The sequence below is a fragment of the Gossypium hirsutum genome, chromosome A02 (assembly GCF_007990345.1).
Source record: "Gossypium hirsutum isolate 1008001.06 chromosome A02, Gossypium_hirsutum_v2.1, whole genome shotgun sequence".
Classification (NCBI taxonomy): Eukaryota; Viridiplantae; Streptophyta; class Magnoliopsida; order Malvales; family Malvaceae; genus Gossypium; species Gossypium hirsutum.
In genome coordinates, this window is record NC_053425.1 from 7,497,453 (window position 1) to 7,567,398 (window position 69,946).

General features: G+C 32.6%; 8 protein-coding genes across 12 annotated transcripts in view; 4 read left to right on the top strand and 4 right to left on the bottom strand.

Annotated features, from left to right (window-relative positions):
* LOC107933197 (uncharacterized) overlaps positions 1-1,033 on the bottom strand; it is a 1,067-nt gene extending 34 nt beyond the window's left edge. Inside the window, exons 1-2 of the mRNA XM_016865366.2 lie at positions 646-1,033; positions 1-578 (exon numbers count right to left, since the gene is read on the bottom strand). The exon at positions 1-578 is cut by the window's left edge and continues 34 nt beyond it. Coding sequence (XP_016720855.1) covers positions 168-578; positions 646-732 — 498 coding nt within the window. The 5' untranslated portion in view covers positions 733-1,033 and the 3' untranslated portion in view covers positions 1-167. The remainder of the gene's footprint in view (positions 579-645) is intronic.
* A 1,977-nt stretch (positions 1,034-3,010) lies between these two features.
* Positions 3,011-7,139, bottom strand: LOC107933193 (condensin-2 complex subunit H2). The gene is made up of 11 exons (XM_016865360.2): positions 6,658-7,139; positions 6,443-6,542; positions 6,203-6,309; positions 5,975-6,117; positions 5,437-5,881; positions 5,165-5,340; positions 4,918-5,091; positions 4,726-4,824; positions 4,058-4,159; positions 3,740-3,895; positions 3,011-3,653 (listed from the first exon to the last, which is right to left on the bottom strand). Exons 1-11 carry the CDS (start codon positions 6,875-6,877, stop codon positions 3,273-3,275), a joined length of 2,103 nt encoding a protein of 700 aa, XP_016720849.1. The 5' UTR covers positions 6,878-7,139; the 3' UTR covers positions 3,011-3,272.
* Positions 7,140-8,698: 1,559 nt separating this feature from the next.
* On the bottom strand, positions 8,699-11,081 carry LOC107933223 (probable pectinesterase/pectinesterase inhibitor 21). Its single transcript, XM_016865382.2, has 2 exons — positions 9,765-11,081; positions 8,699-9,689 (listed from the first exon to the last, which is right to left on the bottom strand). The coding sequence occupies exons 1-2, from the start codon at positions 10,744-10,746 to the stop codon at positions 8,989-8,991; spliced, it is 1,683 nt and encodes a 560-aa protein (XP_016720871.1). The 5' UTR covers positions 10,747-11,081; the 3' UTR covers positions 8,699-8,988.
* Positions 11,082-21,930: 10,849 nt separating this feature from the next.
* On the bottom strand, positions 21,931-28,038 carry LOC107933236 (probable acyl-CoA dehydrogenase IBR3). Of its 2 annotated transcripts, none has more exons than XM_016865393.2 (17): positions 27,690-28,038; positions 27,459-27,596; positions 26,997-27,137; positions 26,726-26,857; positions 26,355-26,540; positions 26,075-26,152; positions 25,745-25,864; positions 25,388-25,486; positions 25,160-25,277; positions 24,621-24,871; positions 24,307-24,495; positions 23,824-23,966; positions 23,512-23,596; positions 23,046-23,255; positions 22,590-22,742; positions 22,391-22,495; positions 21,931-22,296 (listed from the first exon to the last, which is right to left on the bottom strand). In XM_016865393.2, the coding sequence occupies exons 1-17, from the start codon at positions 27,822-27,824 to the stop codon at positions 22,105-22,107; spliced, it is 2,475 nt and encodes an 824-aa protein (XP_016720882.1). In that variant the 5' UTR covers positions 27,825-28,038; the 3' UTR covers positions 21,931-22,104. The 2 variants fall into 2 exon arrangements, with proteins under 2 accessions (XP_016720882.1, XP_016720883.1); XM_016865394.2 differs by having other exon boundaries at positions 23,824-23,936; positions 27,690-27,966.
* A 15,766-nt stretch (positions 28,039-43,804) lies between these two features.
* LOC107933231 (exopolygalacturonase) lies at positions 43,805-45,877 on the top strand. The gene is made up of 5 exons (XM_016865389.2): positions 43,805-44,075; positions 44,165-44,494; positions 44,658-44,947; positions 45,088-45,307; positions 45,418-45,877. The coding sequence occupies exons 1-5, from the start codon at positions 43,881-43,883 to the stop codon at positions 45,649-45,651; spliced, it is 1,269 nt and encodes a 422-aa protein (XP_016720878.2). The 5' UTR covers positions 43,805-43,880; the 3' UTR covers positions 45,652-45,877.
* Positions 45,878-47,962: 2,085 nt separating this feature from the next.
* LOC107933243 (60S ribosomal protein L19-1) lies at positions 47,963-49,889 on the top strand. The gene is made up of 5 exons (XM_016865401.2): positions 47,963-48,190; positions 48,614-48,736; positions 48,854-49,167; positions 49,582-49,628; positions 49,713-49,889. The coding sequence occupies exons 1-5, from the start codon at positions 48,079-48,081 to the stop codon at positions 49,735-49,737; spliced, it is 621 nt and encodes a 206-aa protein (XP_016720890.1). The 5' UTR covers positions 47,963-48,078; the 3' UTR covers positions 49,738-49,889.
* A 1,862-nt stretch (positions 49,890-51,751) lies between these two features.
* LOC107933195 (phospholipase D zeta 1) lies at positions 51,752-60,243 on the top strand. Of its 3 annotated transcripts, none has more exons than XR_001693573.2 (20): positions 51,752-52,157; positions 52,276-52,377; positions 52,523-52,638; positions 52,856-52,997; positions 53,369-53,539; positions 54,076-54,249; positions 54,720-54,962; positions 55,066-55,182; positions 55,621-55,760; positions 55,868-56,017; positions 56,537-56,693; positions 56,790-57,260; positions 57,691-57,801; positions 57,894-58,040; positions 58,114-58,311; positions 58,457-58,558; positions 59,219-59,350; positions 59,449-59,514; positions 59,657-59,732; positions 59,827-59,956. XR_001693573.2 is itself a non-coding variant. In XM_016865363.2 (20 exons), the coding sequence occupies exons 1-20, from the start codon at positions 51,933-51,935 to the stop codon at positions 60,071-60,073; spliced, it is 3,273 nt and encodes a 1,090-aa protein (XP_016720852.1). In that variant the 5' UTR covers positions 51,753-51,932; the 3' UTR covers positions 60,074-60,243. The 3 variants fall into 3 exon arrangements, 2 of the variants coding, with proteins under 2 accessions (XP_016720852.1, XP_016720853.1); XM_016865363.2 differs by having other exon boundaries at positions 51,753-52,157; positions 59,671-59,732; positions 59,827-60,243; XM_016865364.2 differs by lacking the exon at positions 58,457-58,558 and having other exon boundaries at positions 51,753-52,157; positions 59,671-59,732; positions 59,827-60,243.
* Positions 60,244-69,374: 9,131 nt separating this feature from the next.
* LOC107933190 (probable protein phosphatase 2C 34) overlaps positions 69,375-69,946 on the top strand; it is a 2,842-nt gene continuing 2,270 nt past the window's right edge. The window contains exons 1-3 of one of the 2 annotated variants that reach the window (XM_016865354.2): positions 69,375-69,497; positions 69,588-69,748; positions 69,930-69,946. The exon at positions 69,930-69,946 is cut by the window's right edge and continues 273 nt beyond it. The gene's annotated coding sequence lies outside the window, so the exon portion shown is untranslated. Of the gene's footprint in view, positions 69,498-69,576; positions 69,749-69,929 lie in introns of those variants that run through there. The other variant, XM_016865355.2, reaches the window with a different exon arrangement.

Sequence of the window (69,946 nt, forward strand, 5' to 3'; positions counted from 1 at the left end):
TGCAGAAATGAACCAAAAATGGAGGACCAAATCATGTCATCCATTAAAAGCTTTTAAAACAAACTTATCAAACACTTCTGTCTGTGTGCACAACCCAAGAAGATGATAAACAGAGCTTAAAAGAAAAAGAAAAAAAAACTAGCTTAGCCCCAAAAAAATATGATGGGTTAAGTGACCAAATATATGGGTAAAGAAGAAGTAGAAACCCTATGTTGTTGTTGCTCCATGTTAAGTTCCCTAAGACTAATATAAGGAGTCGAAATTCCAGTCAAAGGGCCTGAAGATGGTCGGCTACTGGTTCGATAAGGAGTGGTTGAACCATTATTGCTGGTCTCAATCATGTAAATTGGTCCTGAATTCGATGCCCTTAAAGCTTTAGCCTTTGCTCGATTGTCATGTTGATTATTGCTATTTGGAGACCATTTTTTCCAGTTGAAGAACAAGAGAGCATTTCTCCACCAATATTTCTTCGTTTTAGACTTTGGGTCGTCTTTAGAGATGGGTTTTTCGAGCTTGAACTGTAGTGAATCAATGAAGTCTCGCGTCCCTTTCTTGTGCTTCCTTGCTTGTTCCAAAACCTGAAAAAACAATAACAGGGTCAGTAAAGAAAGAAGCAGAGAGAGATGAGAGGGAGAGTTTTTAAACCTGGAAATAGTGGAATTGGGGGTCGAAGCCATAATCACTGAAGTGGTGAGGCTCAGGCATTGGAAAGATTGGTGATTTGTTTGACATTGTTGCTGAAAAAAGTTCAATCTTTTTGCAGCTTATCTTTGTGAAAGTTAAACGAAGAATAAAAAAGGGAACAACTCTGATCTTTTGGGGCTCAAGGGGGAATGGCCGTTGGGAAATGACAAAGTACAAAGCCCTAGTAAATGCCAATAACTACCAGATTTTAGGGTTTTTTTTTTTTTAAATCCAGCAATTTATTTTATTTGGTCTCATAGGATAGGCAATGGGCTGTTTGGATTGATTTTGCACATGACTCGCTATTGATTGGTTCTATTTCAAAATTTAAGGTTTTTTATTTTATTTTATTTTATTTAATAAGGTTGATGCAAGATTTGAATTTATAGGACTGGAAGCGATAGGCTGAATAAATAGGGTGATAAAAGCTACAAAGTTGCTAGGGAGGATTAGAAATTAATTTTAAATTTTTAGGGATTAAAATATAATTTTATTATTTTTTAATTTGTACTTTTACAAAATTTAAAGAGATTAAGTGATAGTTATCATTTTTAGACGACCAAGAATCCTACTTAGACCGATTATGGACTGAGTCACTCGCTTAGGTTTGAAGACTAATTCGAAAAGTGAGAGGATTTAGGTAAAAATATAAGTTCGGAAAATGAGATCGGACAAAAAAATACTCATTTTTTAAATGGTTTGGGCCTTAGATAGGATTTTTTTACTGTCATTCCGCTATTATATTGTTACTATTTTATTGTTATTGTTTGTATATTATATAACTTTTGTTTTATTGTTAATTTTGCTAATATTTTAGAGATATTTATTGTTATTTAAGTATAAAAATTTTTTTAATATATTTTTAATTTGGTAAGAAACATTTATTTTAACTTTTTTAATATATTTGATATATTATATTTTTTATAAAATTTATTTTTATATAAAAATAATTTAAAAAAATTAATGCAGGTTAAGTTGGGCTCAAATTTAACATTTTTAATATAGGTCGGCTTTAAATAAAATTTTAAGCTTATTTTTTTTAGGTTGAACCCAACGTAATTCTAAATTCTTGCATCAACCGAAACCTGACCTGTCCCTACTTATGATGATATCTACTTCTACCCACCACTCTCGTAGCCACTGTTGTAGGGCAGAAGAGTGTTTTTAAGTTTGATCTTAGATTGGTTTCTACTCATATAAGATGGGGTTTTATATGAGGAATGTGGAGTCTAATGGTAGTCCACAACATGAGAATCCTATTGCATAGGCTCTGGCGTATAACAACGGATGTAAATAGCCATAGCTGAGCTTAATAGGTTAGTTATGATGGTTTTTGGTTCAAGCAACCCCTTCTTGGGCGAGGCCCGTCCTACTTTCGGCAAGCTAGCTTTTAGCGATGGGTCAGGTCTTCTTCAAGCAGACTATTTTAGCTAGAATTGAGGTGAGGCAGAGTTTTTGTTGGGTGAGGTTCTTTGGCCGGATTTGTACTAGTGTAATAAAGTGTATATATATTCTAAACTTTTATATAAAAAGAAAGTAATAAAAACATGTATAATGTAATTCTAAAATTAAAACATTTTAATTATTTTTTTTGAATGATTGAATTTGATGTTAACATTTTTGCTTGTATTATTGAAAAGGTTGAAACTTGGACACCCTAAAAAAATGGGGATAAAACATGTAGACTTTGAATTTTTTTTATAATTTTCTTTTGGCTGTGATTAATTTTAGAATTAGATTTTTTCTCAATTTTGGCCTATATGATGATGTGTATCACTTCATCACTTAAATATTTTAATAAAAATTATAAAGTTTTAAGTATAATTTCAAGATTAATGTGAACAAGAACTGAATGTTTGTCTTATCTAAAAAAAGATTAGAGTTTTTATTAATTTTAAAATTAAAATTGTTGATGCATGAATTTTTTTTCTTCAAATTATTGATGCAAGATTTGAGTTTATAATAGTGGTACGTACAAGAACTGTGTGCCAAGAGCCATTAATAAACATAGAGACCAAGGCCAAAAGATTGCTCTTTGCGAAAAATGAATTTATAAAAATCAAAAAATAATTTTATTATTATATTAATTTACAATTTCACAAAATTTAAAGGAATTAAATGACAGTTTATTTTTGGGAGACCGAGGTCCCTTTATCTACACATATTGGTCCTTGGCTAGCAATAAAATTAAATAATGTGAAAACTTAAAAGATATTGTCCCTTGGAATCTAACGTTGTTAGAGGAGACTCGAAAAACTCAGGGCAACTCGGGAGGACACCGTGCGACTGAGTAGACAAATAGTATAAGCCACGTGGCTAATTTACCTTAACGATGTAAACAGGTTGATATTATTACATGCCATAAGAGCAAAATCTACAAGGAAAACTGGTAGTACTATGTTAACACTTAATACAAGCCATTATAATCACATCCTAAGACTGAGTTACACCAATAATACAAATTCATAGCTAACATTGTCAAATAATCTAAATCTATGGTGAGAAATCTTCAGAGCTATTCAGCTGAAAGTGTTGAATTGCTGCTGTAACAATACAAGACTGCCCTAACTTTCTTTCTGATGTTTGTGTTACAGTGCCGAATGCAGGTCCACAGGTTCGACCAATCGAGATCTTCGTCTCCTCTTGCCCTCAGGAGTGCATCTTACACCGCTGAACTTCCCAAGCTTAACAGAAGCTTTGCAATTCTTCTGTGATGACAACTTTGTTGATCCATAATCTGAATCCGCATTGATCGATTGACATTTCTCCGGTGAAGATATATTTCTGTCAGCTTTTGTAGGTTTTTTACGTGATGGTGATTTACCTCTCTTTTTGGGCATTCCAAGTTGAGTTTCCACACTTTTCTTGTCCTGCTTGAGGAGCTGGACATGGAAAGGGTTTTCAGCCGTATAACAAACAGACTCTCCAAGAAGTCCACTTCGTTCTAACCCAACATCTCCATTGTTCACCTGTATGATGAACACACAGGTTTTTATAAGTCTACTGCAACAATTGGAGAAGTGCAGAGATTTGCTTAGGAATGAGAAAGAAATACCAATTGGAGAAGTGCGGAAAAGGAACGAGCAACATCATGCTTTTCTTGACCCTTAACAAGATCACCAAATGGCATGACATCTTTGTCAGCTTCAAGTGATAGCTTGTCAAGAATTCTTTCACCATACTCATGAATATCAAATGGAGGATGTGAATCCTATCAAAAAAAAGAAAAAGAAAGAGCTATGCTTAGCTTAAATTGTCCGGAAAAGGAAAAACAAAACTTAAGAAGAGCAGTGAGAGAGAAAAAGATTAGTGATCATAATCATGTAAAACTAAAATCGGCATAAGAAATGGAATTAAAGCGAACTTTATTTACCTGCTCTTCCAAGTTGTGCTCTATTTTCTGTTTCCATGACGAAACTCGAGCAGCTAGTTCAGTTTGCTTCTCATTTTCAGCTATGCTGGCAAGCAGAGCATCCTGCATGAAAAAACACATGAAATATATTCAAGCAGCCAATATATAGAGGCAAGGAGACAGACCATAGTTCACTGAGTGCCAGGATTTAACTAACTAGCAGCAATTGATGATCACTACTTTCACTAGCAGCAGTCAAATATGAGAATGAGCTAGCCAAACGGAATGTACAAGAAAGGGATAAACCAAATATAAAGGCACTGAAAAAATAATTCCAGAGATAGCTAAATATAAAAGATGATCAAGCATTTCTATTCTCTAAAACAGTCACGACTTCTTGATGGACCTCATAAGACATAAAGCATAAAAGAACATAACCGATAAGTCTTTTTTTTCCCTTAAAAGGAGAAAAGAGATGTAGGTTGGAAAGTAAATATATTGAGCACCTAGTTAGAGAAGGGACAAAACGAGTAGTACCTCTCTCCTTATTTAAGAGAAATTTTAAGAATACACTCCAGTGTAAAGCAGAATACGGAAGGGCACTACAGAATCCATGTTCCACGACATATGATGGACAAAGCCTTACCCATTGTTTGGTTATTATAAATGCCAAGACAAAGTATGCTTACCAGGTGAGAGCGGCAAAGATCTTCCAGGCTTGCTTGAGAACATGGATCCCCATTGTCAAACATTTCATTCTTTCCAAGTTCAGCATCACCATTCTCATGCTATGAAAAGATCAATCAATGAGAAACAACGGAAAAAATTCTCAGTCCCTAGTGGTTAAATACAATAAATGATCATATCACAGATGTGCTTACCTTCTCATTCTTGAAAGGTAAATCTTCATCCATAGGCATATTCTCTGGCTCGTCAAAATCAGGTCCACCAAAATCAGCATTCTCATCATGATCACCATTGTCTTCATTATCTTCTTCGAAATTAGCAAAAATATTAGCAACACCAGTTCCTTGCCCAGTTAGTGATTGCCGAAGCTGAAAATAGCAAACTTGTTTACAAACTAACCATGCATCACCTTCACCTAAGTACAAATTTTAGTAAACATACCTTTTCGTATAATGGAGGAGACTTGGATTCCCTTTGTTTTTCAATGGCACTCTGCCGTCTCTCCCACATTTCTGTAAGTTCAGGACTAATGGTACCATGCAATCTAGCGAGTGGAAACAAAGTGGTTATGGGAATACTCTTTGTAGAATTTACCCCATTCTTTCTGGACGCTTTTACTGCTTGTCAGGAAAAACCAAAAGAAACCAATATTAGGTACTGACCGAAACTAACGGGTAGGAAAAAGGACATGCATGAAACTGCAGTTTAACTACCTTTTCTGAAAGGCCTCACTTTCAAGTTTCCAGGTTCATGGGGATTCAGAGGTTTCCATGGATCATTATCATCATCGTCGTCATCTGAATCATCTAAGTCTCTAGGATTTGAATACCTATCATCCATATCACATCCATGATCTACATTCCCAAAGTCATCAGTGGCAGAAGGAACGGCCCCCATATTACAATCATTAACACCAAAATCGCAATCAACCCTAGGAGATTGATTAGCATTAGTATCCTTATTCTTTCTGTGAGATGATTTATGTGCAGTTCCCCCTGAACGCCATGTGGGAGACTGAAAGCTCTTGCGCCTTGAACTTCCCTTATTAGTGCCATATTGACCTTTACCAGCATCATCACCATTCAAATAATCATCAACAGCTGCTGCATCATATGGATCTAATAGAATAAAATCCTGATAGAGATCATTTGTTGCCAACTGCAACCACAAATTTATACATAACAATCAAAGAGTTAGGCAACATAGTTAGTCAAACTTCATCATACTATCGAGTGAAGCAACTATGAATACCAGATAGGACTCTAACTCGCTGCCATCACCAGAAGTGTCTAAACAATCACCTTCAAGAACAACTAAATTTGCGGGGGGCTTCACAAAGTGGTTAACCAAAGTGTCTTTGTTCGTCGAACTATCTAAGCTAATCTTTGCTTCCACTGCGAATATAAGCGTTGGTTTTAGCTGATACCATAAACAATTTAAACCCGAAGTGAAAAAAAGTGGTCATCAATTCAAAGTCACCTGGAATGTTATCTAAGTCCCAAAATTTATCATGGTCCTCATCCGGAGAAGCACGTGAAGCACTTTCTTCGGCCTGAATCGATTCACCATTGGGTTGATCTTGTTGCCTGTTGAAACAAATGCACCATCTTTTATAAGAAGAATGCTTCATTTAATTTAAGGAGCAATCCTTACTGACATTGAATATGACAATGTGGAAGTAACATGAAAAAACAAAGAATTTGGGAACTAAAAAGAAACCTCTTTTGAGAAAGAAATTCCAAAGCATGCAAAACCAAGTTGTATAGATACTCTACTTTTCGGCTATACACTTGAACTGAACCCTGAAGCAACAATGCAGCTGCATAGGAAAATAAATAAATACATAAATAAAAAATAATTAGAAAACCCACAAGAATTTAAAGAAAAAAAAAGGATTCTTCTTTTTTAGGGAAAATTGAAAATTAAGGCAGAACCTTCAGCAAAATTTACTGAGCTATGTCCTTCATCGTCTTGGGAGCCAGTAATTTCACCGGAACAAATCTTCAAGAGGTACTCTTCAAGCTTTTTGGCAAGATCGACTTCCCAATTAGCTTCCAAATCACGCTCCGGCTGAACTCCGTGGAACTTCCCAAATTCACCGCCGCCGGCCTCTCCGTTTTGGGGTTGCTTTTGGTGCCCTGTCATATTCTTCATCCGTAGTTAGGGTTTAGATTTGGGTTTGATTCGGTTTTGACGTTGACTTGAAGTCATTTGGGGATACCCAGAGTTTTTAGGTTGGGAAAAATGGGGAAGTATCTTCTGTTTGTCTGCCGAGAAAATTTTGAGAGAAAACGAAGGAAAAGAAGGAACTTTGGGGCAGCGAAGTCCAGTGACTATGGCGAAGACAGAGGGAGAGAGAGAGAGAGAGAATTCAAAAACTTTGAACGGACTGTTTTTCCCGCTTAGCGGAGCAGAGAGATATGCTGTTTGGTGACATATACTAAACTTTGGGCTGGAGTTAGACATGCCCCTGGCACTGGCAGGCCAATCTGTCCGGCCCGGTCTTTGTGGCTCAAGTTTTGAATTTATTTTTGAGATAAGACAACATTGAACCGTGAAATTGATAATTTTTTTCAATTTGATGTCTGAAAATTTTTTGGATCAATGATAAAATTTAGTAACTTTTTTTAATTTTGATCTGACACATGTTATAAAAAGAGATAATGACGTTGCATAATATTAAAGTATCACATCATTATATATCAAAATTCGAAAAAGTTATAAATTCTAAAATTAAAATAGATAAAAAAATTTAGAAATTAAAAATTATTGTCATGTTCAAGAATTAAATATTTTTTTATTCCTTAATTTTTTTAAATTAATTTAATTTGAGATTTAATTTAATAATAAATATTATAAGTATTTATTAATATAAAATTTTGTTTTTTTTATTTTTAAAATTTAAATAATATTAATTAAAGAATTAAAGAAAATTTATGTTGCAAGATAGAAAAATGTTTAATTCACAGTATTGAATTTTATTTTCATCTATGTTGATGGTTTAATTTCACACTGCCAAGGGGATGTGTGGTTCACTTTGTTTAATATAAAGTGGAGAGTCGCCAGATAAGATAATCAGAAGTGGCTAAAACATTGAGAAAATTTGAAGTGAAAATAAGTAGGAGAAAGGAAAGGAGAGAATCTTGGTTCTGCCCCAGGCCATGGGTCTTATATGCTCTTAAGCCCGGTCACAAGGTGTCAAGACCTTATAGGAGAGTTCAAGGCAAGTAGTCAAGTGGTATGTCATTATATGTCTAGGTTGAGTGGTACTATGATTTGCTTTCTATTACCTCGTATAGGGACGCAGTTGGAGTTTAGTGTGACCGTTAATGAGTGGGGTCCTCTTGAATGTCGACTCAAGGGATACATTTGAAGTGTGACTTTGAGGAGTATGTCCAAGATATTCCATCAAGATGTTATTTCAAGGGGTTCGTCTAATCCATCTGTAACATTATTAATTACTCAGTTCAGAAAGTTAGGGTATAACAATTTGCACCTTTGTAAATTTTTTTGCTACCCCAAAGTCATACCGTTGTTATATGTTTTTATTTTTTTACAATTATTATACACTGAAAAATTATAATATTATTTGTAGAGTTTATTTTTTTAATTTCATGTATTAATACATTATTTCAAGATACTAAATTTATTGTTGCTTGACCGATAATATTGATAAAAATTTCAATTTTATCAATAATTTCTCTCATTGAAAATTGTAAATTCAAACTTGGAAGAAACATTGTTGAAAGAAGAATTAGGAACCACTTAAAAAAGAAGCATGAGAAACTTTTTGTTAAGATTTTATTATGCTTTGGCAACAGCATATGGAAACAACTTTTCTTGACACTCCCAGAAATCAAAACTGAAACCTTATTTTATTATACCAAAAGAATTTTACCTTTTTAAGATAATATAAAAATTAAAAGTATAAATCTTCCTTAAAATTCACGAAAATGACAGAAGATAAAAAGGAAATTATACTAAAAATCCAATGCTTTCCGATTTTCATCAATAAAAATTTTACTTACATTTTGCTAAGCATCTTTATTCAACAAGCAAAGATGCATGAAACTTCATGTCTAGCTTCCACATTTATTATCATTTCGTAAGATACTAAGTCATACCGTAGACCCTAAAACTTAGTTCGATTATCTAAATCTATAACCAAACTTTCTCTTACTACATTCCTTTATTCTCATTTATTCTCTATACATAAACTTATTCATCATCTTTTTCAGATATATATGTATATATTTCCCCGATATCTATACACCAGGAACCATGCCGGCAATGTAAGGCACCCCAGAGCTCGGGATCCATTCATCACCACGTAAGAACACACCAGCAGTGAATTCCTTAGCTTGAGCGTCATTGATCTGTTGTATACCTTTCCATTTAACCCTGTTGGTCTGGACCGCACCAGGTCCTCGGTTTTTGAACTCGGCGTACCACAAAGTGTCGAGGGCGAAGGTGCCTTGCCACGGCATCCATCCTTCGGGCGTGACGATGTCGTCGAGCTGAGATTGCATGATGATGGTCCTTGAGTACTCTTTCCAAGGCCGACCGAGGTGTGTTTTACTCTTGGCCTTAACCGGAAGGTAGTCCTGTGCGCCGGAGATGGTGCAGTTTTGGAGGACCATGCCGGAAACCTCACGGCGTTCGGTCCGTCCTTGGGCGGTGACGATGCATTGTTGGTTGTCGAGTGGTTTATTAACGATAAGCTTGCAGTTCTGTAAGACGGTAGCGGCGTCGCCGAAGACGAAATCAATGGTACCGGAGACGGTGCAGTCCCTGTAGAATTGACGGTGACTGTGGGTGTAAAGCGTGTCTTGGTAGCCATCCATTTGACAATTGTAGAAGATGGACCGATCACTTTGGACCCTTAGTGCCACTGCTTGGTGCTTGATCGCTCCAGCTGTGTTCTCTATTTTAATATTCTTTGCAATAAATCTTTCACCCACAGCAGCTGTGAATATTGTTATATGTTAGTGAATATAATTCTATACAATGTAAATTAAACTCATATAGATATGATACTTACCAAGAGTTGCAGTCTTGAATGTTACGGTGCCATCGACAAAGTTCATCCGACCGGTAATGACAGTCTTGGTCGGTCCATCTCCGACGAACACAACGTTAGTCATAGTTTTAGCAACCAAAACTTGTTCATTATAAACGCCAGCCTTAATGTGGATCACAAATGGAGCTGTATTTTTCATAGGCACTTCCTTTAAGGCTTCATTGATGTTATTAAATTTGCCGCTACCATCTTTAGCAACCACCACATTAGGTTTCATGTCCGCCACATTTTGTTGCAGTAGCTGTCGTTGCTTAAAGCTAACCCACGAAGGGAACCCATCTTCCGCCATTAGCTTACGTTTAGACCCCGTGCTGACTCCTTCCATGCCTGGAATGTTAAGGTCCTTAATGATTTTAGTTATGTCGGTCACCATGGCTAACCCATTGCTGGTTAACTGTTGTGAAGTATTCAACAACGCCTTCATTTTCACACCGGTTTCACTGGATACGTTCATGAACCCGTCTAAGCATGTTTGTTGATACGTAATGGCACCGCCCATCCATATCTTGAGATTCTCGACGTATTCGTCTAGCTTACTAATGTCGAATGCACCGAGTTGATTAAACGAGGCTTTGAGGTCGTCAATGGCGTACCCCATGAGCTCTTTGCAATTGTCGACAGCTTGACGAGTCATGGGGTCTTTAGCCGCGTTTTGGATGGTAGAGGAATTGGCGATCACTTTGCCAATCTCTTGGATTGCCGCTTGAAAACCGACCTTTATCAGCTCTTTGGGATCGGTGGTGTTGGCGTTCGAAAGACTATTTTCACATGTTTCTCTATAATCAGTAGTTTGACATATGGATTGGACCGCTTTTTCGGAAGTCGAGACTTTGGCATCATCATTGTCACTATCTTTAGCACGGCTGACACCAACGGCTATTGCTGCCACCATAGCCACCACAAGCACGGAACAAATACCAATGATTGCCGGAAGTTTTCCCATTTTCAAAGACCCTTTTTTTTATTCAAATCAATTAAAGGGAACCCTTATTGGCAAAGCTAGTAAGAATCTTAATCTTTGTTTAGATGTTGAGATTCAGTTTGAGGAAACCCTTTATTCAAATACAAGAAACTTAGAGAACATGAACCGTTAAAAACAAAAATGATTCATTTGTGGTTAAAACTTAAGAACAAAAGAAATGGTTGGATTTTTTATGATACAGAATTCATTTTCCAAACTTTATGTTGTTTTAAATCTTTGTTTCAGTCTAAAATATTGGGTTTCGCTTGAAAATTGAATGGTGGGATTACATGCTTTTTTTCTAGCCATTCTCTAAAGCATTGTAAGGGTTATTTTTAGGCGTTGGAACCACCTTTCACACAAACTTGAAAGCAAAATTGCATATATTTAGAAAGAAATCATCCCTTGCTTCAAAAAAGGAAATTAATTATGGAAAGTAGAGTTGTTGTAATTTTAATCATAAAACCGTAACCAAAAAAGGAAAGAAATTATCCTGTCCACTCCTTCATCACTGAATTTTAAGAATGCAACTTAACTTTCTTAACATAATGACAATAATAACCCTTAAACAGTAAAAGTATCAGAAAAGTTCCTGTATTTAAGGTGTGTTGCATTTTGGTCTCTTTGAAAAAATAAGTAAATTAGTCTTTATACATTTCAAAACATATAAAATAGGTCGTTCGTTCATTTTTATGTTAAAGGATGATGCAAATGTTAACTTAAATGGTTAATTACTAAATTGATTCTTAAACTATAGTTAAAATATCATTTTGATTTTTTTTAAAAATATTTAACAATATTTCAAAAAAACTAAAAATAAATCTTAAAAGTAAATATAAATTATTAAAATAATATAAAAAATATTAAGTGGAATGCATTTCAAGTTACAAGCGCCTTTGTGGTGGCTCTACAATATTTTTTAAGCATTCTAACATCCTTGCATATTGATTTTTCAATTTATATCTAGTTTTATTATTTATTTATTTATTCCTAGTTTTGATCAACTGTTTTACCTTGTAGACATGGATAAAAGCTCTCCGAAAAATCCTTTTCAAGTTTTAAATTCAGTAAGATGATGATCTGAATGCCTTTCCTAGCACAATAAGATAGATAGCAACATGGTGGAGGTTCTATAACAATCGAAATAATATTGGAAGTAAAGGAGGATATTCTAATTGTTTCCTTACCTCGTAGATATACAGGATGTCTAGACTTAGAGGATGCTACACAGGCCTGGGTCCTACTATATTAGAGCTTTTCCAGCTAATGCAGTTGTAATCGTCACCTAGGAGGTAGCCATGAAGCTTCTCGGAATCAAGAACAACTAAGGAAGCATTCATCTAATCGCAAGAGGTTCTAACTTTTTTGAAGTTATATAATTTGCCACCAAATAATTTTTAATATAATTTTAATATTTTATTTTTATTTTTAAGATTTTTTTAGAATTATTGCTAAGAAATTTAAAAAAATATTTTAACTATAATTCAGGGACCAAATTAGTAATTAACCATTTAAATTAACATTTCACATAATCATTTAACAAAAAAATTTAACGAATGGACTAATTTGTACGTTGCGAAATGTATAAGTGCTAATTTATCCCTTTTTTTAATAAAGAGATTGAAATGCAATCAGCCCTTAAATACCTACACTACCTTAATACTTTTACCCCTTTAACTAATATACTTAGTGGTTTTTCTAAGTAAATTATTATTTTTATTTATAAAAGCCCTTAATTATAAAATTAAATACCAAATTTATAAATAAGAATCTCAAAATATCAAACTTTCAATATTTAATTTAAATATTTTTAATTTTTGATACGTTAACAAAGTTTTTATCATATAATTAAAAGCTAAATTAAATTTTATATAACCAACAAATTTATGATATATAAATTCAACTTGTGGCCTATTGATCGCATATTTACCTACCCAAAAATAATTTAAATTTAAATTATCGTTGTACCAAAAAATAAATAAATTTATGATATGTGCCATATTTATATATATTTTATCTGTTTGTCTAAATTAAATCACAAAATTTTATTATGTGATTCTATCATATTAATAATTTAGCGTGATTTATATCTTGCCTCGATTGACTCTACTTTTGAAAGTGCAAGTTTTTTTGTCGTTTAGGTGCAATTTTCGTTTTGCATGGTTAAGGCTTTTGCCCTTGTCTTGGTCTATTTTGGTTTTTGTGTTATATGGAGGTCAAGTTATGGAAATTATCCCTTGATCGGAGAAGGAAGATTCAGAGTTGGTCAGGATTCAAATGTTGATGTGCTGGATGGTATTGATTATGATCTTTACGTCAAAATCATTTTTTTGAAAAATGTTCGATTTTTATTTAAAAAAACAAAAATGCAGTTGTCACCAATCTTTTTATTTAGGTGTGATCGGATCATCTCATGACTTGATTGCTTTAATAAAATATTACGATTTATTAAAACAACGATTTTGGTCTACGAAGTTTGAGAAAATGGGCTCGGGAATCGGTTATGTGCAAGGAAGGATTAGCACCCTCGTCACGCTCAAAATTGGTACCTAATTGATTAATTAATATCTTAATGTCGAATGTTGAAAATTTGAAAAGAATTAAAATACGATCCATTTTTATTAATGTTTGTTTTGAAAATTGCTTGAATTAAGTTGAAACGAGCATCAAAGGCTCTTCCGTCCCGATATAACAAAGTGCCACATCCCGTAAGTTAGGATGCGACGTTTGAATCCTCGGGAACAAGTTTGTCTTTAATTTTTATCGAAAACTTTGTGTATCTAGAAATCCAAAAGGATATTTGGCTATTTAGGTTTAACAAGAAAATCGGAACCCCATAAGTCAGGGTACGTTTTCTTGAATTCCCGAAACGTAAAACATTGCCTTATTTTGAAGATTTTTCTTTTGAATAATAACGAGTGCAACACTTCGCAATGTGAGTTTATTTTGTTTGGAGTAAAATGAAACAATCTATATTGGATAAATACATTGGAGCTTAATACACAATTCGATGACATGAAATATAGTAATGAGCATGGAACAATAATACATGAATACAATATTATACAAGTGAATGATAATGATATGAAAATACGAATGAACAAATTATAATACACACAATGGCAATAATCACATAACATATGTCACTTAAATACCAACATTAATAATCAAAAGAATGAAATAAATAACATAAAACACTTTAAAATGAATAATGAGACAATTTTAAAATAAATAATACATAAAAAATAAGTTTAAGATAAATGTTATAAAAAGCAACTTAGGGTGAATAGTGTAAAACAATTTAAAATAATTAATACACAAAATAATTAAAAATAAAATAATGCAACTTAAAATAATAAATATATATAACAATTTAAAACAACATATAGAAAGTCTAAAATAAATAGCATGTAAAAAGAAATTTAAAATAAATAATATACATAAAATAAAAAATAGTTTAATATAAATAATATATATATAATATAGAATAAATAATGTATAAAAGAGTTTAAGATAGACAATATATAAAAATTTGAAAATAAATAATCCATATAAAAGGAAGTTTAAGAATAAATAGTATATAAATTTATAATAATAAAACAATTCAAAAATAATATATAAAAGAGTTTAAAATAAATAAATAAAACAATGTAAAGTAATTAATATATAAAATAATTCAGAATAATATGTATTAAAATAGTTTGAAATGAATAATATATGTAAAATATTTAAATTTATAATAGTTTAAAATACATAATACGTAAAAAAGAGTAATGATAAAATGATTTAAAATAAATAATATAAAAACTTAAAATGAATAATAATAACAATTTTTAAAAAAATGAATAAATAAATAAATTAAACAGACTAAGGACTAGGCTGAATCGAATTAAAATTTAAGGTAAAAATTGTAAATAATGAAAAGAAGGCACTCAAGAATCGAAACGAATCGCGCTAAAACAACGAGGGACTGACTAGAAAATATTCTCAGCCCTTATGCACATCGTTTCAGCATGGACCCAAATGTAATCGAAAATAAATTATGCGGTCAGATTTACAAAAATAAATAAAGTAAGTGAAAGGGCCAAATTGTAGCGCACACAAAGGCGGAGGGACCTCGCGCACAAATATCCTAATAATTGGAAACACGCCGATATGCGGGTGGGCGTATGGGGGGCCTAATGAAACAGTATCGTTTCAGAGGGCTATTTAAGCCCAAATTAAAAAAAAACCATTTTTAACCTCACACTTAAAAAAAAAAAACAAAACACTCTTCTCTCCTCTCAAAAACCCCCCACACATCCGGCCTATAGGGCCACCATCCGTCCATCATGGCTACCGACCGACGACGGCGGTGATCGCTGTGTACGGCGGTGGAGTGCAACCCAAGTATGCCTCTTTTTTATTAAAATAGATTTTTTTAAAAAGGAAAATAAATGAATAAACAAAAAAAAACGAAGATAAACAGAAAACGAAAGAAAGAAAAAAAGAAAAAGAACAAAGCAAAACCTTTTAAAACTTCAGTTTTATTTCTTTTCTGATTTGCTAGTGTGCGAAAAAAATTACAGAGGAATTGATATGGCTTTTATAGCCGAAATTACGACTCTTTGTTTCTGTCTTTTTATTTTTTTACCATTTGTTTCTTCTACTTGATGTCTTTTGCTTTTGTGTTTGCAAGTGGTGTCAGAGAAGCGTGGAGGAGGCGTGCGTGGAGGAGCAGTGCGCGAGGTGGCTAGGGGTGGGCCTAGCATGCGGTGGCTGAAGCTCTTAGGGGCTAGGGTTTTTTGCTTTCTGAAAATGTTAAGAGTGGGCTAGGGTTTATTTGTTTTGGGCTTTGTAATTGGGTTTTAACTATTCAACTGGGCCAGGCCAAAATTGGCTCATTACACTCTACATAGTAAGGAGATAATCTGTCGTAATTTGATACATTAAATTAGGTTCTTCAATACATTTAAGGAGTTTATTCTCAAGCAATTTAAGATTTTTTCTATACTTTTGTTGAGTTTTAACTTTTATCATTAATAAATGTTTTTGCTTAAATTTGTCCTTATTGAGACCGAAATTAGCACAACGGTGTCATGGGGAACCTAACAATGTATTTGAGTTGGTGTAGGAAGACGACAATAACCCGACCTCGAAGAAAACATCATTCAGTGTGGGTGCCATGACACTGGTGCTATGGAAGTTGTGACGCCAAATCCCTTTGCCTTGAGGATGTAATACTTCAACTAGAAATAAATTTGGAGCCTACTATTGAGAAAGTCACGATACCAAGGGCAAGATGTCACGACACTGAGCTCAAAGTCACAACATCGTGCCTCTAAGGTTGTGATATCTCTGAATGTGTTGAAGTGAAGAAATTGTGGTCACCACCAATGATGTCGGGACACCTACCAGTAGATGTTGCGACACTGATGCCTAACAAGTGAAAACTTGTTGTAGGGGTAGTTTTTTGTCCAACATCAACCCAAGCCAAAACACAACTTTTAGGGGCATTTTTGTCTAAATTTTGGAACTGTATTCAACTGTTAAGATTCATAACTACTTTCTCACTTTGTAGCTTAGCCATTAGATTCAAAACTTTTCCATCCTGACTTTTTTCCATCCTTCATATGAAGCAAAGCTTTAGAGGGGCTAGCAGGAGCCCCTAAAACTATAAAATATATATTTGTTAGTTAATCTCTTGACTTTTGAAAATTTTGGCCGTTTAAGTTGTTGTTTGAACCCCTTTCAAGTCTGAACAACTAATAGTGAAATTTTTTTCGTTCCATATATTAACTTGTTAACTTTAAAAAAAATTAAAAATACTTAAATTATGACATTATATTTTATATCTTCATACTTAAATTATAAAATTAATTTTCATACATTAACTTAAAAAATATGACTATAATTATTTTCAATACTATTATTTACATTTTTTCTCCACATTCTTATATTATGATAATTAAATTTTAAAGCTGAAATTGTAGTAGCACTTTCACCAATGAAATATCAAATTCTACTTTGAAATTATTTCAAATTGGTTCTAAATTTTAGAATGTTTTAATTATATCTCTAAACTATCGATGCTAAATTAATTAGACTTTTTTGTTATTGAAATTATTGATTTTACCATTAAATGATATGTAAAATTTTATGTGACGTAATTTGAAATAAAATTAAAAAAAGTAAAATTTTGTCTGATGACATTTAAAAATTAAAAGGTAAGAATAAAGTAAAACCGAAAAAGAGAGAGTGAACGATAGTTTCTATAAAAGCTACGAAAACTTCAAAATCAAGATATTTACAACATCTAATTTTACAAAATTTTCATTTTAAATTATGTCGCATAGGATCCAATGTCTCATTTAATGGTTAAATTAACAATTTTAGTGACGAAAATACCTTATTAATATAATATTGATAGTTTAATAGTATAATTAAAATATTTTAAAGTTTGAAATCAATTTAAAATTAAAATCATAATCTGGGGACGTTTGATGCAATATAAACTACATTACTAATTACCTATTGGTATATAAAATTTATACACAAAAGATGTATTGAATATAGATCCTAGTCTTTTATACACAAAAGGTGTATTAACTATAAATTATTATGACTTTTGATGATGCCTTATTAATTACATTAAAATGCAGGGGCTATATTCCTAGTATATTATATCATGGGTTCCACCGGGGACCATAATTTAAAGTTTACTTAGCTTTTTTTTTATTTATGATAGTTAACTAATTTTTAATTTAGCATTAAATATACTTGGAGTTGAAGTGGTGGGATCATCGAGATTGGCATTAGAGGTTCGCAATTGGATGGCGAGAGATTGGTAAGTGGAGATTTGGTATGTACCATTAACAATGAACATGATTGCTGATGCTATAAATAAGGTTGTGAGGTGTTGCCAAATAAGGTTTTATTTTTTCTCACAACCACCTTTGGTGGTGCAAGATGTAATATTGAGGGATAAGTGTGAGTGACTAATCTATTGTTATCTGTTGAGCATTATAGTTCAACTTGCTTTTGTAACTAAAAAAATAAAAGTCTCTTTTACTACTACTATTAACGCCTATTGCTATCAATGCCTCATGCCTTTTAAATGTGTCATCGGGTTTCATCCCTTAATGTTTTTCTTTTCATATTTTTACAATTGTTTTTATTGTATCTTAAAGTTTATAGTTTAATTTTATTTTTTTTATCTTTCAAGATATTATAGTTATGAAATAAAAAAATAATTTATTTGTTTTTTAAAAAGAAAAGTACAGAGGCAACACAATTATCTTCAGAAGCGTCACAAATTGAGGTATCACCTTAGTTGTTTGCTCCTTCAAACTCTAATGCTCATCCTTCTAAAATTCCTAAAGCTGAAGACAAGACACTTGATTTGTATAACTTAGAACGTGATCCTGGGTTATGTAAGTAAATATATGAGTATTCGGATGAAATTCGAAGAGCTTATATTAAGGTTGGATCGTATCAACCTATTCTTTCATAATATGTTGCTTCTAGTTTAGAAAAACATCCTCATTTTTTTTCAACCATCATGGTTCAAACAATTTTCCTAGTTAGAATATTCACCTTCTAAATATGCAGTATTTTGTTTTCTTTGTTTTCTTTTTTAATAGAAATCCAAGTAATCATTTTGGATCAATTGCATTTACTCATAGTGATTTTCGTAATTGGAAAAAGGTACTCTGTGGACACAAATGTGCTTTTTTGACACATATAGGAAAAGATCTAAATTCACTGCATAACAATACACAACGAGCTTATGTAGATTTAATGAATCAAGCTCAATATATTGAAAAATCACTTGATAGACAAACATCAAAACAAATTGTAGCTAATCATCTACGTTTAAAAACTAGTACAGATATTGTTCGATGGTTGGCGTTTAAAGGGTGTCCTTTTAAAGGTCATGATGAAAGCTTAAGATCAAAAAATCGTGGGAACTTTCTTGAATTGTTATCACTATTAACATCTTATGATGAGAAAGTTAAAAATATTTTGAAAAGTGCTCCACAAAATGTTATATATACTTTTTAAACAATACAAAAAGAGATATTGCAAATTTATGCCACTGGAGTTCGTAATGTAATTTGTGAAAAATTGGTGACAAAAAGTTCTGCATTATTGTAGATAAAGCGAGAGATAAAAAAAAGGAGCAAATACTGATAAATAAGAATTGGTAAAAGAATGATTTGTTAATATAGTCTATGTTAAAGATGCTATAGCATGGATTTTGAAAAATAAGATTTTTAATGTTCTCTTGCAACATGGTTTTGACATACAAAATATCCGAGGTCATTGTTACTATGGAACAAGCAATATGCATGGGGAATTTAACGATTTACAAGCTTTGATTTTAAATGATTGTCAATATGCTTATTATGTTCATTATTTTGCTCATTATCTTCAATTAGAATTGGTTGCAACAGTTAGAAAAGTGGTTGAAGTGTATCAAGTTTTCAAAGACTTGTATGATATTGTTAATATTGCTTCTTCCAAACAACACGATGAATTATAAAAATCCCAAACAAGTGAAATAACTCGTTTAGTATCCATCAATGAGTTAGCAATTGAAATATGTATGAATCAAATATACACTTTACAACATCCTGGTGAGACTAGATGGAGTTCTCATTTAAATTCAATTACTAGATTACAAGCGATGTATAATGCTACCAGCACAGTTCTTGAAAATCTAAAAAATATCGCCCTTAACTATTATCAGCAAGGAAATACTCATAGCGCATAAAATAGATTGAGATCTTTTGAGTTTTTTTTTTTTTGGCATATGGTGAAAGAAGTTTTAGGGATTATTGATAATCTTTGTCAAGCTTTGCAACGTCATAGTCAAGATATATTAAATTTCATGAGTTTAGTTTCAACAACAAAAGATTTAATTCAAAAGATTAAAGATGATGGATGGGATGAAACGTTTAAAAATGTGATATCTTTTTGTGAAATTTGGGAGTTGGATTTTCCTAATATGAATGCTCAATACATTGTGAGTCATAGTCATAGCAAGAAAGAAGATTTACAATTGGGCATCACTATAGACTAGATATATTTTTTGCTACAATAGATACTTAATTGCAAGAATTGAAATGTAGATTTAATGAACATGTTGTTGAGCTTCTCACTCTTACTGCAGCTTTAGATCCCAAAGAGTTTTTGAAGTTATTTAATATTGATAAAATTTGCCTTATTGTAAACAAGTTCTATCTTAAATATTTTTTTTCTCAACAAGAGAAAGAACGCCTCTCGTATGAGTTGGAGCATTATGAACTTGATGATTGTTAACATCTTGATTTAAGAAAATTATCAACACTTTCTGAACTTTGTAGAAGCTTATTTGAAAGTAGAAAGTCAGTCATGTACCTCGTTGATAGATTGATTCGTTTTATATTGACTCTTCTAGTTTCAACTGTGTCCACAAAATGCGATATTCTACTATTAAGATTGTGAAGACTCGACTACGTAGCAAGATGGAAGATGATTTTTCAAGAAGTTCTTTAGTTGTCTACATTGAGAAAGAAATTGTAGAAAATTTTAACCTAAACGAAATAATTGATGCTTTTAATGTGATCAAAGATTGAAGAGTGCAATTCAAATAATTTTTATTCAAATAAATTTTAAAAATTCTATCTTATTTTTATTTATTAAATTATTGTTCTTTAATTAGATTTTATTTTTAAAAATATTATTGTTGTTCCTTATCTCAGCTCCCCCTTTTGGAATTTTCTGGCTTTGCCTTTGGAGACAATGTTATTGTGAGGAACAGCCATAAACCTTGAAAAGATTGATCTTTATGGATGGTAAAACAGTGAAAAATATTAATCAACTGCTATTTATATATCATAACTTATATGAACAACAAAATATTTAAATAAGAAAGAAATAGTTGTTTGATTTGTATAACTTCAAGAAAATATTCAGTTGTATGTATGTTGATATTAGTGTTCAATGAGGAGGAGATGATGGTGGTGACTAGAAGAACGGTTGACCTGTGACAAACAAAGAGTAGGAAGAATTGAGGGAGGAGAAGGCTGGAAAGGGCTAAGCAGTAAAAGGCTTAAGTGAGGAGGGGAGAAGAGATCCTTCATACATCGTGTGTTAAGGTGTATATATATATATAGGGGAAGGTCCTCTTGTCTGGTAATGCTATGTCACCAACAATACGAATCGTGGCCTGCTCCTATGGTCGGCTAAGTGACAGGTTTGTTACATGTCAGTTGTCTTCAAGCATAGTAAGTGTGGTCCTGCTCTAACATTCATTTTGCTGAGACAGTACAAGGTTGTTATGTCTCAATGATCCCCATGGACAATCCGTAACGAGTGGCCAAGAGCAAGTGATTGAAAGCGCTTGACCGAGTTGTAGGTGGTCTAAGGCATGCGGGTGACCGATCATGGATTCCCTCTAAATTGCTTCCCGTGTTGCCATGTGTATGAGCTAGGGTAAAGGCATAACAATATAAAATGAAATAGCAGAGCACATATTTATAGAGTAAATATATTTTTTAGTGCTTATATTTTGTTTCAATGTTTAATTTAATATCTAAGTTTTTTACTCCAATTTGGTATATGAATATGATTTTAATATTCAAATTGGTACTTGAGTGTTTTTAAATTAATATATGAGGTTTCCTTTATCCCAAGACAAGTACCTATATTTAATTTCAGTGTTAACTTTGATACTAAGTTTTTCTTTTATCCCAATTAAGAACCTATTTTTGTCACTAAAGTACATATGTAAAATATCTATTTCAACACATGATGTTGATTTAGGATACCAAATTAGGTTAAAAAGCTGGGGTATCACATAATATATTAAACCATTTAAATATGCATTGGATTGTTCCATAAGCCCAATTTTTATTTCCTTCTACTCAAAAGCTTATACTACAAAATTATATATATTTTTATTTTATAATCATATAAAAATTTTAATTTATAATAGTAATTCGAGTTGGAAAAAATATATATATATATATATGATAACAATATGTAAAGATCGTATCAGATTGGAGTAAACACAATCAAACGATCGGTTTATGAATGCCTCTACTACCATGCCAGCCAGACTGTAATGGAATGTCGTGATATTTACAACTAAATAAAGCTACGATGGTCTATAGAAAAATAGAGCACAACTCAGAAAAGACATTAACAAATAACTACATAAATTATCATTATTATTATTATCTTTCATAATAATTCCATAATATTACTAAGAAAATGCCCAATTTTTTGGATTCCTTTTCCTTATTTTTATCTTCGAGACTGCAAGAAGAAAAAATAAAAAGTACTGTTGTGTGATGATCATAGTTTCAAGATCCTTCAAAGCTTTGCTCTTCGTAGTTCTAACTGAGCAATGGTACCCAAGTGCACTTCATCAGGTCCATCAGCGATTCTCAATGTTCTTGCTGATGCCCAAAGGTGTGCCAAAACAGTGTCGGATGATACCCCGGCTCCACCATGTACTTGTATTGCCCTGTCCAGTACCTTCAGGGCCATGTTCGGAGCTGCTACCTGCTCCATCCAACATCCAAAACTTTCTACTATAACAAAGTTCATTTTGAACCTGGATTGACATTTAATATGAACAACTAAAAATATAGGTTACCTTCGCCATTGCAATGGTTCCACGGGCTTTCTTGTTTCCAAGTCGATCAAGCTGGTCAGCTGCTTCAAGAACCAATAACCTAGTCTGCTCTAGTTCTATTCGACACTGCAAGAAGACCAACCTCAATTTAATCACTAAAAGGTACATCTCCTTCTCCAACTAACACAAATATCTGTCTATTCAACGTATATTGAATTACCTTTGCAAAATCCGAAAGAAATGAACCGTGTTGGGCAATATATTTTCCAAATGTTTTCCGATTAAGAGCCCTTTCAGCCATTAACTGCATGCCACGCTCAGCAGTGCCAATCAGTCTCATGCAGTGGTGCAGTCTTCCAGGGCCAAGTCTTCCCTTCAAGAATATAAACAGCGTAGATATAAGAATTATAACATACACTAAAGCCAATCACTCGACACCTACATTCTTGAAGATGGGTGGTTATTGCCATTACTAGATAATTTTTTGAACTCGAATATCAAATTTAAAGCAGGCCAAGCAATATGAAGTTTGAGTTCCTCTATTCGGGTAGATGCAAACCAACCAACTTTTGAGAACCACAGTACATCGAGATGGAATAGTGTGGGAAGTGGGTGAAACTCAAAACAGAATACATATGGCGAACTGTCATCCTTTCAATATAAATGGCAACTTTACCTGGGCAATCTCAAAGCCGCGTCCTTCTCCCAATAGAATATTCTTTGCTGGCACACGAACATTCTCAAAAGAAACTTCAGCATGCCCATGAGGAGCATCATCAAAGCCAAATACTGTTAGTGGTCTCTTTACGCATATCCCTGGAGTCTTAGTGTCCACTAAGATCAAGGATTGCTGCTTGTGCTTGGGAGCAGTGAAGTCAGTTTTTCCCTGGATATCTCTCAGAAATCAGATCACCTTCTTTTAGTCAAATTAGTACTTGCAGTCACGTGTATCACATGTGAATTAAGCGTTTATTAACGAACGAATTCCTATAAAATTCATTATCTTTAATGTTAATTAAATTTAACATTAAAATTAAGGATGGAGACAAAAATATTGATGTAAAATTTAACTCTTATTTATCAGATAAATTTATTCAATACACAGATAATTTAGTCACTCGATGCCATTCTAGAAGACTAACCATGAGTATAAGAATTCTGCATCTTGGATCCATGGCTCCACTCGTCCACCACTTGGTCCCATTGATGATATACGAATCTCCTTGTCTATAAAAGGAGTGCATAGACGATGAGAAAAACTATGATGAGAGTTGTAATTCAGATAAGAATGTAACGCCATAAAATGTTACATAGTGACTTTCATCATGTTTCTCCAGGGGGTTGAAGTGAAATGACTGTTGTTTAAATCTTCATTCTTTTACCAGTGAATATATAGTTCATATGAAGACTAGAATTTGCTTAAAATTTCCTAAAATATGATTCGAGGAACATACCTTTTGATAGAACACTCGATATTGGTTGCATCTGAGGAAGCAACTTGTGGTTCTGTCATTGCAAATGCAGAGCGTATTTTCCCCTCAAGCAGTGGAACAAGCCATTCGTTTAGCTGTTCTTTAGTCCCATATCGCAACAATACCTACAAATGAAAAAATAAATGTAATGGTAAAACAACACACACTGATTTTGCTGGGTAGGAAGGATAGAAATTGGAGAGGAAGAAAAAAGAAAGAGGAAAATATGCCTTTTTCCCTTTCTTTCAATATTCTTGGCAAAAAATGGATAAGTAGAAATAAAAACAATAATTTTCTTTCCATCCATTACTTGGATAATTGAAAATGAGAGAATGGAAAATGGAAATTATACTGTCTTATCAGTGTAGGTTAAAAACTAAAGAATAATGTATAATCTTGTAAATATATGCATTTAGTTGAAGCAAGTTGAGAACTACCTTAGTTTGTACTAGAAGTAATCCTTACCTCCATATTCCCAGTGTCTGGTGCACCACAATTAAAGATCTGCGGAGCCCAAAGGGAGCGACCCATAATCTCACAAACGTATCCATATTCAAGGTTTGAGAGGCCCGCACCAAGTAAACGATCATGTGTACAGTGAGCACGTTCACTCCCATTAAAAATAAGTTCTTTTGCCCTAGCAGCACTATCAAACTGTACAAAAAACAGTTTCTCAAAAATGTCATATTTCCAAATGTACAGTGACATTTTAACAGCAAAAATGAGTAAAAATAGTAATTGGTGTAAAAATAGTTTGAAGCAGAACTTGCAATACATACAGGAATCCATAAGTTCCACAATCCTTCTTTCTTTGCAAGCTCTTTTAACCTCTCCTCCTCTGGATGCACTGTCCAACGTAAATCAGACCTTGCAAGTTTGTTGAATTCATTTTCCAAGGGATAAATGTGAACTTCCATGAACTGAATCAATTTGTTTGTCAATTCCTGAATCTTTTTACTAGGAACAAACCTCCCGCTTCCTTCTGGAAGGCCTTTGTTCTCAGTCCCGTATTGCCTACTACCTCGTGAAACTGGATTGAATAGTAAAAAGAACAAAAACACTTTAAACAATTGCTTTGGACCAAATACTTCAAAGCCAAATTTATTTGCACATAAAGATGTTAAAACATAAAACAACTAAGATCCTAATGATGTTTCTTATATAATCTCCACGCTGCAGCTACAAGTAGATAACCTTATGACATTCATCACTAGAAGTATGTAAAAAATACTTTGAAACTTTCTCACAATGAATTTCAAACTCCTAAAGGTCCAGAAAGAAAGAAAAAGAAAAAAAGAAGGTTGAATGACTTAGCTACCAGAGGGGGGTTGCTCTGGAAGCACCGTCTTCTTTGAGATAAAATCCAAAGCAGAATCTACGAGACTCTTAGCATGACGTCCTGCATGTTCTGCACGTTTACCTCCTGATGCATTACCCTGCATTATTAAGATGAGTAAAACATTATATCAATATTGTAATTTCAAAATTAAAGCTTTTAACATAATGAATTATGATGAAAACCAAACCATTAAATGTCATGGAATACCATTAGCCATCTATTATACACTCCTGTGTAGATAGATGCTCCACGGAACAGGGAGAAGGCAACATAGAACTTCCATTCAGAGACAGGCCATGCTTTCCCCTACATAGCAACATTTTTCATCAAAAGCAATGTGTCAGTGAGTTAACAGAACAGTTACCTTACAGTCGCTTGACATTTATGGGGAACTGAAAGCTAAGCAAATTCATGGCCGAAGAGATGAGGAAAATGGTAATAGAGGGGAATGGGGTAGGGTATGAGAGACACTTAACAATAATTCCCCAATGAAATGAGAAAAGTGTTATAGGTGTACATATTAATCAGGGCCATGTTTATGTGGTTACTTATATGGTTACTTACAGATTCAAGGCAGTATTCTGCCAGAAATTCAGCCTGTGTTGGTATCCCTTCAGGAATCCCAGTGATCTCAAAACCTTTAACCAGTTCATCTGAACCAAGCCCTGCTTGTGCAATGTAAGGCTGCCAATAGAGTTTCGGTAAGCTTAGGTAATCAAAAGCTAAGAAGGTCTAATATGACTCGGTTCCCCTTTGTCCTATATTACAAAGGAAACTTGGTGATCACTGAAAAATGAGGAAAGAAAATGACATATAGACTATAAAAGTACCAGAAAGATATAGGTAATTGTTTTCTTTATGCAAAATGGAAAAGTTGGAAAATTGGCCAAGTACCATGCAGCTGTATGCAACGTCACACATTTGGTTTCCGATGGTAGACAGTTCCCAATCAAGAATACCAATGACATGATCCTGCATGTCAGGAGTATCTTATAAGGTATATTAGTTGGAGAATTCAAACATTAGAAATCGCCTGAAATACTACCAAAATTGCATAGCATATTATTGGGGTGCAATTGGACCATAATCAGATCTACATTACATCAAATAGTATATTACTTCATTCAAGATAGAATCATACACTTCAGCAATTAAAGATTATGAAGAACCCTACCTCAGTTGGATGAAAAACAACATTATCAACACGAAAATCTCCATGAACTAGGCCCCCTGTTGCACCTGATGCATCTTCTGGAGGAATATTCTTCCGCAACCAATCAACCAACTCAAACATCTTGGGATATCTCTCAGGTTTTCCTTCGCTAGTTGAAGCAAGGTATTGGTTAAACCATCTCTCTATCTAGAATTAGGAAAAACTACTTGTAAGACCCCATAAGTTCATTTTTCTTAAAAGGTCCAAAGACTTCAACAGCCGACATGATTAGTTAATCTAATTAAGGACCGAGCTTGTACAATAATTTTCCATATAAATGGTCTTCATTCAATCAGCGAGAGCTTATATTACAAAAAGAAGAGTTCAATGACCTGTCTTTTACAATAGTTGTCTCGCCGCCCATAGCTTCCCAAACCAATGGCATCAATATTAGCAGAATGTAACGACGCCAGCACTTTAGCAGTTGCTTGATATATTGCCCGCCTCCTCTCGGGTGGAACACCCTTTTTAAACAGAATTAGTAATAGAACTCAATTCACAACCTCACAAGTCCAAGTAATAACCAAATCATGTCATTGAAAGGAAAATAACTATTCCAAACTTCAACCAGAAATTTAGAACACTGAAATATCATAGTCTTACCGGTAGACTTGGGTCTACAAATATCCGACCTTCCAAGTACTCCATGATGTAAAATGCAGTTCCAATTACAGTTGGATCGTTACACAAACAGAAGACCTTTGGAACTGGCACATTTGTATTATCCCCCAGGGCCTTGAGAACCTTAAAAAATACACAAACACAAAAAGGTAATTTTTTTTTCCTTATATTACATACAATGAAAAAGGTATATCCAACTAATTCTCTGCTGCAAATTTGACTAGCTGTCCACAGAGCTGCAACTTTTTCCCCATAAACACTTGATTTTTTTTCTCTATATAAAATGTAAAAATCATAAAATATTATATATTATATACCTTGAAAAGATTTATCATTGACTTTTGGTTAGTAGCTACCAAATCCAAGATCGAAGCTTTACACTCAATAAAGTAAAACTCAAACAAAAAAGAAAAAGGGTAATTTTTAAAAGAAATTAAAATTCACCTGAAATTCTCTCTCAACAGCATGAGCAGATTGAAGCAGCTTCCCAGGAGGTTTCTTCCTTAAAACGTAGCGTTTTACAGTTCCACTTCCCGTTTCCACTTCCATCAAATACGTCGGATTCGATTGTCCATGTCCGAACTACATTTTATGTAATCAAATCTCAAAACAGCAAAAACAAACAAATACTAAAAGAATAAAAGAATAATTTATATCTATGATGTAAAGAAAAACCTGAGAGAGGTTGAATTTTGACGGAGAGAGAGGAAATCCAGGAACATTAGCTGAGGCATAGCCAAACAAGGCCTTAACATCGATTTTGTGAGCTTCCTGCACTGCCTCTACCAAATCACCCGTTCGATTCATCATAGTTTACTATGGAGAAACAAGATAATCTTTCTTTTTTCTTTTCTCAGCTTCCTCTGAAAGCAAAGAAAGTACCAAATAAAGCGACCCGATTTTATGAAAGTTCGAATTTTGACGGAAAAAAGATGAAGACGGTTTTAAATCTGCCGTAGTTTCTGAAAAGAAAAATAATAATTAAATAATAATAATTAATTAAATCCTGAAGGAAAAGTCCCACACGTCCATACAATCAAAAAATATATTAATAATAAGGCAAATCCTGCTTATTAGACCCTATACTTTGTGTAAATTATGAATTTAGTATCTATATTTTAATTTAATCAATTTTAGTCTCTATCTTTTTCGAATTTTGAAATTTTAGTCTTCACCTCATGGTAGCAGCTAAATCTGTTTAGTGAAATTATGTCATTAGTCTTGTATTATGCGTAAAATTATAAATTTAGTATATGTTCATCAATTGGGCCATTCTTATTCTTAGTAGCTATATATTTTTTAATTTCAAATTTTCAATCTTAATGCAAACAACAAATGTTAAATCTGTTTATTGATTTTTGTGAGTAATATGTTAAAATAATAAAACAAACGTAGCATCACACATGCGATAATATGTTTGACACATTAAATTTAAAAAAATAACAAAACTTGATGAATTTAATAGTTATGATTTGGTTAGGACTAAAATTTTTAAATTTTAAAAATACAGAGACTAAAAATGACCAAATTAAAGTATATGTACTAAATCCATACAAAGTATAGGGTCTAATGGCAGAATTTGACCTTAATAATAAGTCTAATTCTGCTCCAATCCCCTTACACTTCACATATGTAACATTTAATCCTCCTATTCTTAATTCTAAAGATTCAATCTATCTATTATTTTGATTTAATAATTAAAATCCAATTGATAGCGTCATCAAAATAATTTCATTAAATTATATTTTACAGACCTCATATATTCAATACACACATCGAGAGTCAAAATAAGTAAATAAAAATATTGAATTTGAGTTTTTAAGTTTCTGATCATATATACTCTTTTTGACACAATTTGTTTTGTTTTTTTACACAATACCTAAAACTACCTCCCCATAATCTCTTCTCAACCCATAAATAGGAAGATAATACACTTTAGCACACTCAAACTCACGTCCTCTTGTGTTGACAATAATATTCATACCAATCGAGTTAAGACAATAGGCTCTTTAATGATATTTTTAAGTAGTAAGAATAATTTGTTTTCCTTACATGAATTCATAATTTATACCGCATAAATAAATTTAAAAAATAGTTTTTCACTTTTTAATTTAACGATTGATTTAATTTTAAAAAAAAGTATTTTCCTATCCTTTCAAATTAACTTCAGAATTAAAAGTAAAATGACTTGAAAACTACAGAGACCGAAAACAAAATTAGACCTTAAAATGTATAAATTATGAAGTCATTTTCCATACCCATAAATATACGGAAAAGGAAGGAAATGTCAAAAAGCGATCTTGTCTTCTCACTGATCTTTATCATTATCTTATCTTGCCCTTTGAAATTAATAAAATAATTCTTATAAAAAATAAAAATAAAAACGTGTATCCGAAATTGGTAGAAACAAAATCAAAGAAAGGTTAAAATTGGTACAGACAAAGAGCCAAGAATATCCTCATCCAGACAGAAAATTATTCACTGGTTATGACAAAATCAAAGTGTAAAACACAACAATAACAATGTTATTACAGTAAAAAAGAAACATGTTAAAATTGCCAACTTTTTTTCTTTTAATTATTACAAGAATTTCGATGTTGTTGTTTCACTGCTTTCTCAATGGACTTCACCTAAAAACAGGATCATCAAGTTCATCCTTTCAATATTAAGATACTATTTTTCTAGTTTTATTGTATTCAATAGGAAAAAATTTTAAAAAAAATTGAGAGTCAAAATTAAATTGTATAGTTTTATAATAATAATAATAATAATATAAATTTATTATTTTAATAATTTATATTTTTAATATTTTTAAAAATTAAATTAAATTTTTATTATTTTAAAAGATTAAAATATAATTTTATTATTAATTTAAAATTTTATAAATTATAAAAAAGTCTAAATAAAAAATTTTCTCCTATCAAATTTCTAACTTCACCACTTATATAGAAAAATTAAGTCATCCTTTTTTACCAGCGGGACACCAATATGACAGCCAAGGACCTTGGCTTCATTGTTTTGGTAAATTTTGCATTTAATCCTCTAAAAATGAAAGGTTGTAAATTAGTTAAATGGTAAAATTTATATTTTAATCTTCAATAATTTTATACTTCAGTGTAAAATGGAAACAAATCAACAATCTTGATTTTTGTATAAGAGTGAAAACATGAATTAATGCCATGAAATGTGATTTAATCATTAATGCTTCTACTTGTGTCTCGAATGCAAATCTTATAAAAAAATATTTTATTTACGATTGGATCCTTAAACTATATTTATTTTCTTAATTTATACTTAAATTATCTTTTTAGTTCAAATATTTTAGCGCAATTAGAAAAATCTTTGTCCAATAAAATTATGCCACGTGTCTTATTTTTCACGTCACTAAATTAGTGTGTAAATAGTTATAATTAAATGAAAATTGTATTATTATAAATTCTTTTTTGTTAAAGTTGTCCTCTTCTTTCACACTGCTTCATCTCTTCTCCAAAAATTAGGGTTTTTAACCCAGTTCTGAAATTTCAAATCGATCTTGGGTTTAAAGTTTAAACTACAAACTTTATCAACGAAATACATTTCATATCCATCTCTTGTATTTAACAAGCTTTGACTTCAAACAAATTTCAGTGAAGAAGAATTTGCTTTGAAAAAAAAAAACTTTCTTCTTTTTATTTTTGGGTTTTGAAAATTGTGAATTTTAAACTTTAAAAGAAAAGCATACTGGGTGTTCTGGATCGGCGTCAGGCAAAGGAGATGTGAGACTATTTTACTTTGTTTTCTTTTGGTTTTTCTTGTTTGGTTCCTGTGAAAATTGCTGGGAAAGTTGGAAGCAGAAGATGAACTATATGAAATCTAATGAAAATTCATTATTTAAGAAAAATGAATTAAATAATATGGTTTTTCATTTAATTATAAAAAAATGTTTTTTTCTTTTCACGCAAATGACATGGAAAAATTAAAACGAATGGTATGATTTTATTTGTTTTATTTAACGCTATTAAAAATTTGAAAAGAAAAATTATAACGAAAAGATAATTTAGGCACTGAGAAAAATTTAAGTACTAAAGCAAGAAAATAAAAGATTAAATCGTGAAAAAAAGCCTATAAAAATTTATGGAGTGCTTGTAAACTATATAATGGTAAAAGTATAGAGATTCATATATTATGAGCAGATTGCATTTGGTCTCTTTTATTAAAAAAAAAGAAAAAGTAAATTAGTCTCTATACGTAGGTAAAAGAACAAATTAATTATTTGCTGTAAAAAATTTGGCTCATTTCTACTAGTAAAAACTGACAAAATAACTAAACAGTTACATGTGGTGTGCTACTTGCACCTTATGCTGATGTACAAGGACCATTCTTAAAAGTAGAAATTGATTAAATTTTTAACATAATGACCAGTTTACTCTTTAATATAATATACATGGACTAATTTACCCATTTTTAGTAGAGGAGTATAATACAATTTGACTCCTAATACAAGAATCTCCATTACATTTTTCCCTATATAAATTATACTTTTTTTTAAGTTGGTACACTCCTTGTTATTCTTTGTTCTCCTTTAATGTAGTTTTTTAATTGTTAGATAAATTTTCTTTGCAGTACTCTTCCTATTTTCTTTCTAAGGTAAACTACAAAAATAGTTATTTTTGTTCGCTTCAGGTTACATTTTAGTCACTTATGTTTGAAATGTTTTGTTTTAGTCACTTATGTTATTATTTTGTTACGAAGTGATCACTCTTCCATTAAGTTCCATTATCTCCCTAACGGTAATCCTACGTGGCAGTCCAACTAGATTTTATAGTCTATTAAAGTTGGTAATATTGTAAAGTTGTTTTTAATACTCGGTTTTGTAACAAGCAAACACCCAGAATAAGAAAGTCCAAAATTCGCCCTCAACGTTTGCACATTTTTAATGTAAGTCATTATACAATTTACATTCGTAACTCGGAGGATGTATGAGTATATCTATTAATACATACTTTATCTGACCAAATTATCTGTTAATAGTAAATCAAATGCATAATTTAGCCGGATGAAGTATGTATTAACAGATGAACTTAAAATTTAGTTGGACTGCCACGTAGGATTACCGTTAGGGAGATAACGGAACTTAACGGAAGAGTGATCACTTCGTAACAAAATAATAACATAAGTGACTAAAACGTAACATTTTAAACATAAATGACTAAAATGTAACTTGAGGCAAACAAAAGTGATTATTTTTTAAGTTTACCCTTTTTTTTATTTAGCTTTCTTAGTATCTGAGTTTCATGGTTTATATGAAACTTTTTTCATTGTAAAAGTTCAATCAATATTAACTATTTATGTAAAGTATATAAAAAAACAGATAAAATTATTTTTAAGAAAAATAATATATGAGTTTTCAATAATGATGAAAAAGGAATCAAAATCAAAGTTTAAAATGAAAAATGGAAGCCAAAATCTGGATTTTATTGTTGAAAATTTGGTTTGGATATTTTTAACAAATTTTTTAAATTTTCCGTGGCCCAAATTTTTTGAATGAAAAATAAAAGCGATAAATATTTTTATTTTTTATTTTATATTTTTAAAAATATCACGTGTTACAAAATCAGAATAATGTTGGATCATGACAAAAAGAATATAATATAATAAAATAATTAAAACATAAAACTAAAGATAATATGAAAATGAGACAAATATTCTAATGAATTAATATATGCACAAAACTAATTATTATCAATTAGTAAAAATGTATCAATTTATATAATACATTAAAAAACTCGAATACATAAATATATGCATAAAATAAATAATTATACTGTGTTTATATCAGAGGTAAATCTAGGGGCTAGTAGGGCCCGACTCCCTAAAATATAAGATTACTATTTAAGCTTTTAAATTTTTTTAAAAATTTTAAATTAATAAAGATAAAATTTTATTTTAGCCCTCCTTAAAATTATGAAAATTTAATTTAACCCTTTAAAAATTATAAAGATATAGGCTGTAAAAATTAAAATTTCATTCGCCCTTAAAAAATTGTTCTAGCTCACCTTTGGTTTATATTGTATTAAAAAAAATTCCACATTTTTTATCATTTGCAAATGATGTAATTAACCTCAACAATATCAAAATTCAATTGCTTAATATAATGGTAAATACTAAAAATAAGGGTAAACTATCAAAATAGTCACTTTTATTTATCTTATGTTACATTTTAATCACTTATGTTTGAAATGTTACGTTTTAGTTACTTATGTTATCATGTTGTAACATTTTAGTCACTAAGCCATTAATGGTGTAATGGTAAGCTGATGTGACACGTTAAATCATCATTTCAAACAAAAATTTTAGATTAATTTATACAATCGGTCCTCATATTTTTTGTTTTAAGTAATTTTTTTCTTTTATATTATTTTAACTTTCCTTTATTTTCTTTTATTTTCCATTCTCTTTTTCTTCTCCCTCTGCTTTTCTCCATTCTCCATTTATTTTAACATAAATTTTCTATGTTTTCCATTTGTTAAAACTAATTACTATACTTTTATTTTTTTTGAACAATTTAATTTTTTTTCGAGAAAGGCGAGTTTGTGGACTAGATTTAACAAATAGAAAATATAGAAAACTATGTTAAAAGAAACGAAGAAGGGAGGAAAACAGAGGGAGAAGCAGAAGTGAATGAAAAATAAAGAAAAAAAAAGAAAGTTAAAAGAACATAAAAGGAAAAAATTAAATTGCTTAAAATGAAAAAATATAGGGACCAATTATAGAATTTAATCTAAAATTTTCGTTTGAAATGATGATTTAACGTGCCACGTTAGTTTACCGTTACACTGTTAAAGGCAATTAATGACTATGTGACCAAAATGTTACAACACTATAACATAAGTGACTAAAATGTAACATTTTAAACATAAATAACTAAAATATAACATGAGACAAATAAAAATAACTATTTTAATAGTTTACCCTAAAAATAACAATTCAAAAATATCATTATCTACCTTTAAAAAAAACACTATTCTATCACATCCTACCAAGGGTGGGAGAGAATGTAAGTGTCTTGATCCTTATAGTTTGAAAAATTATATTTTTTTTATGTTTAAAATATATAAAATTATAAATTAATAATAGTAAAATTATACTTTTTCCTTTAAAAAATGATAAGATTTTAAATTAATTCTTTAAAAATTATAAAGATATTAGCTAATATAATGATAAAACTACATTTAAAATTTATAGATCAAAAACTTTTTTGACTTCATCCTTGCACCCTTTTCCGCCTCCACCATTAAAAAAAAAAAACTTGTCATTTAAATCGAATTATTTCAAAATTCATCGAGTTTTGTCATCCTAAACTCACTTAGTGTCCTTGTTTATATCATGTATAGTTTTCATACCATTCTACAAGAAATAGAATTATTTATTTATTTATTTATTTATTTATTTTGTTGTGAAAAATTAAGATGTTAAAAGTCCAATCTCTCCCCAACTTATCACGACATTAATTGATAAAGTGAGATTTCAATTTGAATAAATTGATGTTAGTACATTCACTTAATTTCTAACTAGTATGGTTTTTTATTCACATAACTATTTTTCAATTAAATATATTGATGTTTAAATTGATATTTAGTTTCTTTATTTTTTTAATTTAAAATTTTAATTCTAGTTATTAACGTTGTTAAAATTCTTCTGTTAATTTTATAGCTGTGGCATTCTAAAATTTTTTTAAAAAAAAGATACTCGCTGTAACACCCTCACGCCCAAGACCGTCGCCAGAGTCGAGCTTGAGGTGTTACTAAACTTAATTCATTAATTTAACAGCTCAAACAATTTATTTTTAAAACTTCCAGACAAGTTGACAATCTGCGTTATAGTCGCTTAAAAATTCATATCTCGAGTTCCGAAACTCGAAATCCAATTCTGTAAATTTTTCCTGAAACTAGACTCATATATCTATCTACTAATATTTTTTTTAGAATTTTTGGTCCAGCCAATTAGTACAGTTTATTAGTTAAAGCCTCCCCTGTTTCAGGGTTCGACTACTCTGACCCCTGTGTATTACGAATTAGATATCTCCCTGTACAGAGTTTCAATGACTATGCCGTTTATTTCTTATAAAACTAGACTAAATAAGGATTTCATACATGTAAAATAAAACTCCTAATTCTTTTTGTACAATTTGTAGTGAATTTTTAAAGTCAGAACAGGGGATACAGAGATCACTCTGACCCTATTCCACCAAAACTTAAATATCTCACAAAATATAACTCATATACCTGTTTTTTTTCTTCCATATGAAAATAGACTCATCAAGCTTCGATTCCATACTTATTTATCATTTAATTCCATTTCTACTATTTTTAGTGATTTTTCAAATTCACGTCACTACTGCTGTCTGAATCTATTTTATGGTAAATTTTATCTATTTCATGGTTTCCATGGATTAGCTGGCAATTTGACATTCATAACATTAAATATGATCATGATTAGCCATTCCAATGGCTAATCATTACCAAGCATTTCCATACCACTCAATAACCATATCATAAGACCATATATACAAAATGATTATAATGCTATACATGCCATACCCAAAATATACAAGCCATTATGCCAAGATGGTATACGGATAGTGTGAGCGAGCCTCCGACCGTTCCCGATTTCCGAGTTGGCTTGTCAAAACTACAAGGAATGAAAAGGAGGGAGTAAGCATAAATGCTTAGTAAGTTCACATGCAAATAGCAAGTAACATAACCATATAAGCAAACATAAAACATCATTTGCATAATCATCACCAAGACATTCATATCATATTTTCATTTATCATCTTACCATATTGTTGTTATATTGAGTTTTCAACCCGAGGGTTAAGTACATACATGTTCAAAGTATCCATTTCACAACACTTACTAATGCGTCCCTTTCATCTCGAGTATTCCTCCATTTGAGTAGAACTTTACCCGTTGAACACATCGGAATATAATTCGGATACATGGAAAGTTTGCACATAAGTGCCACATATGTAGCTAAGCTACCATGTAACCCGCCCATAAGCGAACTCGGACTCAACTCAATGAGCTCGGGCATTCGCATCCATAAGTGAACTCGGACTCAAATCAACGAGCTCAGATGCCTAGTTACATCTCACGAACTCGGACTCAACTCAACGAGCTCGGACATTCGCATCCATAAGTGAACTCGGACTCAACTCAACGAGATCGGATGCCCAAATATCCCAGTGACATGTCACTTGTATCCTAATCCATTCCTAAGGTTCAACGGGACCTTTTTCCCAATCATGTGTCTCAACCATCTTCTACAGAATGTCGATACCGATACTCGGTAGTATTTCACATTTTCCAAGTATATCACATAATTTGACATATTATCAAACAATTATCACAAGTATAATATTTCATAATAATTATCATATCATTTAAATAACATTAAAACATTTAAAATAATAATTATGTTACCAACATTTACATATGAACTTACCTCGTATGCGAAAATGGCTACTTTTACCATTTCGTCCACAACTTGGTATTTTCCCCATTTTAGCCCGAATTTCAGTTTTCCTTGCTCTATCATATAAAATATAGTCTAATTAGGACTCACATTATTCAAATTGACCCAAAATCATATTTTGGAAAAATTACAGTTTTGCCCCTAAACTTTTGCATATTTTCACTTTTTCCCCAAAGCTCGTAAATTAAACTTCAGTCTATTTTCTTATGTTTTATGACATGCTAATCATTTTTCCCTTCTATAGCAACATCAAATTCTCACTCTAACATGTACTTATGACTATTAGGTATTTTTACCGATTAAGCCCTTTTATTCGTTTTCACTTAAAACCGAGTGACACAAGTTGTCTAACATAATTTAAAACCTCATATTCTATCATAAAACACCAAAATACACAAATTTCACCTATGGGTATTTTTCCAATTATGAACCCTAGGTTGAATTATTGCTAGCATAAGCTAAATCAAGTTACCGGGACTCCAAAAACGTAAAAAACATTAAAACGAGGCTAGAACGGACTTACAATCGAGCTTGGAAGCTTGAAAAACCCTAGCCATGGTTTCTCCTTGCTATATTCGGCCATGGGGTTGAATATGGACACATTTGGGTTTTAAAATTTGTCATTTAATTCATTTTACCCCTAAATGACCAAAATGCCCTTTTTACTTTTCTTTAAATTTTTACCCTTCCAAGCCCATTTTTGTCCAAATTTTTTTATAAATTGGTAAAATTACTCTTTAAGGACCTCTAATTAATAATCTAATTCAATTTTATGCAAAATGCTTCTAGAACACAAGTTTTACAATTTTTTCAATTTAGTCCATAACTTTAAATTAAGCACTTTATGCATAGAATTTCTTCATGAAATTTTCAAAAAATCATGAAATCATATCATATACCTCAAAATAATTATAAAATAATTATTTCTATCTCGAATTTGTGGTCTCAAAATCACCATTCCGACTAGGCCCAAAATCAGGATATTACACTCGCGCAATTATCATGTCATAAAAATGTTATTCTGAGATACCAAATTATGTCAAAAACTAAAGTATAAAAAACAAATATCAAATTTTAACATATATAGAGATGGAATTTGAAAATTGACTATTTTTGTATAATTAAAATGTAAAGAGATTAGATTTGAATTTTAACCATTATTGTTAATAATGAAAAAGAAAAAAAGCAAGGGCATGTGTCAAATAAGGAAGGCGCCTTTCTTTTATATATAGTAGTATGAATATGAATTTGAACTTTAAATTAATTATTTTGTATATAATTGTTGATATATAGTATCAATAAAAGTGGAGAAGAAGTAGAGGGCAATGTAAAAGAAGGTTGGTTCACCCACTCTAAGGTCAAGAGTCGGACAGGTAGAGGGCTCAAAATGAATGCTTAGCATATTAAGATTTTAAGTGGAGAGGAGTCCCTTTACTAAGTGGTATCTTGGCTATTTATAGGAGAAGTGAAGGCCCAATGAAGGATCCAAGCCCAACCGGGTTCAAATTGAGGTAGGGATATAACATACATACATACATACATACATATGGGGGAATGGTTCACTTACACCGTGTAAAAGCTAAAGTAGTTGTACACACTTCTATAATAGTTAAGGATCGATCCGATTATGCAACAAACAAGTAAAAATAGCGGAAGAATTTGAGAAATTGAACACACAAATTTAACGTGAAAAACCCCCTCCAAAAAGGATAAAAAACCATGGGTAAAGATAATTTTACTATAATGGCAAAAGAATGAAAAGTACAAAGATGGAAATAAAAACTAAACCTCGAAACCTGAAAAATGAAGAACTCTCAAAACGTAAACACAAAATTCTCCAAAAGTTTTATGAGTTCTAATATCTAAGGGTGTATTTTCTAAGGTTGTTAATAACCTATTTATAGGTTAAATTTGTAGGTCAAATAAACTATGTTAATAAATGCTAAATATATTATACTAACAAATACTAAATCTTTTAGAAAGAAAATATATTTTGTTTAACTTGACTTGCAAGCAATCTCTTAGAATTTGGGTTACACAACTCTAACAATCTCCACTTGATACGAATTCTTACAACGTCATCTTTGCCAAAGCCCGCCACGAGCCTATATTGAACTATGCAAGGAATTAACTGAGTTGAATCTGTGCTTATAAGCTGGAAGACTTCTAGCCTTCGACTTGTGCACTGCCAAATCAAAACTAACCCGGGTCTAATTTTCACGAACACAATGCCCTAACTTTTCAAAACCTGCATCCAAAAGAGAACCTCTCTTCAACGAAACAATCATACCTTTTTCCCTCTTATGATCAAGTTGCCTTCACTCCAAATGAGTTTACTTCAACTCCGTAACAGATGAGGGACGTCCGATTTCACCGGTCACTGTAGAACCTTTTAGAATATAAAGGCTTCCAATCCTTTTACCTTTTAACAAAATGAGAGCCCTATGAGACACCTTAATGTTGCTTGACTCGATGTTGATTTTGCAACCTTTCGAGTCTAAAATACTCAAAGAGATGAGATTCTTTCATAAATCATGTACATACCTAACATCTAAGAGTGTCCTAATCGTCCCATCGTGCATCCTAATTTTAACAGTACCAATACTGATTACCTTATTAGATGAATCATTTCCTATGCGCACAACTCTACCTTCAACTAAAATGTATGTGGAGAACCATTCTCTATTAGGACACATGTGGAAAGAACATCCTGAATCTAGGATCCACTCGGACGTAAGCTCGGAGCTTTCGCTCATTGACACTAACAAGAAATCATCACCGTTTTCGTCAGCCAAATTAGCACAGTTACTCAGTAGCCCTTTTATTTTGCAATTTATAACAATCTACTTTGACGTGCCCTAACTTTTTACAATAGCGACACCTTTTGTCTCGCTTCTTTGATGCTACCAAAATGGAAGCTTGCCTATTTGCCTTACTATCCGAACCAAACTTATTGTCGAGTTTGTCTTTACTCAACAAATGACCCTTCACATCTTCGAACGAGACTTTATCTCTGCCATAAATTAGTGTCTCCCTGAAAGACTTGTATGAAGGGGATAAAGAACACAATAATAGCATAGCATGATCTTCATCGTCAATCTGAACCTCAGCGTTATTTAAATCATTTAAAAGTGTAATGATTTGACTGATGTGATCTCTAAGAAGCTCACTTTTGTTCATACAAAACGTAAATAGACGTTGTTTCAACAATAAACAGTTAGCTAAAGGCTTAGTTGCAAAAAGAGTTTCTAACCTTTTCCACAAGGCAAATGAGATCTTCTTCATCAATACCTCCTGCAATACCCTATTAGCGAGGCATAATTGGATTGCAGATAGGGCCTTTTCATCAAGCTCTTCTCATTCTAACTAATCTAGATTCTCGAGCTTTTTCCCGGTAATGACCTTTTTTAGGCCAGTCTGAACAAGAATTGCCATCATCTGAACTTGCCACAAATTGAAATTTGTGACACCATTGAATTTCTCAATGTCAAACCTTATTGTTTCCATCTCTAAATGGGTTGATATGCGAAAATTGAACTAGCTTTGATACCACTTGTTGGGGATCGACCCGATTAAGCAACGAATAAGTAAAAATAGCGAAAGAAATTGAGAAATTGAACACACAAATTTAACGTGGAAAAACCCTCCAAAGAGGATAAAAAACCACAGGCAAAGATAATTTTATTATAATGGAAAAAGAACGAAAAATACAAAGATGGAAATAAAAACTAAACCCCAAAACCCGAAAAACAAAGAACCTTCAAAACATAAACACAAAATTTTTCAAAAGTGTTATGAGTTCTAATCTCTAAGGGGTGTATTTTCTAAGGTTGTAAAAGAGCATATTTATAGGCTAAATTTGTAGGTCAAATAAATTATGTTAATAAATGCTAAATATATTATATTAATAAACACTAAATCTTCTAGAAAGAAAATATATTTTGTTTAACTTGACTTGCAAGCAATCTTTTAGAATTTGGGTCACACAATTTTAACACAATAACTATTTATATGATTAATATTTTAACGATCCAACCGCTATATTTCACGGTCTATTTATGTAGATTATGCACGTCAATTTTAATGTAAACTTAAAACTTAAAACTATTTGTTTTATGTAAAAAAAAATTCCATTGTTGAATATATATTAATATATAGAGTATTCAATATGATAGAGATATTTGATCAACTCTAAAATTTACATGCATGACAAATATTATATTGATAAATTCAATTAGTTTTTACATTATGTAAGTGGACCCCTCCTATGGACTTATACATAATTATTTATTACCCTTAGTTATTTTTTTCTCAAATATGAAACTTTCACGTTTAGATAGATATAATAGAGATATTTGACCAGTACAAAAATTTACATGCATGACAAATACAATTTTACTGATAAATTCAATTAGTTTTTACATTATGTAAGTAGGCCCTTCCTACGGGCTTATACATAATTATTTATTACCCATTGTATTTTTTTTCTCAAATATGAAACTTTCACATCCCAACTACTTAGTATTGAAGTATTTCAATTAGTAACATACATTATTTGCCCCGAAGGTTCACAAAGTGGAATTGCCTCGATTGGTGGAGAGAGTACATACCTAAATGGTGTGCAAATAATTAATCGAGAAAGATATGCACAATGTGGATTGAACCACCAACCAAGGCATAATTAGCCTTTTTAAGGAAACATGGTACCACTTGGGTAGCTCATGATTAATTATCTGCACACCAGAAAAACTCATTTCACCCCTATGATTTTTGGTCATCAAAAACTCAGAAACTTCCGACGAACTGGATTGAGTTTCAGAAGAAGACATCGCAAACAACAAAGCAAAAACAATAAAGGAAAGACTCTTACCTTGAGAATAAACTTGAGAGAACAAGAAAAGAAACGATGTGAAACCAAGAGGACTTGAGCAAAAGAATAGTGAAAGCAAAGCAGCAAAATAACAACATAAGAAATAAACAAATGAAGAATAAGAGAAGGGTTTTTATGGACCTCCTCACCCAAATGGTGCGTTTCAGTGAAATAAATTATTTAGACTGATTAATGATAATATAAATGTTGAGGTACCGAATAGTGTAAGAAATTAAAAAATAAAGATTAAATTTCAAAATTTGATTGTCATATAAAGACTAAAATTGAAATTTGACCTTTTTTATAAGGAGATAAAAGGATTAGATTTGAAATTTAACCTTTTATGTTAATAATGTAAAAAAGAAAAAGAAGCAATCGACACTTGAGAGCTTTCTTTTATATAATCTAAAAAGATAAAGTGATTAGATATGATATTCATGTTAATAATGTAAAATAATAATAATAATAAAGAAGTCATGTGCATTTGTTATACACAATTTAAACATCGAGGTTGTTAAAAGTTAAAATATAAATATAAACATCAAATTTGATTATAGTATAAGGACTGAAATTGTAATTTGACTATTTTTATATAGTGTAAAAAGATAAAGATTAAATTTGAACTTTATGTTAATAGTAAAAAGAAAAAAAGCCATAGACACTTGAGGCCTTCCTTTTATATAATCTAAAAAGATAAAGGGATTAAATTTGAAATTTAACCTTTATGTCAATAATGTGAAAAAAGAAAAGCCATGGACACTTTCATAAAAGGAACCAAGTCCTAAGGCTTTCATATTGATAGTTTTTAGTAGTATATATAAATTTTAATTACATAACTAAATAATTAAAATACATAAAAAAAAATAAGTAAAAAAATTGAAAACCATCAAAACTATTTACCTGTGTCATTCTTCAAATTTCAATCCTTATGGCAAAAATTGTAACTCAATTACAATAATTATTTAAACATGTGACTTATATATAATTATAAATAATTACACTTAAAATAAATTACATGATAATTTATAATAATAATAATAATAATAATAATACTAATAATAAATTTTTTTGGTGAAAAATAAAGTACAAATTATATCAATTCAATTGCCTAAAAGCACCACTCGTTTTATCTTATTGCAAGGCTTCAAGGATTTTAGTCAGGGCTATATCAAAGACTAGTAAGCTCGACTTTCAAATTAGGCTAAGTTTGACTAACCGATCCGCAACAACGTTGTGTTCTCTGGACATGAACCTAATTTGCTATTGCACTTCAATTTTCATTATTCGACGAAATCTTCTAAGTAAAATAATACCTAAATCTTCCAATCTAATATCAGTTAATTTTTTTTATGATTTTCTTTACATGCTTTTTTGAAGACAAAATGTATCTACTATTGCATCTATTTGTGGTTATGAATATTAGTTTTAATTAATATAAACTTGTGTTTACTCTCTACTTTTCTTTCACTCAAATCTCAAGGGAAAGGAAAAATGCTTTGGACTAGGGTTCAGAAAATGAAAGAAATAAAGGAGTAAAAGCTTGTGACCCTTTTTTTAAAGTAAAAAGCTGGTGACTTTTAGTTTTGTTTAAGATAGAAATTAGTTGGACAAATTGGAACTTCATTTTAAAAAATTAGGTTAAGAATGTCCTTTTTCACATGGTAAAAGTATTATAGTATTATAGAGGTCCTTATATTTTGTTTCTTTTACTCAAAAAAATAAAAAATTTAATCCCTATATATTAGATTAAAGAGCAAATTGGTTCTTTCTGTTAAAAATTTTTTCTATTAATTTGTACCATTAAAAATTGGCATGATTGATGAAAGAACGAGATAGTGACATGTGATGTGCCACGAGTACCTCATGTTGTATACTAGAACCAATTTTTAACAAAAAAAAATGGATGAAATTTTTAATATAAGGACCAATTTACTCTTTCATCTAACGTATATGAACTTACTTACTCAGTTTTTTAGTAGAGGGGTAAAAAACAATCTTACTCTTAATACATGGGCCTCCATGATAGTTTACCTTTTTCACATTCAAGCCACATCAGAAATTTCCAAAACAATCAATCCATGGATGTTTGAAATATATTCAATATAAAATAACCAAGGTTGAGAGGTTTATAAATGGATGTTTCATTTACGAACCCATCGTATTCGGTTCTTTCATGCAACTATTCTTAAGAAGTGAATATTCAGTAGGTATGAAGTTGATTCAGTGTTCGAAAAAATTAATGTAGTAACAAAGACTTCTAGTTTCATTAGTGGTTGTTTCCGACATTGCAGGAACTAAGGCAACCAAACTTGAAACTACAAATTTGTAGTACTCCATTTTCCGACAGATGATTTAATCTTTGTTTTAAAAGGCTTTAAATACATTATAAATAACAACGAAACAAAGGGTTTGCACCAATTAATTTTCCATTGTTAAAAAAGAAAAAAAAAAGAAGAAAAATAGCTTCTTCATTTGCAGCAATGGCGGCTTTCGCCATTGTTATGATGGTGTGCTTAGTTCTCATCCATGGTGGCCAATGCAAGGGTCTTTTTAATGCAGCAGAGGCTTTACATAAAGCTAAAGATGCCGAAAATGGTGACGTCGGTCCCGATGTTAAAGCTTTCAACGTGTTGGATTATGGTGCAAAGCCTGATGGAAAGACAGATAGTTCAATCGTATGGCTTAGTTTATACATACATACATACAAACATTATGGGGTTCTTTTTTCATTTTTTGCATTGAAAGCTTGCTTGATTTTCTGCAGAATTTTAGAAGGACTTTCGAAGCTGCTTGTAATTTCCATGGAGATGCAATGATGGTAATCCCTGAAGGCGAGTTCTTAATGGGACCTGTTTTATTTTCAGGTCCATGTTCCAATCCATCTTTGTTGATTATTCAAGTTAATGGAATTGTTAAAGCTCAATCTAATATGGCGTATTATCGAGGTGGTGGAGACGATGATACGGATTGGATTACATTTCAGGCCATTGATGGTTTAATTGTGTCCGGACGTGGTACTTTCCATGGCCAAGGTTCCCAGGTTTGGGGTTTCAATGACTGTGCCAGGAAGTCGAACTGCGTCCGCTTGCCCGCTGTAAGCTTCGAATCACCTCTCCAAAAAAAACACTTCGGAGTTTTCTTTTTGGGACGTGCTTCGATGAGATTTGTTGACTTAGGTACCGAAGCATGTCCCCAAGACAAAACCCGAAATCGTTGAGCTTATGGTTGAGGTTGAATTTTGTTGTGTATGATTGTAGACATTGAAGTTCATCAAGGTAACCGATGCGATGATCCGTGGGATAAAATCCATTGACCCCAAAGGGTTCCACATCATGATCAGCATGAGTCGGAATTTTAGGATTTTCAGCGTTGATTTGCAAGCCCCCGGTGATAGTCCCAACACCGACGGTATTCACATGAGCAAATCAGACCTCGTTAAAATATCGAAAACTGTCATCGCTACGGGTGATGATTGTGTCTCGATGATCCATGGATCTACCAACATTAGCATCAAGAAAGTCATTTGCGGCCCTGGTCATGGTTTCAGGTATCTAGTTCCTCATTCCGATTATCGAATATATCTAATGAACGAATCACGTATTGTGTTGGACATTCCATATATACTGTCATCATATTGTTAAATCAAGTAGTTCTTTGAAATTTATGCATGTATATGTTTGATAACAGCATCGGTAGCCTTGGCCACTACGACGATGAGGCAGATGTTAGCGGGATCATCGTGAAAAATTGCTCATTAAGAGAGACGGACAACGGTGTTAGAATCAAAACATACAAAACTGACTCCCCAAGTAAAGCTTCGGGCATAATTTTTCAAGACCTGATCATGACTCGAGTTCAGAACCCCATCATCATAGATCAAGAATACGGAAACACGAAATACAGTCAGGTTAACTGTCATAATGTGATGTTACGATTGCTATTTTTCAATTTCAGCTCTCTGTAAACTTTTAGACAATGATAAAATTAAAGTTGTTTTCTTTCTATTGTTTCATGAAGCCATCGAAAGTCCGAATCAGCGACGTTCACTATATAAACATCCGAGGAACTTCAGCTAGCAAAGTTGCAGTTGATCTACTTTGCAGCGCGTCGAATCCTTGCCAGGGCATTCACTTAGACAACGTCAACTTGCAATATGCCGGTCCTCCAAATGACGACATGCCCTTCAGTTCCAATTGTCGGAACGCCAGGGTCGCTTACCACGGCTACCAAAGCCCTCCGCCTTGCCGTTAGGCGGTTGACTGTAACTCATAGCGGGATTCTCACTGTCCGTGTCGACGAATTCATGGAAATATGGAGAATATCTGTAAAAAAAAACAAAAAAACAAAAAACTAGTAGTGGATTTAGCTAAGTGTACTATAATACTATATTTGATGTCAAGAACATCGATTTGATCCATTTTGTAATTTCCAGATTTACTGTATATTAATTCATAATAGAAGACATGACTTTCATCAACAACTGTTTCTTGTGAAAATTGGAAAACTTGTTCAATTTATAGCAGATTTTTCAATTCAACTCGAGATTTGAGAATAAGTGTAGAATACAAATATCTTATAATTTGGAATGAATTAAATTTCTTTAAAGGTATAATGATAAATTTATTCTTCAATGTTTATATCTATCTTTAGTGAATTTAACCTTTATACTTTTTTTAAAAATTAAATTTAGCCATCAACTTTTTGAAAAAGAGTCAAATTATTTTTATTTTTTAACAAAAATGTTTACAAAAACATTAATTTTTTTAACAATGTTGGCGTGGCTACCTTTCATAATACTATGGCACTATTTATCTTATATGTTAAGTCAACAAATAATTACAAAATTACAAAACATTCAAAAAATTGGTATATCATGTATTCATACATATAAAATATGGATATGGTTCGTAAAATAAGATTTCACATAATATTGGTATTTGATACATGAATGATAAATGAAATGGTTGAAACTTGATATATATTGATTATATTCTTTTCATGTTAATGCTTTTGTTTGTATTGATTTGAATCATGAAAGTATTATTAAGCTTTATCGCTCAACATACAGTACTTTGTTTATTCTGTGCGTAGGTATTAGTAGATCTCGAAGACTCGAGGAGTGATTCAGCATTCAAACCACAGCTCTCGACTCAACAATGTTTGTATAGTTCCTTATGTTTTTATATATGATATATACTTAAGATTGAGTCGGTTTATAATGTGAATGATCGTTTTGGAACCTTGGATTGGTAAATGTCATTTTGAATTCAAACATATGAATCATTTAAGTAATCATGTAAAGGTATAAGATTTAAATTGAGGAATTTTGCAAATGGACATTTGAATTGATTTGGTTTGAATTGTGTAAGGTATATATATATATATATATGTATGTATGGTGTTAAATGGTTAAATTAGGCCAATGAATATGTATGTATATATGTTGAAATGTGGTATTACTTAAAGCATATGTGTTTAATTGTGCCTAAACGTTATTTGGTATGTTTGATGATCATAGGTATTGGTTTGGTTGGCAATTAAGTTAATATATAATGACTTTTTTTGAAAATTATAGGTGATGTCACAACCTCAAACCCCTAATGTCGCAAAAATATTCAAAATTCGGACGGCCATTTTATATTAACCTAATTGCCAACCAACCCCATAAACCTTCATTAGTGAAAAGTAAAATCCATCTGAGATAAAATTAGAAACTGGAGAGAAAATGAGAGTCAAGGCCCATTGGAACCTAGCTCTCAATTGAAACCCAAAGGCAATGAGAAGCGAGAGCTTATAGGAGGGGCACACCCTGCCAATTCTGGGACAAACAGACAAGACATAACCAAAAAACAACTGACGAAGGAGAAAAACCTTTTTGAGAAAAGAAGAGACCAGCAAAAGGGAGAAAAAAAGAAACACTTAGAGATTTCAACTCAAAAACTCGAAAGCGCGGTTGAAAATCCTAAAATAGAAAATGGTAAAACATCGGCAACGATCACATGTCACTACAACTTCGAGGAGAGTTCTACTACACTAGGAGAGAACGACTAAATTCAGATAGCTAAAATTAAATTCTAAGTTAAAAATACTTTAAAAAAAATAAAACCTTAAGCTAGGATTACAACAATACTAATCGCCATCAAACAATGTATATGTAAAGTAATGGATATCATCATTTAATAAACTCTTCACATTTCCCAATAATTCTTTATGAATAATTAAGTGATCAATTTTATCTCGGACCTTTTTCGCAAACAATCTGCTATTTTATTACTCTCTCTTAATATCTGTAGGAATTTCACTTCCTTATAAGTTAAAAATATTCTTATAACAATATAAGTTAAGTTGATTTATAAAATAAATGACTTTTTAATATTTTTTCAATTAAGATGATATCTAAATTAACTCGTGACAATGCATTTATTTAAAGGTTTGCGGAATTTTGGGCTATAATTAGGCCCATGAAAGCATTGGGCACAAAAAAATTAAGCCCAGTATCAAACAGGCTGGGCCACCCTTTCCCTTTCAATTAGTTTTCAAGATCCACAACAAAAACCCTAACCCTAACAGAAGAATTTTCTTTAGGGTTATAAAGGCCGCCTCCGCCTTCTTCTTTGCAAAAACACTAGAGTTTTCAACTCACACGGACGGGAGGGAGACGAGAAAAGGAAGACAACGATGGTGTCTTTGAAGTTACAGAAGCGGCTCGCCGCTAGCGTCCTGAAGTGTGGCCGTGGCAAGGTTTGGCTTGATCCTAATGAAATCAATGAAATCTCCATGGCCAACTCCAGTAAGTTGCTCCCCACTCTCTACTTGTTCAATTCATTTCTATCTGTAATCCAATATGCTGTAGTGTATGTATGTATATCCTTGCTGTTATATTTTTGTCTTTGATTGTGCAGGGTTTGTTTGGTTCCTTCGACAAATGATAGATTTAGATCTGAATTTCTACTTACTCCTAGCTAGTAAATGCAACTAAAAATGCTTTAGAAGTGTTATTTCTTGAAAACTAGTTCGTAAAATTAAAACAACAAAGAACTAGCTCTGTAACACTTTTTTTGGCCTAAGGGCGTTCGTTTTTTGTTCTAATGTATTTTAAACTGAACCGGAACATAATTTTTGGCGGTTCGCCTTGTGTGCTTACGATACCTGTTTGTGAAGCTGCTTCCGGTATTTGTTTCAGTATGTTGAAGATTTTGATCACTGGTTGCAGGGCAGAATGTTAGGAAACTTGTTAAGGATGGTTTTGTCATCCGGAAGCCTACCAAGATTCACTCCCGATCTCGTGCACGCAGAATGAAAGAGGCCAAGAGAAAGGGTCGTCATTCTGGCTATGGTATGATTAATCCACTGTTTGGTGGCCTATATTTTATTGTGTTTGATTGATGGTTGGGTTCCTTTGTTCCTCAAAGTTCATTGTAAGCAAGACATGATCCTGATCAAATAATTTCAGGTAAGAGGAAGGGTACCAGGGAGGCAAGATTGCCTACAAAGATCCTTTGGATGAGGAGAATGCGAGTACTAAGGCGTTTGCTTCGTAAGTACAGGGAATCCAAGAAGATTGACAAGCACATGTACCATGACATGTACATGAAGGTGAAGGGTAATGTATTTAAGAACAAGCGTGTCTTGATGGAAAGCATCCACAAGTCCAAGGCTGAGAAGGCAAGAGAGAAGACACTCTCAGATCAGTTTGAGGCCAAGCGAGCTAAGAACAAGGCGAGCAGGGAGAGAAAGATGGCCAGAAGGGAAGAACGCCTTGCACAGGTAATTTAAACATCTGTCTTGATTCCCATATTGATACTGTGATGATAAAATCAATCATGGGTTCTGAATTGAATTGATGTCGAACCAAAATTGTATTTAGAAGAAAGCTAGAAGTGTATTGCTTTCACTCAGTTACTTTGATGTCACTTAACTGCTTCATCCATGCGGCTTGTGTGCACTTGTGTCTGATACATTCTAGCATGATCTTACAATATACAGAAAACGTTAAATATTGAGCAGCGTATATACCCATATTTAAAAAGTCACTTCCGAGTTTGGGTAACATAGCATTTACATACTAAGCTATATTTTGATGTCTAGAAGATTGGCATGCCCTTTTATGGATTTTGATTTGGATGATGCTTCTAGTTGGGTTATTTTGCGACTGAATGCTGGTTTTCTTTATCATTTCAGGGACCTGGTGTGAAAGCAGCACCTGCAGCTGCACCGCAACAGGCCGAGTAAGATGCACGACAATGATGTTGTATTATTATTTTTTCTTTTATTTCAGCAGCTCTAATTTGGATCACTTTTGGCATATGCAGGGGAGTTAGGAAGTCAAAGAAGTGAATGAAGTAATCTTTTGTTTTTCTCTGTAGGAGTTTGAATGCAAAACTCGGTTTCCATTTTGTGTTTTAAATCTTTAGTTTTATATAATTATAGAATTTTGAAGAAACCACTGAGCTGTTATAAGAAATGGAAGATGGAAGATGTTTGTGGTATTGTTTATTAGTATAATGTACTATTATGTTGAATGTGCTATGAATTATTTCTGATCTTAGAACTTTTGTTTACTATAATCTCATTATCATGTCCTAAAAAGTTTTCTTTTTGGGTCATATTGTTTTTTGACTTTATAATATTTAGCAATATTTCATATTTTTCAATTTTTATTAGAATAATATCATAATGTGTGATATGAATACATTGCTTGCTGCTAACTTTTTCTTTTATTGAACTGTAGAAATCATTATAATAAATTGTTAATTTATTAATTTTTATCAACTGAATTGGCTTTAAGGTAGATAATTTTGCCTCACATGGAAGTTTGAGCAATCTTTTTATTTTTATGACACCAATGGCAGAACAAGAAATTGGAGAAAATGATGAAGATGAGTTTGTAGAATGTTTTTAGTACTCAACAAAAGAAAAAGTGTAGGTTTTAGTTATAGATGTGGGTATTAAACAAAAAAAAAAGTGTAGGTTTAAGTGTATTTAAATATTAATTCTAAATATGTTTTATTTATTGTCGTATTAAAATAAAAAGTCACATGAGTGTAAAAAAAAAAATCAAATTTACCAAATTACTTGTAGTTCAAAGTTAGATGATACTGATATTAATTAATATAAAACGTTAATATTATCTATATCAAACATATCTTAGTTCCACATTGTTTTCAATTTCATCATTTCTAATTTTTTTTATATATTTTTCATATTTTAAAATTTCATTCTATCGTGTTAAACATATTAATTAAATAATTTAATTTTTTTAAAAATTAATAGTTATTTTTTTACTTTAAAAAAATCAAATTAAAATAAAGTATAATATTTTTTCTTTTTGAATAATCTCATAATTATAAGTTCTAATTATATATAATGTTTTTAATATGACATTTAAAACTATACATAGTTTCTTTTTTATCCGTAAATTAGAGGATAATACGCTTTAGTACACTCGAATTTACGTTTTCCTGCATTGACAATAATGTCTGTATCAATTAAGTTAAGACTCAATTGACTAAATAAAATATAATAATTAGATTCACAATTTTTAAATATTTCGATATCCAATAATCTTAAAATTTATTATCAAGTAAAATTAAACCTTTAAAGAGTCAGCAAATAAACAGACAGCAAAGCTCTACCAACTATGTTTACTCTTGTTTCGAATCTAATCAACAATTGTTAGATTAAAAACTAAATTTGAGTGATAAAATAAGCTAGCCAGTCTTCCCCTCAAAACAAGGGTTGAATATAACCAACCAGTAAACTTACTAATACTTATAAAAGTAAATAAAAATTAATTATTTTAAATTTTATTTTTTAGATATAGCTAAATTCATGTCATTTTATTAAAAAAAAATTCTCTGAATAAATTTTTAAATGAAATTAAAAAAAAAATCATGTCTTCAGGTTCGTCCAACCAGAATCATTGGTTTCCAGATTTGACGTCGTTTTTGTACTAGGGGTTAATTCTACAAAAAGTTCTCAAACTATCACTTAACTTTAAATTGGTCCCTAAATTTTAAAATATTCTAATTGAATTATCAAAGTATCTATATTATACAATTAGGCCTTTTTGCCAACCTAATATGTTTGTAATTGATACACATATATTTACAAATTGGTCCATACATTTTAAATAAAATTTATGTCAAATTTGAGTTGGTATTTAATGGTAATGTATAAGCGAAAGAAAGGACTAGATTGGAGCAATTCAATATTTTAAGAACTTAATTAAATTATTTTCAAATTTAGGGATGAACTTAAAATTTAAGTGATAGTTTGAACACATTTAGTGTAATTTACACTTATTTTATTTGTTTATTTATATTCCAAAGAGAAAATACGAAAAGAGGAAAAAAAAAAAAGCATTCAAAAGACAAGCTAAAGCTGAGCGAAGCTATTTCTATCTGTGGATCAGCAAACATTTTCTCATATTCGATTTTTCAACTTATCAAATCAAATCCAAATTCCAAAAGGAAAAAGTAAAACAATAACAAAGAAATTATCGGATCTTTAATTAACCGATAAAAAAATCAATGGCGTCGGATCAAGGTGGTCCACAGTACTACCAGGTGCAATCGGAGCCGTTAACGCCGTCGATGATGTCATCATTCTTCTCGTTCGCTCCAGGTGTTGCTCCTGAGTCAACTCGCATTTTCGACGAGTTACCTAAAGCGACCATCGTATCCGTGTCTAGACCCGACGCTGGCGATATCAGTCCCATGCTTTTATCTTACACCGTCGAATTTCGATACAAACATGCAAGTTTTCCATCAAATCCTTTTTGAATAGTTTAAAATAAGAGTAGATTCGAAATGTATCTTTCGATCTTAACTTTTTATATATTTATTTATTTTATTTCTTGCTTCGGTTGTTCAGTTTAAGTGGCGGTTATTGAAGAATGCTTCACACGTTTTTTACTTACACTTTGCTTTGAAGAAACGGCTGTTTATCGAAGAAATTCACGAGAAGCAAGAACAGGTTTGTGTTGATATAACGGCAACGTTTATATGCATTTGCTGTACTATGAAAATTTGAAATTTTTTTTGTTTATTAATAAGCTGTTTGCTTCTGAAAGGTTTAGGATTTTGATGTGATTTTCACTATGAATATTATTATATTAAAGGTTAAAGAATGGCTTCAAAATCTAGGAATAGGAGACCATGCGCCGATTCTGCACGATGACGATGAACCGGATGATGATGCTAATTTGTTACATCACGAAGAAAGTGCAAAAAACAGGTAACTTCTAATATACGTCACTGAACCAGATAATGACAATCATTAAAACAAGTACAGTTTGAAGAATTTAGTTTTAAATTTCTTTTTGATTATTTTTTATCATTAACTCACAGCACATAAAATTATATGTAGTCAGTACATCAAATGTTAATTTTGAAAAAAAAAAAAAAAAAAACTCCTTTGCTTATGAGTGGGTTTTATTTTTTAATCTACTCAGAGATGTTCCGTCTAGTGCTGCTCTTCCGGTTATTAGACCAGCCTTGGGAAGGCAGTCTTCTATGTCTGAGAGAGCAAAGGTTGCAATGCACAAATATTTGAATAACTTTCTTGGAAATATGGACATTGTTAACTCTCGAGAGGTATGCATTTGTCCATTCATATTTATCTTCATAGGGTATTAGACCTTCCTTTAATAGACTCTACTATGCCTAGAAAATAATCATATAATCCACCAATGTATTTGTGTTGATAAATAGATGACCAAATTCAACTTAGCTTTTTCCTTATGCAACAATCTCGAAGTAGATGAAGCCCTCCTAAATGCCGGTTGAATAAACTGTCAGTTGATAAATTGAAAGAGTTATTTAGTTGTAATCAGATTTTCTAGCTGAAGTGCCAAAACTTAGAGATCAATGTGGGTACTACTGTTATGTGTTCAATGTTTTGAGATTTGTTGCTCTATTTCCCTCTTTTATCATTTGCGTTGAAGTACCTGTCAGTTTTCTTGTAGGTTTGCAAGTTTTTGGAGGTTTCAAAGTTGTCATTTTCACACGAGTATGGCCCTAAGCTAAAGGAAGAGTATGTAATGGTGAAGCATCTACCAAAAATTGCCAGGAATGACGACTCTGATAGATGTTGTGCTTGTCGTTGGTTCGATTGCTGTAATGACAATTGGCAAAAGGTAATGTGATCTAATTTCTGAAGTCTCGGTCTATATTCAGATTAATCTGCACTTGTTGCAGAACCTATTTTGCGCATGCTTGTGTTGCAGAAAGTACTAGCTTCCTCTCTTCACTATCTAAATATTCTTGGGTAGGAGGGAAACTAGCATAACCGTTTGCATATTTTGTGCTTTTGCAAGACATATCACTTGGTCAACTGTGCTTAGTGAGGCAGACTATGTATAGTAGTCTCCTATTGTTGCTTAATTGGTGAGTTGGGCTAAAGTGAAACTAAAATAAGATTAATGATTTGGGGAGAGTTTTGAAGATAGGTTAATGGTTTTCATACTTCGATTCTTATGCTTGAGAGTGTTGGCATTGTAGTATCTTAGCTCGCTAAATTGTTTAGATTCTTTATTCTGTTATTTTTACATATGGACAGTGACTCCCAGGTTGGACCATATAGTGGCACTCCTTTGATATTGTTTTGGGTTTCACATTTTAGTCTATTTTGTTGACCCATATGTTTCTGTCTCGTGTCTAATGATTATTACAGGTGTGGGCTGTACTGAAACCTGGATTCTTGGCCTTGCTGGGAGATCCTTTTGATACCAAACTTTTGGATATAATTGTTTTCGATGTACTACCTGCCTCAGATGGTAATGGTGAGGGCCGGGTATCATTAGCATCAGAAGTGAAGGAACGTAATCCTTTACGCCATGCTTTTAAGGTCAGCAGAATACCTGCTGTCCTTTCTGTGGAAATTCTTTCCCTATGATGGGCGTACCTTTCAATTTAACATTTAAATAGGCATGTTAATGTTTAAGATGCTGTTGTTCATAATCAATGACCCTTATTGCTACTCTTTTTCTTTTTTGTGATTTGGATAAGATACTTGGCAAAAAAAAAAAAACAACTTCCTATAGAAAGCCTATGGTTATAGATGCTTCCACCATCCAAAAAAATATTTAATCCTAAAAATCCTGATCATTAGTCTTTATCAACATCACATTAAGCATATATAGGATCTAGAATTCTAGATAAATTTATAGGTTTTTTGCAACGAATATTTATTTGAAGGTGTATGTTTTCTACACATTAAAATAACTATTTACCTGTATAATGGTGGGTTAAGTTGTATGTCTGATGAATATATCTAGAGAAATTCACTTTCTAACAGATAATTGGGAATTTCAAAAGGTCGCATGTGGAGTCCGGAGCATAAGGTTAAGAGCGAAGAGTAGTTCTAGAGTTAAAGACTGGGTTGCTGCAATTAATGATGCCGGGCTTAGGCCTCCTGAGGGCTGGTGTCATCCTCATCGTTTTGGCTCTTTTGCTCCTCCAAGGGGTTTGACAGAAGATGGTAGTGAGGCTCAATGGTTTATAGATGGTGGGGCAGCTTTTAATGCTATAGCTTCGGCAATTGAGGATGCTAAATCAGAGGTCTGTCCTTTCTACTCTTGCAGGTTGACATGAGCTTGTATTTAAACCAATTTTCCTTTTCTTTAGCATGAAAACCTATTTTATGATTCTAAAATTTATGCAGATATTCATGTGTGGATGGTGGCTTTGCCCAGAATTGTATCTACGCCGTCCTTTTCGTGAGCATGCAGCCTCCAGGCTCGATGCTTTGCTGGAAGCCAAAGCAAAGGAAGGAGTTCAGGTGCTTTGATTTTCATTTATTTATTTTTAAGTTCATATGAACCTTTTTTATTTTTTTGTAAATTAAAATGAATGTTGGTTATTTACTTCATTTGACATATCCTCTTGGATGTATGCAAATGTACATGAATTTGAGCTTGTATATCAAGGAGTATATGCCTTAAACCACGTATTACCTTTTTTTTCCTTCCATTCCAATACGTCTCTCTTGGTAGGCTCTTTTGCTTAGACTTTTGATTTGATATGGAGCACCTTAAACTTACAAACCTTATTTAGCTGTTACATACATGTTTTTATTATATCTTTTAAAACAAATTAAGTATCTGCTTCTATACATAGATTTATGACCTATCCTCACGTAAAACTATTGAAAATGTTTTAGCTAACTAGTTTTTAAATTATTTACCTTACAGTGGTCTGAATGTGTTTATGACTGCAGATATACATCCTTCTTTACAAAGAAGTTGCTCTTGCCTTGAAAATCAACAGCGTCTATAGCAAGCAGAAGCTTCTTAGCATTCACGAAAATGTAAGGGTATTGCGTTATCCTGACCACTTCTCTGCTGGTGTCTATCTCTGGTATGCATTACTTGGAGAATTGAATGCGCAGATGCATTGTGACCTTTATCCTTGTATAATATATTTGATATTTTTAGACTCTGAATATGTATTTCTTTTACATATAGGTCCCACCATGAAAAACTTGTAATTGTTGACAGCCAAATTTGTTTTCTTGGTGGACTTGATTTATGCTTTGGACGCTATGACACATTTGAACACAAGGTGAGCGATAATCCTCCAGTAATATGGCCTGGAAAAGACTATTATAATCCAAGGTAAGCTTTTAGCTTAATTAAAAATTCTTCTTTGAATGGTTGATAAAGTTTTTGAGGAATCTGTTTCAAATTTGACTCATCCATTCATTCGGGCCTTTCATGATCTTGCTGCATGTCAGTGGTCATCATTAAGTATTATATGCTTAATTTACACACCATTATGTTGTAGCGTGGTACTACCATGACATTCTTTGGCTGATTTTCACAATCTATTATAAATTTGACATGGCTACTTGCTTCTGCTTAATGTATCTACCACTTGCAAGGTTTTGGGCTTGTTCCTCAATAGATGTTCCCCAACAGTTTGCTGAAATCTATTCGGTGGGGTTAACTCCAAAGTTTTTTAAAAAGATAATGAGTTTCAAAACCTCTAAGAGTTTGTGACCTTTCATTCTGCCCCTCCCTCTCCGCACCCTTTTCTGATAATGTTCTTGAAAAAAAGGTTTAATATTTGTAGTTATGATAATGGTTGGTTTGAAACTGTTTTAGTTCTAACAAATTTTCCATTTCATCTTCCAGGGAATCTGAACCAAATTCATGGGAAGACACAATGAAAGATGAGTTGGATCGAGGAAAATATCCTCGAATGCCTTGGCATGATGTGCATTGTGCACTCCGGGGACCACCTTGTCGTGATATAGCGCGACATTTTGTTCAGCGCTGGAACTATGCCAAGGTCATACTTATTCAGAATTAAAATAGTGAACAGCAAAATTTTTATAACTTTGTTATTTAATAAGAGTTTTCTGCTTTTTTTTCCTATCATATATAGAGAAATAAAGCTCCAAATGAGATAGCAATTCCACTACTTATGCCTCAGCAGCATATGGTGATTCCACATTATATGGGAAGAAGCAAAGAGATTGATCAGGAAGGCTACAAAGGTCACAGACAGGATTCCTTTTCTTCTATATCATCTTTACAAGATATTCCTCTACTTTTGCCTCAAGAGGCTGATTGTAATGAAGTCCCAAAATCAAACAGTCCAGATCCTACTCCCAGTAAGAGTGGTTATTTTGCTTTCCGAAAGTCCAAAATAGAACCAGCAGTTGCAGACACACCCATGAAAGGCTTTGTTGATGACTCCCTGGATTTTAATATGGAAAAACCTCTGGATATAAAAAGGCAGCCTGGAAGCAAACTTACAGACCCTGAGTGGTGGGAAATACAGGAACGGAGTGATCAAGTTGGTTTTCTGGATGAAACTGGACAGGTTGGTCCACGGACTTCAACTCGTTGTCAGGTGTGTTGCATTCTCATCAAGATTTATAAACCTTTGTATCTGACTCATAATATTTTTTTTATTTTATATGTATGCGAAAGAAATTCTTGTTATACATTTTGTTAAACAGCGTATTGCCGTGATAAGATAAGAGAAAGAGAGTTAGAGAGCTTGTAAGGATAAGGACCAAAAAATAATGCCCAGGTCAATTTAGGTTCCTGTAATCAGTTCTCCTGCTGATTTGTAGCCCATGGAGTTCTTTTGTAACTAATGAACTTCTACTTTCACTGATGAAATGAAGGCTGTTATTCATCTTCTACTGTTTGTTTGGGCTAGACACAATGATGATATTAATGTGACCTGCTACTATATCTACTGTTCTATTTGACTTTAGTTCTCATTTAAAATGAGATTTTTAGCTTATCAATAAGTGATAATCTATGATTTTCAGGTTATAAGGAGTGTCAGTCAGTGGTCTGCTGGAACCAGCCAAATAGAAGAGAGCATTCACTGTGCCTATTGCTCCCTCATTGAGAAAGCAGAACACTTTGTTTACATAGAGGTATATGCTGATTTTTTATTTTATTTTTGATCTTTTATTGTAGCTCGTATGAATCCTTACTATTGGTTTCATTCTTTCACAACCTTTCCCAGAACCAATTTTTCATATCAGGCCTCTCAGGAGATGAAAATATTCGGAATCGTGTCTTGGAAGCATTATACCGGCGTATTTTACGAGCATACGGTGAAAACAAGTGTTTCAGGGTTATCATTATCATACCCCTACTTCCTGGTTTCCAGGTTCTGTCCAACAAACTTTTTAACTTGTATTTCAAATAATCCATTATGATTGAACTCCTATTTAATTTAACAGGGAGGCCTTGATGATGCTGGTGCGGCATCTGTGAGAGCCATAATGCATTGGCAGTATCGAACCATTCGCAGAGGACATAATTCAATATTGCATAATCTTCATGATCGGCTTGGTCCTAAAACTCATGATTACATATCTTTCTATGGTCTTAGATCATATGGTGAACTTTTCGATGGAGGCCCTGTGGCTACCAGTCAAGTACGTTCTTGTACTAGCATTCTCTTCCTCTTATCATTTGTAATTTATGCTTGATTCTTTTTACAGTAGCATTAAGGTGTCAATGAAAGCTTAGCATGTAGCATACCATGTTTGACAAGCTATTTGCCTCCTACTATTTCTACAGGTATATGTTCATAGTAAAATCATGATAATTGATGACTCTGCAGCCATAATCGGATCTGCTAATATCAATGATAGAAGTTTACTTGGCTGTAGAGATTCAGAGGTATCACTGCATTCTGGATTGCCTTCAAATTTTTCTGTGAAATTCGGGTATTATAGGGCTGACAAGATAAAGATAGTTCAGGGCTGAAATGTTAAAGTTGTTGGTGTCTAACAGAATTAAGCTTTTGGAAACTGTTCTGTATCATTTGTTTGTATGCATACTGAAGTTGGATAGTTTGCAAGCTGTTATTTTCGAGTTTTTTCTCTTCCGCCTAAGAATTCTGTATTGCTGGATGGTATGCTTGCTATATCTCTTGTTTAGGCGCTTCTTTTTAGTGTGTATGTCTTCAGATATTTTTAATGAATTGAACTCTGGACATTTGATCAAATGGAGAACTTGACTGTGCATGTGCTGGATGAGCATGAAAGTTTAAAGGTGAATATGTTGCAGATGAGTTTTATTAGAATGTCCTTTGGTTGATGTTACCCAAGGTGGTTTTCGGGTTGTTTTGATTGGTTTATTTTGAAATGATTGATAATGGTTATGAGTTATGTGTTTTTGGTGCTGTCTTGGTCTTAATGAGTATGAGGGTGATATGTTTTTGGATATTTTATGAGGTTTGTAGGTGTTTTTAATTTTTGGGTTAATATATACGGAGGTACCTGAACTTGACAACTTATAACTTCTAAATGAAGTTTGATGTCACAATTCATATTTCAGATTGGAGTGCTTATCGAAGATAAAGAACTAGTGGATTCAAGGATGGGAGGAAATCCATGGAAGGCTGGAAAATTTAGTTTGAGCCTTCGCCTCTCGTTGTGGTCCGAACATCTTGGTCTTCGAAAAGGAGAGGTTAGTCATCCAACATTCAATCTTAATATGCTTATTGAATTGAACATGGATATAGCCTGATAAATGTATTCTTCCTTTTCCTTTTCTTCTCGACTCAGGTAAATCAAATAGTCGACCCCATTAGTGATTCGAGTTATAAAGATATATGGGTTGCAACTGCAATGGTAAGCACTGGAATTGTATGTTTATAAATGAATTTCGGGTGGTTTCAAAATTAGTTAGATATAACTAGTGTTATGAAATTTAGACTTCTTGATCACATGGTTTAAGAACTATCAACTGTTTGACGAATTGATACATGCATAGTATTTTGATGATAGATGAATACAACAATCTACCAGGAAATCTTTTCATGTCTCCCAACCGATCTTATACATTCCCGGTACATGATTACATCTCTTTCGTACTTTCGTACTCCTTTTTTGTTGTTCTTTGGTGGCCCTTTCTGGTTCTAACTCAAGATCCAAATCATGCAGGGGTGCACTTCGTCAAATCATCAAAGAAAGACTTACTCACAATACAATTGATTTAGGAATAGCCCCTGAGACATTGGAATCATATCAGATTGGCGAAATCGAAATCGAAAAAAACGTTCTGTTGGATCGACTAAAAGCGATTCGAGGACATCTTGTTTGTTTCCCCATGGATTTCATGTGCAAAGAAGACTTAAGACCTGTATTTAATGAGAGTGAGTATTATGCATCTCCTCAGGTTTTTCATTGAATGCAATTCCTCCATCTTTTTTGCCCAAACAAATTTGCATAGGAATCATGTAGAGGAAAAAAAATATAGGCTGATTATATTTTTGTTAGCCTTGAGGAAAAAAAACATTTTTTGTATTTCTAATCAGTTTTGGTTTAGAATTTATTAATATATATTTTTAACATCTTTAATTTTTATTTTTATTTTTTATTTTGTCGAAAGAGGAACTAGATATCATTAAAGCAAAATTAAGATATTGTACCATACAAACTGCATCTAAAAGCTAACAATGGTAAAATATTATCTGTTTTTACCCGTTCACAGTTTATTCTGTTTATCAAGTTGTGTTAAAGCATCTGCACGCATGTTACTTTCGCAAAAGACATGCTTAAGTGCCTTAGAAGTCATGCTGTGGAGGCAAGATGACAGTTCTGTTGATAAGTCAAATTAAAAAGGGTGTTGAAAAGTCAAAAATGGGAGGTGCAAGTGGCACCGAAAGAAAAAAAAAAGTGATAGGCAAGTTGTTTAAAGTTGAATGGGATAATTGCAATTTTGGTCCCTAATTTTTTAGGCCATTTGTAAGTTAGTCCCTGAACCTCAACTATAAATAGACCTAACCATTTCTCATTTCAACCATTCCAACCAATCTTTCTCTCTTAGTTTTCTCTCTTCTCTCATTTGAGAATTCTTAAGGAATTCTATTTGTTTGTAATACTTTGAAGATAGTAAAGTTATCATCTGGTGTTAGTGCCCGAGGACGTAGGTATAATTTACCGAACTTCGTTAAAACTCTTGTGTTCTTTCTTGTCCTATTTTTCTTTCAATATTTGAGGGTATAATAGTAGTATTTAATTGTGCTATTAAATTGCTATAGAAGGGATATTCTGTCTAAGGAAAGACTTGGTATTTAAGAGATCCATGTGATCCACCTCTCTTTCCTGGAAATTGAACTTTGTGTGATTTTTTAGTACAATAATTTACACGCTTCCGACCCTATTGGAACAACAAGTGGTATCAGAGCCGAAGGTTAATCGTAATATGCTTTGTGGTTGCAGTTTAAACTGATCTTCCACATCAGAAAAGATTTCCTTAGGTATATTGAAAGATTATGGAGAAAACGGTCGGTGTAGGAGCTTCAACATCGTCCATGTGGACAAGACCGACAATTGCAAATGCAAGATTGGCCGTGGAGATCTTTGATGGCACGGGCCATTTTGGTATGTGGCAAAGTGAGGTTCTAGATGCCCTTTTTTAGCAGGTCTAGACATTGCCATTGATGAAGAGAAACCAGATGATGTACAGGAGAAAGATTGGAAGGCGATCAATCGGTTGGCATGTGGCACAATTCGATCATGCCTTTCTCGAGAGCAGAGGTATACTTTTTTAAAGGAGACTTCTGCAAATAAGTAGTGGGTGGCACTTGAAGAAAATTCTTTGAAGAAAAACAGTCAAAATAAGCTCCACTTGAAGAAAAGACTGTTTCGCTTCACATACGTCCCAAGTACCACAATGAATGATCACATCACCAAATTTAATCAGTTAGTCACTGATTTGCTGAATATGGATGAAACATTCAAAGATGAAGATTTGGCTTTGATGCTGTTGGGGTCACTTCCTGAGGAGTTTGAGTTCCTAGAAACTACTCTACTTCATGGCAGGAGTGATATATCTCTGAGCGAAGTCTGCGCGGCCTTATACAGTTATGAACAGAGAAAGAAGGACAAACAGAAAAACTCAATCAGAGATACAGAAGCTTTAGTAGTCCGAGGTCGTTCATACACTCGGAAGAAAACTCAAAAGGGGAGATCAAAGTCAAAGTCCAGACTCGGGAAAGATGAATGTGCTTTTTGTCATGAGAAAGGACACTGGAAGAAAAATTGTCCAAAGCTGAAGAATAAGGGAAAAGCTGCTGTAGATGCTTGTGTTGCTAAGCATGATACTAGTGACTCTGAACTATCACTGGTTGCATCATCATCGTCGTTCCATTCAGATGAGTGGATATTGGATTCGGGTTGTACCTATCATATGTCCCCTAACCGGGAGTGGTTCTCTGATTTAGTAGAACTAAATGGAGGAGTTGTTTATATGGGCAATGACAATGCCTGTAAAACTGTTGGGATGTAAAACTGTTGGGATAGGTTCAATCCAATTAAAGAATAAAGATGGATCAACCAGAGTTCTGACTGATGTTCGGTACGTGCCCAGTTTGAAGAAAAATCTCATCTCATTGGGAGCCTTGGAATCCAATGGTTCAGTTGTTACTATGAGAGATGAGATTTTGAAAGTGACATCTGGTGCACTTGTGATATTGAAGGGCATCAGGAAAAATAACTTGTATTACTACCAAGGTAGTACAGTTATTGGAGCAGTCGCTACAGCTTCCGGTAACAAAGAATTGGACTCAATGCAGTTGTGGCATATGAAGTTGGGACATGCCAGTGAAAAATCCTTGCAAATTCTGGCAAAGCAAGGATTGTTGAAAGGTGCAAAGGCTTACAAATTAAAATTTTGCGAGCATTGTGTTCTGGGAAAGTAAAAGAGAGTGAAATTCGGTACTGCTATCCATAATACAAAAGGTATTTTGGAATATGTTCACTCAGATGTGTGGGGGCCTTCCAAGACACCTTCATTGGGAGGAAAACACTACTTTGTTACTTTTGTTGATGACTTTTCCAGAAGAGTTTGGGTGTATACCATGAGAACTAAGGATGAAGTGCTTAGAGTTTTTCTTAAATGGAAAACTATGATCGAAAACCAGACTGGCAAGAAAATCAAGCGGCTTAGGACGGACAATGGAAGGGAATATAAAAGTGATCCGTTCTTCGATGTGTGCCAAGAGTATGGTATTGTTCGACACTTCACAGTTAGGGATACACCACAGCAGAATGGATTGGCAGAGCGTATGAATCGAACATTGCTGGAGAAAGTTCGATGTATGTTGTCCAATGCTGGGTTGGGCAAGCAATTTTGGGCTGAGGCTGTGACATACGCTGGCCATCTTGTTAATCGTTTGCCATCATCTGCATTAGAAAGAAAAACTCCTATGGAGGTATGGTCTGGAAAATCGGCTACAGATTATGATTCCTTACATGTGTTTGGATCCACTGCATATTACCATGTGAAGGAGTCAAAGTTAGATCCAAGGGCAAAGAAAGCTCTCTTTATGGGAATCACTTCTGGAGTGAAGGGATTTCGTCTTTGGTGCTTAAGCACAAAGAAAATGATCTGTAGCAGAGATGTTACCTTTGATGAATCTGCCACATTGAAAAAGGTAGCAGATAAAGATATTCAGACGAGCAATACTCCACAGCAGGTGGAGTGTACTCCAAAACAGGTGGAGTTTGAGCAGATGGGGATTTGCCCAGTTAATAAGTCTAATTCTCCAGCCACAATGGAGGAATTAGAGGTTGAAGAGGTTCTGACCCAAGAACCACTAAGTACACCAGAACCAGTTGCAGTTGCAAGGCCACGGAGAGAAATTCGTAAACCTGCTCGATTTACTGATATGGTGGCCTACGCCCTTCCCGTTGTTGATGATATTCCTATCACTTATCAAGAAGCAATGCAAAGCTTAGAAAGTGATAAATGGAAAAGCGTCATGGATGAAGAAATGCAGTTTCTCCTGAAGAATAATACTTGGGAATTGGCGCAATTACCGAAAGGTAAAAGGGCAATCGGATGCAAGTGGGTATTCGCAAAGAAAGATGGATCTCCTAGCAAGAAGGATATTCGCTACAAGGCAAGATTGGTAGCTAAAGGCTACGCTCAGAAGGAGGGAATTGACTACAATGATGTATTTTCCCCTGTTGTGAAGCATTCCTCCATTAGAATTTTGTTGGCCTTGGTAGCACAGTTGAATTTGGAGCTAGCTCAACTTGATGTTAAGACGGCTTTCTTGCATGGTGAGTTAGAAGAGGAGATCTATATGACTCAGCCCGAAGGATACACAGATGCTGGTGGTAGAAATTGGGTTTGTAAGCTGAACAAATCGCTATATGGATTGAAGCAATTCCCGAGGCAGTGGTACAAGCGATTTGATAGCTTTATGAGAAGGCAGAAGTACACAAGAAGCAAATATGACAATTGTGTATATTTGTAGAAGCTGCATGACGGATCTTTCATTTATCTACTCTTGTATGTTGATGATATGTTAATCGCTTCGAAGAGCCAAAATGAGATAGATAAGCTGAAGGCTCAGTTGAATCAAGAGTTCGAGATGAAAGATCTAGGTGAGGCCAAGAAGATTCTCGGCATGGAGATAAGTAGAGATAGACCGAGAGGCAAGCTTTGTTTAAATCAGAAGCAATATCTGAAAAAGGTATTACAATGTTTTGGTGTAAATGAAAACACAAAACATGTAAGTACCCCACTTGCTTCTCATTTGAAACTTAGTGCTCAATTATCTCCGAAGACTGAAGATGAAAGAGAATATATGGCGAAAGTCCCATATGCTAATGCAGTTGGGAGTTTGATGTATGCGATGGTGTGTACAAGGCCTGACATTTCACAAGCTGTTGGAGTTGTGAGCAGGTATATGCATGATCCTGGAAAAGGACATTGGCAAGCTGTGAAATGGATTCTACGGTATCTTCGAAAAACCGTAGATGTTGGTTTAATTTTTGAACAGGATGAAGCACTTGGTCAGTTTGTAGTTGGATATGTTGATTCCGACTTTGCTGGTGATTTAGATAAACGTCGTTCAACTACAGGGTATCTGTTTACTCTTGCGAAAGCCCCAGTGAGTTGGAAGTCTACCTTACAGTCTACAGTAGCTGTGTCTACTACAGAGGCAGAATATATGGCAGTTACAGAAGCTGTTAAGGAGGCTATTTGGCTTAATGGATTGTTGAAAGACTTAGGAGTTGTTCAAAGTCACATAAGTTTATATTGTGACAGTCAGAGCTCTATTCATTTAGCGAAAAATCAAGTCTATCATTCAAGAACCAAGCATATCGACGTAAGATATCACTTTGTGCGGGAAGTCTTTGAAAAAGGAAAAATTCTGCTTCAGAAGATTCCAACAGCAGATAATCTCGCAGATATGATGACCAAGGTGGTAACAACAATCAAGTTTAATCATTGTTTGAACTTGATTAACATCTTGAGAATTTGAGCACCTTTAGGTGTATGGCGCTCGAGAGCGCATTTGGAGGCACTACAAAAGATAGCTTTATCGAATTTGGGGAGTTGAAGGAAGTGTGTGAAGATGTGATTATCCTAATCAAATCTTCAAGGTGGAGATTGTTGATAAGTCAAATTAAAAAGGGTGTTGAAAAGTCAAAAATGGGAGGTGCAAGTGGCACCGAAAGAAAAAAAAGTGATAGGCAAGTTGTTTAAAGTTGAATGGGATAATTGCAATTTTGGTCCCTAATTTTTTAAGCCATTTGCAAGTTAGTCCCTGAACCTCAACTATAAATAGGCCTAACCATTTCTCATTTCAACCATTCCAACCAATCTTTCTCTCTTAGTTTTCTCTCTTCTCTCATTTGAGAATTCTTAAGGAATTCTATTTGTTTGTAATACTTTGAAGATAGTAAAGTTATCATATGGTGTTAGTGCCCGAGGACGTAGGTATAATTTACCGAACCTCGTTAAAACTCTTGTGTTCTTTCTTATCCTATTTTTCTTTCAATATTTGAGGGTATAATAGTAGTATTTAATTGTGCTATTAAATTACTATAGAAGGGATATTCTGTCTAAGGAAAGACTTGGTATTTAAGAGATCCATGTGATCCACCTCTCTTTCCTGGGAATTGAACTTTGTGTGATTTTTTAGTACAATAATTTACACGCTTCTGACCCTATTGGAACAACAAGTTCATCTTTTAAAGCTCAAAGTTTCGCTTCAACACTAGTGACTTGTGGAATATATCTATATGCTCCAATTATCCAGCCACCTGTATGATCCCTACCGAGAGCTTCTACCCTCGCTCTTTTAGGATTTCCAATTGATGACCCATAGATCCTGTCGAGGGTAGCTTCCAAGAAATTGGAATTAAACTAATCTTTCTTGCTTACTGCAGGTGAGAGGGCTAAAAACTCTCCCACCGTAAAAGACACTCTATTAGTAAATTGATCAACAGTACGACTTTTTTCAAATACAAGAGCATTACGAGTAAGCCAAATTTCCCAATGTAAACGTAAATAGTATATTCCGTGGAGTTCTTGGTTTGTTTGCTCAAATTTTAGGGGATAAATTTGCCATAAGCCATTCCTCCCAAGTTTCCCCAACAATGGGCGCCATTTGTGCATAAGCATGTATCTTATCCCATACTCTAACTTGACAATCCTTAAGTAAATGTTGTGAAAGGACGCACAGAGGGCATACATCCTCTATCAGTAAAAAAGATTTTCAAATTTGGTAATAGATTAGACTTTCAGACGTATTTCCACAAAAAATTTTTTTTGCTTAGGCATTATAAGATGCTTTTCTAATGCCACGAGTAAATACTCATAAGCGTGAAATAATGAATAAACACTCATATCATTAGTATCATTGTACTAATTATTTAAGCTAAGGTCAATGTTTTAATACTAGTGATACGAGCTAATCCAAAACTATTTAGTAACCAAACAAAATAGAGAAAAAACAACAAATAAGAAGGGAAAAAAATAGATTTTAAAGAAGAAATTAGAGAGAAAAAGAAGAAGAATAGAGGGAGAGAGAAAATTTTCATGTATATTCCATAATAATTTTACTATCACCAAAATGTATTTTATTCCTTAGAATCTCAAATTCCCATACAACTAAATGGAAACAACAATAGCTTGTAGAAGCAAACCTAGCCTATAATGAATTCTTACTAGTAAATATATAAAATGCCCAACATAATGGTACAAGCCTTACTTTCTTTTTTTTCTTTTTTTCCCTTTAAGGTTCTATTTGCCTTCCACCTATATTTTGGTGTGCAAAATAGTTATTGACAAATAAACTTGAAAGATATAATGAAACCCAATAATTTTCTATGTTTTGCACCGACGAAAACAGTCTACTAAACAGTGATTGGAGCATAGCAAGGATATCATTTTCTATAAAACAAATCTACAGTAATTACTTAAAGAACAATTTAGAAATACAAAAGATGGTAGGAGAATAGAAGAAACATTATTTTCATATTTTTGGGTGTGTCAGACAAATGAAATTTGACTCCTATTTATAAAAGTTTTCATATTTCTTCATAAGAACACAACTATCTAAATTGATAGTCACATCTTTTAATAATAAACATAATTATTCAATAGATGTATCATTGAATAATCACGATTCATTGTTAATAACAAAGCAATATAATTTTTGAATTTAAGAGACATAATTAATTCATCACTATGAAATGTGATAACTCTTGGTTAATAACCAAATGATATAACTTTTGGTTACTTAGAACTTTTCATTTGTAACTAATAAAACACTATATATATTTTGAAAATGTTCCAACACAAATATGAAATTTAGTTTTTATATTTTAGTTTGATATAATTTGGTGTTCTAAGTTTACAATCACATTAATTAGATCAAAGAATTAATCTTTAACTATCTATTTCGATTAAAATGGTTATGTTTTTTTTTAAACACTTTTCTAATCCACAAAAAAGGAGAGAATATTTTGACATGAGACATTTTTAACATTTTGATGAGAATAATTAAGTGTATTAACTATTTGGACTAATTAATGATATTACAAAAGTACAATAACCTAATTATTGCAAATTAAATTATTAACATGAAATCTTACATTTAAACATAGTGGAAGGACCGTAACTACAATTTGACCTAAAACAATCATTATAACTTGCCATAATAAAAAGTTCTATATTGTTTTTAAAAAATATTTTAGTAAACTACTGATTAATATAAAAAGTTAATATTCTATATTTTAATGATATAAACAAATAAGACTCGAAAACTGGATTTAGATATAAATTCAATATTTAAAATTAGACATAAAGATAAATGATATAAACGTTTCTTTAACAATTGTGAATTATCTGGAAAAAGGTGTTATAGGGGTGGAAATATTTTTGAGATATCCATAAAATGTGAAATTTATGTGATCCACAAATATTGGAAGAGCTCCAATTATTTGATTGAAACATTTCACCTTTCTGAACATGCTCAAATGTTGGCAAAACCCAAGGCACATCCTTTACTTTCTAATTATGCAATCAAAATATATCAAATACCCCACTAGAGAAATTTGTATCCAAGTTGCCCACAAATTTTTTCCACTCAGATTTGCAAATTTGGCTTGCAAATCTAGTTGAAATTGTTGACAATTTCTCATTTTCTTAGAAGAATTAACGAAATCTCACATAAGTTACTTAAATTCACTATTTAAATACTAGTTTTTATTAATTGTAAATTTATTTATATTTATATTTTATAACAAATAAAAGTTAAATATTAGCCCGTATAAAATTCGAAATAAATATCGATTAAAAATTTATAAATAAATGATGATTGAGTCTTAACTCGATTGACATGAGCATTGTTGTAATACAGGAGGACATGAGTTCGAGTGTGTTGAAGCGCGTTATCCTCCTATTTATAGATTAAGAAGGGACTATAAATAGTTTTAAACATAAAAAAAAAACAAATACAACTAAAACCTACAATAAAAATATTCAAAAGAAAATTTATAAACAAATTCTTTACTCCAAAAATAATTCAATTGACCTGATTTTTGATTTTCTCTATCTGGAATATTCAATTCTACTATTTGACATTCCTTCTGTTGTTGAGCCAATATTTAGTAACCATGGAATTTTGGTCCCAAGACCATGATCCAAGCTCTTGGATCCCATAATTATTCATGCATCATTGTCCATCTGGTCTAACCCCACCACCCCTAATTATTATTATTATTATTATATTTAAAAGTAGTTTTCTTTTTTATAAATATCGAGTTTTGATATTGTTAATTAAGATTCGAGTTCTACAATTTACAATTATAATGTATATATAAAAATTTATTCGATTTTTCATCTATTTTATATTGTATTGATTAAATTTTACAATATAATTGATTAAGGTATTTAAAAATAAGAGCTACGGTCACAATCCATGGTCCACTATTCCGACTGGCTAACTGGTAGCCATGTGTTTGGTCTTTTGTTATAACTAGAGTTCTTATTAATTTTGTTCTTCTTTTAGCTACCCATTAATAATCTATTCATAGTGGCTTAAGATATGATTAAATTAATTAAAATGATAATACTAGTTTTATCCCAACAATTCTCATCCATGAAATATATCTTATTTAATTACCGATTCCTTTAATTTATTTCATAAAATATTTTACTAACTTCTGACCGACTTCAATTCATAAAATCAAAATCTTAAGGTTAAGGTTAACTATGATGATGAAGATGATGAGGTATACCCATTATAATTTTAAAATGTCCGAAATACCCTTTGTTTTCGCATAACTCAACTGCCAAATCCATGGTATTTTAGTCCTTTTCTCCAGCCCTGTTTATCGTTTGCTGTGAAAGACATAGATTACGTACTTATACAAAGCTAGCCATTGTTTTACAGAAAAAACAAATATATTGAAAAATGGAGTATAAGCTACATGAGACTTCTTCATATTCAAGAATCCGTCGGATTCCATCAAGCAATTTGAGAATAGAGATTCCGGCGATTGGCAGCCGTGTATAGTGGTCGTTTCTCGGATTCAAATTCGAGCAAGAACAAAGGTATATGCCATATATATACACGCACATACATAGAGTCCATTCTAATTTGTACATGATTAAAGACTTTGTTCTTGATTTTATTCAATTTTCTAAGTTCTTTCTTTGAATATAACTTGTACCCGTATTTGAATATGCGTCGATTTATGGATCGAGATTTTAAGATTGTGCTTTGTGTTTTAAGAAGTAAATAGTGCAGTA

What these genes read in the sequence shown, in the direction of transcription:
- LOC107933193 (XM_016865360.2), bottom strand. Translation starts at nt 6,877, where the DNA reads ATGAAGAATATGACAGGGCACCAAAAGCAACCCCAAAACGGAGAGGCC. An exon ending in CTCCTCCATTATACGAAAAG is followed by an intron (nt 5,092 to 5,164) that starts GTATGTTTACTA and finishes TGCTATTTTCAG; the next exon opens with CTTCGGCAATCACTAACTGG. An exon ending in TACCTTTCAAGAATGAGAAG is followed by an intron (nt 4,825 to 4,917) that starts GTAAGCACATCT and finishes ATCTTTTCATAG; the next exon opens with CATGAGAATGGTGATGCTGA.
- LOC107933223 (XM_016865382.2), bottom strand. Translation starts at nt 10,746, where the DNA reads ATGGGAAAACTTCCGGCAATCATTGGTATTTGTTCCGTGCTTGTGGTG. An exon ending in ATTCAAGACTGCAACTCTTG is followed by an intron (nt 9,690 to 9,764) that starts GTAAGTATCATA and finishes CAATATTCACAG; the next exon opens with CTGCTGTGGGTGAAAGATTT.
- LOC107933236 (XM_016865393.2), bottom strand. Translation starts at nt 27,824, where the DNA reads ATGATGAATCGAACGGGTGATTTGGTAGAGGCAGTGCAGGAAGCTCAC. An exon ending in TGTGGAACTTATGGATTCCT is followed by an intron (nt 24,496 to 24,620) that starts GTATGTATTGCA and finishes TTTTTTGTACAG; the next exon opens with TTTGATAGTGCTGCTAGGGC. An exon ending in ATCGAGTGTTCTATCAAAAG is followed by an intron (nt 23,597 to 23,823) that starts GTATGTTCCTCG and finishes CTCCTTTTATAG; the next exon opens with ACAAGGAGATTCGTATATCA.
- LOC107933231 (XM_016865389.2), top strand. Translation starts at nt 43,881, where the DNA reads ATGGCGGCTTTCGCCATTGTTATGATGGTGTGCTTAGTTCTCATCCAT. An exon ending in ACTGCGTCCGCTTGCCCGCT is followed by an intron (nt 44,495 to 44,657) that starts GTAAGCTTCGAA and finishes GTATGATTGTAG; the next exon opens with ACATTGAAGTTCATCAAGGT. An exon ending in GGCCCTGGTCATGGTTTCAG is followed by an intron (nt 44,948 to 45,087) that starts GTATCTAGTTCC and finishes GTTTGATAACAG; the next exon opens with CATCGGTAGCCTTGGCCACT.
- LOC107933243 (XM_016865401.2), top strand. Translation starts at nt 48,079, where the DNA reads ATGGTGTCTTTGAAGTTACAGAAGCGGCTCGCCGCTAGCGTCCTGAAG. An exon ending in GGGTCGTCATTCTGGCTATG is followed by an intron (nt 48,737 to 48,853) that starts GTATGATTAATC and finishes AAATAATTTCAG; the next exon opens with GTAAGAGGAAGGGTACCAGG. An exon ending in GGGAAGAACGCCTTGCACAG is followed by an intron (nt 49,168 to 49,581) that starts GTAATTTAAACA and finishes TTATCATTTCAG; the next exon opens with GGACCTGGTGTGAAAGCAGC.
- LOC107933195 (XM_016865363.2), top strand. Translation starts at nt 51,933, where the DNA reads ATGGCGTCGGATCAAGGTGGTCCACAGTACTACCAGGTGCAATCGGAG. An exon ending in AAGCAAAGGAAGGAGTTCAG is followed by an intron (nt 55,183 to 55,620) that starts GTGCTTTGATTT and finishes TTATGACTGCAG; the next exon opens with ATATACATCCTTCTTTACAA. An exon ending in TTGGCTGTAGAGATTCAGAG is followed by an intron (nt 58,559 to 59,218) that starts GTATCACTGCAT and finishes TTCATATTTCAG; the next exon opens with ATTGGAGTGCTTATCGAAGA.